Raw genomic sequence first — 60,948 nt, 5'->3', positions numbered from 1 at the left:
GGGTGGGCAGGGGAAACATGAGTGGGTGCCGGCAGTTTCTGAAGCACTCGCACAGTGCAAGCCGGGGCCGCTCTGGGCCTGTCTCCCCATCCACGCCATGAAGGGGTCCCACTCATTTTCCTGGGGTCCCCTGAGCCCTGGTGATGCAGGCGTCTTGGCTTCTTTCATTGTCACACACCTCAGAGGGGGACCTGGGCGGATGTGTGAGGAAAACCAAATGTGTTCGTTTACTATCAAATGACCTTGAATTGAACTAGTTCCCTCCGTAGCAGTTCACTAGCCCCGCAGCCCACAGCCCGCGCCACTGTGGACGTCATCAGTGATGTTATCTGTGACATCACGGGGGTGGCGACCAGCATGGTCGCAGCCCGCAGATGGGGCTGTCCCCAGGATCCCTTGGGTGCTTCCAGAGGGTTCTCTAGCTAAAGATGGGTGACACAACTGTGGGGCGATGTCGACAATCTCATCGAAAGTGATATTTCCACTGTGCTGAATGGCGTTTTGTTTTGTTTTGTTGTTGTTGTGCTTCTTTCTGTCTGGTGGTGGTCCTGAGATCAGGGCAGGGGCAGAAGGCAAGGCCGTAGCTCGGGCCTCTCTGCTCCGAGTGGCCAGTTTCACCGCGACCCTCAGACCCTTCCAGTCACCAGGGGCTTTGGCGATAAAATCACCGACATTTTCTGGAGAAAGGCCCAGGGGGCCGATCTAGGGGGCCAGGGCGGACAGGGCCCGACATCCTCGCGGGTGCTCGGTGGAGGCAATTGGCGTCGGATGAACCTGGATTCTGATGACCGGAGAAAGTTGCACCTAGGCCTCCTCCCAGCCAAGAGCTGCAAGCAGTTTTTGGAAAGGCAATCCTGAGTGGCTGCGGACAGCTGTCCCTTGGGTCTGGAGGGGCTCGCTTGGGGGCTGGTCAAGAGACCTCCCCAAACCCCACACTGCTAGTCTAACCTCGGAGAAGTGGCCTGCGGCGCTTTGCGTGGTTGGGCGTCACCGGTCTCTGATTTTCCGCCTCATCTCTCCCCACACCCCTCTCACCTCTGTGCTGCAGCCACGCCAGGTTCTCAGTTCCTCCAACCCCGACACGCTCAGCCGCCCCCACATCCCTACACTTTGCACATCTGAAACTCCAGGAGGACTGCTCTCTTCCTCTCTGGATGCACAGGGCTGGATCCGCCTGGCACATAGTAGGTGCTTGATAAATGTGTGTTGAATGAATGTTTCCTCTCTTATGTAAACACTCCCTTCCTCCTCCCTCCAACTCCCACTCCGCACTTCTGCCCAAAGTTTAAATTTCATTTCTTCGGAGACGACACCCCCTCAAGCGTGTCCTTAAGGTGTGTGCCCTTCTCCCTGCCCCTCACCCTGGCTGTGACAATACGGAATGGACGGTGTCCACATTTGTTGAAGGGTTTCTCTTGCCCGCAGACCCAATCTCAAGCTTGCCGGGACTGGGTCTGTCTTGTTTGTTGCTGGAACACTCAACGTATTTCTGAATGAATGACAAACATCACCCTTTCCTACCTTGGTCCAGGGACACACAGCAGCGGTCCCAAGCCAGACCAGACCACATAGCACTGTCTCTGGGACAGGGCTGGGCCGGAGTTCTCTCAGGTTCTCCCAGGAGAGTCTTAAGATGTCACCGAACACCCCAAACCGCAGCTCCCCCCGCCCCCCCGCCCCACGCACTGTGGACCGCTTCTCATGCCTCCCTGCCAGATCCCTAAGTACCTATCCCTCTAAAAGATAATTTTCTGTCAATTAAGCTCTCTTGTTTGGGAAGAGACCTGCCTGGGTGCCGGAGACCCTTGGGAGGTCCTTCCTCAGAAACACAAATGTGTGCGCAGCTATGGTGGCACAATTCTGTCTCCTCCTCTCCGCCCGAGACGACCCCTCCACGAGCCCTCCCGCTGGGGAGGCAGTGGCCTGGCCCCAACAGAGGGGAACAGAGGGCGCCCGTGCGCCTGGGTCAGTATTTCTCAAACTCGGGCGCTGTGAACCTACCAAGCCCTCACTACTCCATGCCGCCCTGAAGCGGCAGCACCAACGTAGCTCTTCTGCAGGACCGTGTGAAACGCTGCGAAACTGAACGGTCACAAAATAGTCCGAAACAGAAGGCCTGGATACGCGTGCGCACAGGATGTGAGGGAGCACAGAGTCCGGCAGAGTTCGGTTCAGCGATCACGCCCCCAATGCGATCTGAGCGCACCGAGCTGCCTCCATTGGGGCACAGGCGCGGAGTTGGGTCCGCCCGCTTCGAGCTGTGACGGTGCAGACACGCGTGAGTCCCGAACTCTTGCCGGAGCTCCCGCTGCACACTCAGGCGCCCTTCTCACCCGGACAGGCTTTTGTGTCCCGGGACGAGGACCTCCTGACTCGCCAGAGAGCTTCCCTCCCCAAACCTCCCTCAGCTCCCGACACCGCCCCCGGCCCCCGCCCCCCGCCAAGGGTCGGAGGAGAAGAGCCCCCCTCTCGAAGCCTTGTCCCGCTCGGGAGGCCCGACCGGCCGGCGCGGGCAATCTTTGCCCCAGCAAGTCCTTGAAATCTATATTTAGTGCACGCCACCCCTCCCCCACGTCGGAGGCAGGCGGGCGGGGAGGGGGACCCCGCCCCCGCCAGGCGTGTGTGTCGTGTGTATTTGCGTCCCGCGCGTGTTGTGCGCCCTCCGCCTCTGTGCCTCCCACCCCCGAGGCCCGGCTGCTGCCCCAGCACCCGTCGCCCCTCCGGGCGTCACGGGCCAACATGGGCCAGGAAGAGGAGCTGCTGAGAATCGCCAAAAAGCTGGAGAAGATGGTAGCCAGGAAGAACACGGTGAGGCTGCAGAGTTTGGGCCACGGCGTCCGACCCGGGAGGCGCAGCGCCGACCAGCCTGAGGGTCCCGAGGGAGCGAGCTGGCGGGGCGCCGGGAAGGCGCGCGCGGGACCCAGGACCCGAGGGAAGCTTGGCGGGCGCAGGGCTCTGCGCCCTTTGGGGGACTGCTGGGCACCTCAGAGTGGGCGTGCGCGTGGCTCGGGGCACCCGGGGTGGGGATCGCAGGAACCCAAAGACAAGGCTTGTGCACGTCCCTGTGGACACGTAGGGTTCAGGGGTCCTGGGGTTGCTTGTGCCGGGAAAGCGAGCGAAGAGATCGGGACCTGGAAGCGGACTTTCCGAGTCCGGGGACAGGCGACGTGGGCAAAGCCAGGGGAGTGGCGGCGAGGGCGGGGTGGAAGGAACAAAATCCTGGTGGCCCCAGAAGTGTCAAAGAAACTTGAGCTGACAAGGGGCGCTGAGCCGAGTCTGCCCGGCACCGGCGAGTGGATCCCGGGGAGAGAAGCAAAGGGCCCCGGATTCCGCGACCGCACAGTTTCAGGCGCAAGGAGCGGTTCTGTTTGCCAGTTTCCTTTTCCCTGGCCGCGGGGTGGGGCCTGCGCTGGCGGGGGGGGCAGAACAGGTGCGGGGCAGCCGTAGCCCTCGGGGGCCCGCGGGGTGGGGGAAACGGGGGCGGGCTGGAGGCCCGGGCTTTCCTCACCAACCCGGAGTTTGAGGGGAGTCAGGGCCGGCGATCCTACCTAAGGATACGCGGAGCCCGGAGCGCAAGCCTACTTGAAGTTAATGTTTGATCCTTCCCGTGATCTTTGCCTTCAGGCTGGCGCCGTGGGATTGCCTGGCCAGAGCAAACTTGGCCTTCGTTCAGGAAGGCTCTGGGCACACCCGCGCAGGGGAAAGAGGGGAGGGTAGCCCAGCAGGCATGGACCTAAATCTTGCCCTGTCCTGGGGTGGTCCTCCTCTCACCATCCATAGCCTTGTGCTGGAGCAGGACTTGCATTTCCAGGGCCTTCTGTGACCCTAGGAACTTGGGAAACGAATGGACTTACAGTGGAGAAAAGGGAAGAAGGGCCGCAGGAGCCATGGAATGTCCAAAGTCCTGGAGGAGACGGGAACAGTAATGAGTTGATGTTGATGTAAAGGCCAGAGCCTCAGTTTCTTTATCTGTAAGAAGGAGCTGAGACTACCTACCTCCTGGGAAGGAGTGTCACTGGATTTTTGTCTCTGCTATTGGTGGTGAGGGTGGGGGAGATGTGAAATCCTTAGTAGGGCCTGGGACAGTGCTAGCTGAGAGTCCAAGATGAGTCCGGCTTCTGCACAGCCAGATGAAACAGCAGCCCGCTGGCAGCTTCTCACCCTTACCTCCCCGCCTCCAGCCACCCCCACTCCAGGATCTTCCAAAATCAGTGACGCTGAGCCTCGAGTCATGGGGGCACTTCCATGGGGGCAGCAGAGCCCAACCCGGGTCTTCTGAGCTGAATTCCACCGAAAGCAGACAGGTTACCCCAGCCCTGCTCCTTACTGACTCAGGTTTAGGCCAGGAGACTCTGGGCCTCTGCGTGACAGAGGAGCAGGGTGGGGGTTGGGGCGAGGAAACTTAGCAGACCTGAGAGAAGGCACCTGGTGGGGAGTAGAGCTCTGGCTGAGAAGGAAGGGACTGGCCAGGGCTTCCCCTCGCTCCTCTAGGGCCACAGATCCTCCCTCTACTTCCCCTCTCTGTGCCCAGACTTCCTTTTCTATAAAAAGGGAAGAGGAAATGGTATTCCTTGGAGCGCATTCCTGTGGAAGGACTCAGAGCTCTCTCCAGGAATGGCCCAAATCTAGCCACAGGGGCTCTGGAGCTCGGAGCCAGCCTGCAGCCACGTCTGTGCCTGGGTTTTCTGCAGCCTCCGAGTGGGCACGGAGCTCTGGGCGTGTGATCAAGGAAGGTGGGGCTTGCTCTGGGAGGCCAATGGGCCCCGCCAGGAGTGGTTAGGGCGAGGAGGACACACTTCCTGTTCGAAGACGGATCCTCCACCCTCCACGTCGCAGCTCAGGCCCAGGGTCTACTGCCAGTTACTGAAGGGCCAGCAGCTTAGGGCTTTTGTCAGATGCTGTTGGCGCGCACGCTCTGAAACAGCTTCAAGCCCGCAAGCACCACGTCACTGCTACACATACACACAGTGGCACACAGCAAATGTAGCTACGAGCACAGCCACGCACAATAACCAAACAGGCAACTGTGAACATAACTGCATATGAGGCAGGGCTTCGGATCCTGACATGACAGATACGCTGACTGTTATATTTACAGAAAGACACGTGAAGACAACTGTACACGTGTACATGCAGACAATAAGCAATACCCAGATGTGCAAAACTGCACACCTAACAGCCACACTCACGCATTCAGACGTTGCAGCAGAGGCATCACCCCACAAAGGCAAGTAAACACACTGTGCTTTGAGCTGCTTACCCATAGCTCCACACCTGGGCCTGGGCACCGCTGGCTGCACGCCCCATACACGCACAGAGAGACACACCTGGCCGTGCAGCACTTGCACAAGCGGGGAGGGCTCGTGGCTGTTCCTCAGTATGTTCTGGTCCCAGCTGCTCAGTGTGACAGACCTTGGCGACCCGTGCCTAGGGATGGGATGGAGCCGGTTTAACTCTGTGGTTAAACTTTCAGGAATTTTGCAAATCTGTTGTTAATATAGCCATTATTTTAAAAATTCAATTATATGTTTACAGTTAAGTAAATTGTATAAAAAACGAAGGTAATAGCTCTGGTGGGTGGCCTGGTTGGAGCATCATCCTGGGCACCGAAGGGCCATGGGTTTGATCCCAGGCCATGCACGTGTCTAGGTTGTGGGTTCAATCCCCTATTGGGGCGAGTACGGGAAGCAGCTGATCGATGTTGCTCTTGGACACCAATGTTTCTCTTTCTCTCTTCCTCCCTTCCTCTCTCTAAAATCAGCAAACATATCCTCAGATGAGGATTAAAAAATAATAATAAAATACAATTAAAAACATTAAGCTCTTTAGAAAAAAACCCACAGGTAAAAAATGCTCTAAAATTGTCATTTCCTAATTCTTTGACTGCATTTCACCATCATGCATGGTCTGGAGGCAATTCTCTTCCGTTACGTCCGTACGGGGGGAACACCATGGGATGGCATGTCGCTCCTCGGTACCCCCTTCAGTCAGCGACAGCATGTTTGTGATTTAAATTTCGCCCTGGGGGGAGTAGTCACACCAGAAATCGGCAGATAGTACACATCGGGGTTTTCCTTTCCCTGAGAACCCGTTGCTGGCATTGAGCAGCTTGCTGCCACACCCACCCTGCTGCCAGGCCACGAGTGCATAAATCTGGACAGGTCTGGGCCCAGACCTGCGCACTTGCACAGCGGTTCACGCCCGAAATGCCTGAGTTTGAATCCCAGCTCTGTCCCTTGTAGCTTTGGGCAGATTATTTAACCTCCCAGCTTTTCGGATTCCTCTTCTGTGACAGTGGGATCATCTATAAAAATGGGGATAGTCAGACCACTACCTCATAAGGTCATCGTAAGAGTTAAACGAGACAAGGCGCATAAAATACTTAAAAAAGAGCATCCAGCACGTTGTAAGCTTTTACTTCACGTTACACACAGAGCTGTATGCCCACACGTTTACACACACACACACAAACCCACTGGTCACACCTCTGAAAGCACCCCGTGAACCCAGGCTCCAAGGGAGGCTGAGGACTGGCAGCCCCTGGGACGCGGCCCGGGAAGCCTGGCAGGGGCTTACAGGGCGCGGGGGCACGGTCAGCTGGTGCTCCCCAGGGGGCCGCACGCAGGGCGGGAGGCTGGGGCTGGCTTCTAGGAAGCGGGTGGGAGGAGGGAGAAAACTGAAATGGGTCAGAGACAGCCAGCAGGTTTTCAGATCTGAGTCTCCTTTCTTCCCCTCCCGGCCTGCCCTCCCGCCCTCTGCTGTCCGTTTGATTCGTTCGCTCAGGGAGCCCTGTGCTGAGCCCTGAGTTCTCAGATATGAAAACAGTCCCCTTCGCCCGAGAGGAATGAAAGTGGATGTCCACACACAGGCTTGTGTGTGAGTGTTCCTTGCAGCCTTATTTGTAGTGGCCCCAACCTGGAAACCCGGTGGGAAAGTCCACCGGCAGGTGAAAATCCACAAGCAAACTGCGGTGTGTACGAACAATGGAAAGCAACTCAGCTGTGAAAAGGAACTGTTTCTGATATACACAGAAACTTGGATGGGTCTCAGAATAATTATGCAGAGTGAGAGAAGCCAGACCAAAGGGCGTTTATCACAGTACTCTTGGCATGCAGTCCTTAAAAATGCAAGCCTATCTATCATGACAAAAAGTAGTGGCGGGGGCATGGGATGGGGGGTGCAAGGAGGGATGGATTACAAAGTGGAACTAGGGAACTTTGGAGGGTGATGGCTGTGTTCTTATCTTGACTGTTTTATGAGTGTATACCGATGTCAAAGCTCATCAAATCATAGCCTGCAATATGTCCAGTTTATTGCCTGTCAATTATACCTCAGTAAAGCTGTAAAAAAAATAAAAGCCACACTCCTCACCCTGCTTAAGCTCACAGTTGGGAAGTGAGGAGAGGAGGAGGATGCGGACATGAAAGCAATAATAATAAGCTGCGAAGGAAGTATCCGCAGAGGAAGAGATGGGGAAAGGGAGAGCACACCCAGAGGAAAGAAGAGCAGAACCAACAGCTGGGGGGTGGGGCGAGTGGTTAGGGCCCCCGCCTGGGAGACAGGGATGAAGGGGAGAGCTGGTCTGGGCAGAATCTTCTCCTGCTCTCTCCTCCTCACTGTCCCTTGCCCGTCCTTCAACCACGCGTCTGCCTGTCTCCTGGAAGTCTCCTCCCTCCTTCCAGCCCTCCTCTTTCCGACTAAGACCACTCGATGACCAGAGAGGGACCTGGGGCAGAACCCACGGCCCTCAGTTCTCACCTTGTGGCCTCCCACAGGAAGGGGCCCTCGACCTCCTGAAGAAGCTGAACAGCTGTCAGATGTCCATCCAGCTACTCCAGGTGGGGTGGGGGTGGAAGGCTCTGGGACAGTGCTGGCTGGGGGCGGGGGTGTAGACCTTCCAAGGGGGGGAAACCTGACAGGGGGAAGGCCTCCAAGGGTGGGGTCTGGGGGGAATTTCCGAGCAGAGGGCTGGAGGACCTTGAGGTGCTCTGAGGGTGGGGACTGGGTCATTTAGATGGGGGCAGGGGACCTTCCAAGCACAGGGGCCTTCTGGGTCTGGGTGGAAGACTAATGTACTTCCCTTGAATATCACAATTCCCAAGGTCCTGGGCTTGTGGGATCCAAGAGGCCAATGATCCAGGGAAAAGTCCCCCATTTTTCAATCTGCCCTGTGTTGCCCCTGTAGCCCCCAAACATTGCCAAACGCTCTTGGCCCCCCCAAATTAGCACACACCCAAGCTTTAGTAGCCAGATGTGTGTCTTAAGCTGAAACCTGAGCTCAAAGATATGCCTCCAGCGCACCAGGGGGCCGGGGATGGGGAGGAGTCCTCACCCCTCACCGTCAGCCAGGCCCACCACCACCACCACCACCATCACTGCCACCTCAGCTTTCCACCAGAGCCGCCGTTGCCCATAGTGCGGGGCTGCGCCTGGGGCACCGGCCCTCACTCAGGATGGCTGGCCAGGGCCTCAGTTGTAGGATCAGGGTTATTGTCTCAGCCACAGGTCGGGCCTGGGGCTGTGGGGAAGCTGAGGCTAGGGGAAGGGGGTGGACGAGCCAGGCCAGATCTTGCCAGTCAGGGCAGCCAGTCCCGCACGTCCCTTCTCAGACCAGCCCCTTGCCCTCTCGCTCTGCAGACAACCCGGATCGGAGTCGCCGTGAACGGGGTTCGGAAGCACTGCTCCAACAAGGAGGCCGTGTCCTTGGCCAAAGTCCTCATCAAAAAATGGAAGCGGCTGCTAGGTGAGGCGGGGCAGGGTTGACTCGGACTGTGTTTTTTCCCCAGCACCTGGGACAGGGCTATGCCTGGCTCCTAGCAGGCACTCAGTGTGTGTTTGTTGAATGACTTAGTAAATGACAGGTGGCCTCTAGTGGGGAGTGTCAGTGTTTGTCTGCTCAAGGGCGAGATTTGTAGGTCTGTAAGTTTTCCCATACATGTGCCTGTGTGTGCATTTCTGTTTGCTCGTGTGTTTGTACATCTGTATATACATATTTGTGTGAACATGTACGTAGGTGTGTGTGCATGTGCCTCCCTGCCCCCATGTGTGAATGTGGATTTGCTCACGTATGTGCATGTTGTATATGCATCTATGTACAAGTGTGTGTATGTGTTGGGGGAGTGTGCGGCTGTCCCTGCCCCTCCCCCAGGCCACGCTGGGTTCAACGGAGCCGGAGCTGAGGGAGCCGTACCACCACCCTTCCGTTTTCAGAATCCCCTGGGTCCCCCAAAGGAGGAAAAGGAGAGGAAGGAGAAAAAGCCAAGAAGAAAGAAAAAGAACTTGCCTGTTCCAGCTGGAAGCCAGAGGCAGGCCTTTCTCCACCAAGGAAGAAACAAGGGGAAGAGCCCAAAGACAGGTAATTTTTTCTGGGATGGAAAAGAAATATCCCTGCCTTTTCACCCAGCGTGTCCACTCTCAGTTACATGAAGACATTAACCTGTTAAACAGAAAGATGTATGTTCTGTGTGTGACATTTTTTGGCTGGCGTTTCTGAAACATTTTTCCTCTAAACCCTCTTTTTTTTAAAGATTTTATTTATTTATTTTTAGAAAAAGGGGAAGGGAGAAAGAGAGGGAGAAAAACATCAGTGTGTGAGAGAAACATCAATCAGTTGCCTCTCGCACACCCCCAACCGGGGACCCGGCCTGTAACCCAGGCACATGCTCCAGTCCGGGATCGAACAGATGACCCTTCAGTTTGCAGGCTGGCACTCAGTCCGCTGAGCCACACCTGCCAGGGCAAAGATATTTTTTTAACAAAAATATATGTGATAATAATTAAGAACTTCGTATTCTATATTATACCACAAAATTTATATTCATATTTCTGAGTATTTTTTCCACAACGATCCTGTATTGCTTTTGAAATCAGAACAAATAATAGCACTTTAAAAAAAACAAACAAGAGTGATGACAATTTGTTGTAGAAATAATGAAAAACGGGGGAAAATCATTCTCACTCCCACCACCCACAGGCAATCACTCTTCATGTTTTGGTATATGATTTTTTCCTTTCTATTCTCTCTTTGACTTGTTTTCCACAGTTCTTCATTTTAGAGCCTACTTTTTAAAATATCGCTACTTGTCACATGGTTCTGTAATCATTTCTGTGTTCTCTTCCTTTCCTTGCTCATTTTCCGGTTGTATCCCACGTGGAGAAATCCCACTTGGCATTTAACTTTTCATGCGGTGTGTTTTGTTTTTCCAAAGCGGTCGGCAGGGTGGCTGGCGGGGACCCTCTGACCCACAGGGCCCAGCACAGAGTGTCGTTTACTGACAGCTGCGGGGCCGGCTGCACCCGTGCGGCCCCCTGTGGGCGGTCATGCTCGGGCTGGTCCCGCCACATCTGGGCCTCCTGTGTGGTCCTGAGTGCCGTGGCACATGAGGGACCGGGAGAGGGAGGGGTGTTGTGGGATGAAGCTGGAAGACAAGAGGCTGGACTGTTGGGGGAGAAGGCCAAGCAGGGTGGGAGCTGAGCTGCAGAACAGGCATGTGGACGTCACGGTAGAGGTGGCAGCCCGAGCCCATGCGCTTCCTGTTGCTCCATCTCCGAATCCCACTAAGTGATCAGTACAGGGGTTCTCTTAAAGGCCTATAAAAGGATAACAGACATGGTCGAGGGGATGGCTGGAGAGCAGAAAGCCAGATTCTGGGCTTCACTCGATCACGTACTCACACCCTCAGTCTCTGAGACTGTGTACCGTGGCCTGAAAAGTGGGCAGTGTTATCTTGATTCTTTCTTCTTTTTTTTAAAGATTTTATTTATTTATTTCTAGAGAGGGAAGGGAGGGAGATAGAGAGAGAGAAACATCCATGTGCAGTTGCGGGGGGCTGTGGCCTGCAACCCAGGCATGTGCTCTGACTGGGAATCAAACTTGCGATGCTTTGGTTCACAGCCCACGCTCAATCCACTGAGCTACACCAGCCAGGCTGATTCTTTCTTCTTCAGAATAAAATGTTTTATTTGGAGTATATTTTAATTGTATTCATTGTTTTAACTATTTTGTATTATATTTATTTTATTATACAGGTAATTACTTGCTCATTATAGAAAGCTTTAAAGATATAAATAGGAAAGTTAAAAATCATTCATTATATAGAGACAAACGCATATATGTGTATATAATCATGCACATATAATAATGTGTAAAACACACATGTAGTGTGTATAATCACATACATATTCTTCTAGACTTTTAGCTGTGCATCACCACCCATAAAATACTTATTGTATTAATAAAATGGAATTATACTCTATATAGTATTTTGTAACCTTTCCACATTTATTTATTTCCACAGTAATCATGTGCAGTGTAAAATGTTTAGAAAAGCAAAGAAAAGAATACTATTGCTGTTAACATTTTGATGTATACCTTTCTCATCTTTTATTTATTTCCACAGTAATCATGTGCAGTGTAAAATGTTTAGAAAAGCAAACATAAGAAAAGAATACTATTGCTGTTAACATTTTGATGTATACCTTTCTCATCTTTTAAGAACATCTATATGTACATTTATATTTTCCTTTTTTTTTTAAGATTTTATTTATTTTATTTATTATTTATTTTTAGAGAGGGAAGGGAGGGAGAAAGAGAGAGAGAAACATCAATGTGCAGTTGCTGGGGGCCGTGGCCTGCAACCCAGGCATGTGCCCTGACTGGGAATCGAACTTGCGATGCTTTGGTTCACAGCCCACGCTCAATCCACTGAGCTACGCCAGCCAGGGCCATTTATATTTTCTTAATAAAACCGGGATCACACTCTACATACGGTTCGGTAACCAGCATTTGACACCTAACTACGTTGTGAACGTTTCACCAGGAGGTGGGGTTGTTAACGCCGCTTCCCCTTCACAGCCTTGGTGCTGCCCACCGTACGCAGCTGTCACTGTGGCTGCGCGGGCCCTGGGTTGCTTGTCTCCCTGCCTTGCTGGGTGCATCCAATTGGCAAGGGTCCTATTTCAGCTAAATTGGTGAACTTCCTTCCGTTTTAGTTTTCTTAATGATAATTGATCATCATTGCTTATTATAGAAACACTGTAACCACATTAGTGCAATTGAAATAAGGATTAAAAACCTTTGCCCGCAGTGTGCCACCGCCAGCAAACGAAGCAGTTTCTTTTCCTCTTTTCTCCCAGCACTGAGCTGCTCACATGCATCGTTTTCCCATCCCTGTCGGTGGAGTGTGCAGACTACCGTGTTCTCGTTCACTCATCTTCCCATTGTATTGTAGGCATGTCTTCATCTTCCCGAAGAGCTTTCACAATGATCATTTACAATAAGCGCAGAATATTTCTCGTTTGTCCTAAAAAGAAAAGCAGTGAGGAAGGAAGGGCCTGAACATGGCGAGGCTCCGGGGTGAAGGCTCGTGTCTTTTCTCCCTTCTCTGCCTGCAAGATTCCGGCTTCACACTCCGGTCCGCACCGTCCATCCTCAGGGGGCACTCAGGGAGGAGCCCCGCAGAGGAGCTGCAGGGCGGGTGTGGGAATGCAGGGGCACGTGAAGGCGGGTGACACTTCCCCTTGCCCTCACTGCTGCCTGCCCCATCTTCACGCTGGAGCAAAGGTCCAGAGCAGATGGGTCTGGTCCACGGGCTGATTAAGGCTTGCCCCTAAACCCACTTTGCCCACTGACTCCCAGACCATCTGGAGGACGAGGTGGGAGCTGGAAATCCATGCAGAAATGTTGCAGGATCTGGAAAACAAGAAGTCCGATGCCTGGGACTGTGGAGCATCAGGCCTGCCCTGTGCTGGGAACTGCTGTGGGGACATGCATGCTCCAATGTCTTCCTCCCAGACAGCCCAAGACAGAGGTTCTTTTCATTGACAGGTGAGGGAGCCCGATGCTCAGAGAAAATGACCTGCCCTGGGGGCAGAACGGGGAATACAATCCTGTCATCGGCTCTCTCCGAACAATGATGAATGTTGTGTGGGTTTGTATGCATGTAGAAAAAGGTCTGGAAGGAAAGACATTAAACTTAGTAGCTGTTACCTATGGGGAGGTTTGTTTCCCCCCTTTTTAGTGTTTACATTCCTGTACTGTTTGACTTAATAGCATTCAGCAACAAATATTTACAGAGCGCCTGCCCTTTGCCAGGCACCAGTCTGTTTGCTGGGGAAAAGTCGGTGGATGTATCAGACTGCGCTCCCCAGAAGCAGACCCTGAGACTTGCACCCCAGCGCAGGGGTTTCTTTGGAAAGTGATTTCAGGAAGTGCAGGTCGAGGAGTGAGGAAGGGAGGCAGGGCAGGGAAGGAAGCCAGCCCAGGGTGTGTCAGTGAGCAGGGGACTGCTGTGGGCGACCAGGGTTTCAATCCTGCTCTGAATGCTGTGTGACAGTGGAGGACACACCTGGGGCCGACCCACTTGAGGCCGAGGAAGGTGGGGTATAGACCCGCCCAGCACTCCCGGCCCACTGGCCTGCTGGTGCTGGCTGGAGCGGAGAAGTCCTCAGGCAGACCGTGCCCCGGGGAGCTTGTAGGGGGAGGTCCCTGTGCCCCGTGCACTGGGGGAGCGAGCGCCCGAGAGGGTACAGGCTGAGCAGGCACAGTGTCCACCACCGTGAACAGAACCCCCTGAACTCTGCTCTTGTGGGGTTTACGTGGCGGGGGTGTGGACAATGCATATAATAAGGAAGAAAATCATAGTCTGTCTCACAGCTGACAGCTGTGGCAGCTGTGCTGGAACTAGGATAGCTGGGTGAGTTAGGGAGCGGGGGGGGGGTGTGCAACTTTACAAACATTAATTTTATGAAACCAATGAAAGAGAAAAACACATCCTATATCAGAAAGGATGTAGCTACCTGCGTTTTGGAAAAAGGGAAAAAACTTCACTTCTCAGCCCGTCTTCCTGATGTAACCCTGGTTAGCATTTGGATGGTCTTTTTTTTTTTTTTAAAGTAAAGTTTTTTTTAAAGATTTTATTTATTTTTAGGGAGGGAAGGGGGGGAGAGAGAGAGAGAGAGAGGGAGAGAAACATTAATGTGCAGTTGCTGGGGGTTATGGCCTGCAACCCAGGAATGTACCCTAGCTGGGAATCGAACCTGGGACACTTTGGTTCCCAGCCCGCTCTCAATCCACTGAGCTACGCCAGCCAGGGCTGGACGGTCTTTCAAGCTTTTGTCTCCCTAGGCGTTTTCTTGCAAGACTTTTAGGTACAAAATGCATCTAATTTGGCATCCTGCTTCTCCACTTGTCATTTTAATGCAGCTCTTCTCTCTCCAAGGCCTGAGTGCTTCTCCTCTCCTCCTCCTAAGGGGCCAGCAGGAGAGGCTGAGATGGTGTCCAGTTTGTCGCAAGAACAGGCAATCCCAGCAATTCCAGTGTCCGTGGACTCCAGCTGGCCAAGGCCTGCCTGACAGCAAGGACGAGAGGGGGCTGCTGAGACTTAGCTTTTCATAATTAGTGAAAGTCATGCAATTAAAGACAGCACATGCAACACATCTGGCACATGCTCGGTTTCCTTCCCTTGCACTGATTGCTTCATTTGATGGAGGGCAGGTGAAGGTGACCCGCCAGCACCACCTGGAGCCTCCTCTCTCAGGCAGCGCTGGTCCGGGTGGGCTCTATCCTCCGCAGCCCGGCAGGCCTGGCTCCAGCACGCTTTCTCCCCGGCCCCCGACCTCTCTCAATCAGCACGGATGCCAGCGCCTAGGAGAGTCTCATCTTCGATTTCTCTTCTTTCAGGAGAGACTCTGTGGATTCCAAGTCTTCAGCCACTTCCTCTCCAAAAAGACCATCAATGGAAAGGTAAGAGCCTCGGACTTCTCCACCCCAGAGTTTCTGTTCAACATGTGTCCCTCTTTCTGCTTTAATGTGCGACGCCTGAGGCTGGGGAAGGAGGCAACTTCATATGTTACGCTGCCTCCAAAACCTAGAATCCACACAGTAAGGCCATGGCGGAGGGGAGGGAGGTTGGGGCCTGGATGAGAAGGGTGACGGGATTAGGAAGGACAGATTGGCAGTGACAGAACAGCCACAGAGCTGTAAAGCACAGCGTGGGGAATATAGTCAGTAATATTGTAACGCCTGTGTACGGTGCCAGGTGGTACTGGAAATATTGGGGGAGGGTCACTCTGTGAAGTACATCATTGTCTAACCACTAAGCTGCCCACCTGAAACTAATACAAAATAATATTGAATGTGAACTGTCATTGAAATAAATAAATAAATATTTTTAAAGACTAAGGGGGCCCCGAATCAGAGGCGTGGCTCCCTCACCGGGGTGGCTGGCCCGTCACTGTTTCCCCATCCCTGTCTGGGGGACATTCTCAAGGTCAACCTGAACCCCGTGAGGACAGAGGCCTTGAGAGCCTGTACCTGGGGTGGGGCCTCTGGTTCGGGGCCGAACGAGTGAAGATATCTACCTCAGAGTCGATATCCTAATCAAACGACTCATTCATTCATCAAATATTTATTGAGGGCCTACTATGTGCTGGGAACCGTTTTAGGTGCCAAGGATACAGGGGTGAACAAAAGAAACCAAAACCGCTGGGGCCAGGGGGCCTGCATTCTAATAGGGGCGGCAGCAATACCTGTGACGAGTAAGCTGTACACCAGGTTAGAAGGCGGCAAGTGCTAAGGAAAACAACAGAGCAGGGTGAGGGGAGTTGGGGGGAAACGGTCACTGGGGAGGTCAGAAGAGCCCTCGGCGGGAATGTGACCTTTGAAAAAAAAGATTTTATTTATTTATTTATTTTTAGAGAGAGGGGAAGGGAGGGAGAAGAAGAGGGAGGGAAACATCAATGTGTGGTTATCTCTGGTGCACACCCCCTACTGGGGACCTGGCCCGCAACCCAGGCACATGCCCTGACTGGGAATCAAACCAGCGACCCTTTGGTTTACAGGCCGGCACCCAATCCACTGGCCGGCCAATTCAGCCACACCAGCCAGGGCTGAGGATGTGAGCTTTGAGCAAAAGCTTAAAATGCCATGCAGATAGTGCGGTCATTCCACACCTGAGGACCAGCGAGGTGGCCAGTGGGGCTCAAGCGAATGAGTGAGGGGCAGAGCTGGAGGGCGGAGGGAAGCAGGAGCACTGCAGGGTGTTAAGCCTGTAAATTATATGATCGAACGTATCAGGATCCCTCTGGCTGCTCTGCCGAGAATGGATCGTCGAGGCAGAAGCAGAGAGACCAGGAGGCTATTGCGACAATTCAGGCAGGATGTGACGGTGGCTCAGGGTGGCAGCGGGTGGGGAGAAGGGGCAGACTCCACTCCAGATACAGTTCGAAAGCAGAGCTGACTAGATTTCCTGACAGATTGCACGTGGGCAACAAGAGGAAAGGAACAGTCAGGATGACTCCCAGAGTTTTCACGTGGGCATCTATCTGCAAGGATGGCGCTGCCGTGCACTGGTGGGGGGGGGGGCCACGTAACCCAGGCTGGCTGCGGCAGGGGACCCAGAGTTCAGGTTTGGATATGTTGGATTTCAGAGGTGTGCTGGTCATTCAGGTGCAGAAGTTGAGTGAGCAGTTAGGTTATACCAGGCTGGAATTCAGGAAGCAAGTCTGGGCCGGAAACATACATTTCAGAGTCATTGGCATGTAGCTGGCATCTCAAGCTGGACGAGATCGCTACAGAGAGAGTGTGGGTAAAGGAGTGAGTGTGAACTGTAGTCCGGGGGAGGTCAGAGGTCAGAGCAGGGGAAGCAGGGCCAAGAGGGAGCAGAGCAGGGCAAGCAAGGACCTGGCTTGGAGGTGGGTGGAGGCAAATGACGAGGGTCCGGGGCCATACTGGATGCTGGGACAAACAGGTGGGATGGTAAGGTTGGCTTCTAGGTGAATACGAGTGGGAGATGCACAGCTGTTCTAGGCTTAATTACCAGTAAAACCACCACTGGAAAGAAAAAAGAGGCACAAAAATTAAGTTGTTTAAGGCTTTATGGGAATTAAACTGGCCCAAGATGTTGATGGGGCTGCTGTGTTGCCTGATTCCCACTGGCTGCTGAGTGCCAGCTCCAGCTGATGGTGGAGGCTCTCCGAGCGCTGCTTGGAGAGGGATGGAGGCTGCACCCACCTCTGGAGAAGAGAGTCCTGTGGTCTGTTAGTGACATCTGCCATGAGCGAGGCCTCGGATGCCTCGCTGCCATCCTGGCCCTAAACCAGTGGTTCTCAATGGAGGGTCGTTCAGAAATTTGTGGAAGCGTTTTCTGTTGTCACTGTGGCTTGGGGGGTACCTTAGTCAGCTCGGGCTGCTATAACAAAATATCATAGACTATGTGGCTTAAACAACAGGCATTTATTTCTCAAAGTTCTAGATGCAGGGAAGTCCAAGATCAAGGTGCCAGCTGATTCAGTTCCTGGGGAAGCCGCTCTTCCTGGATGCAGGTGGCCACCTTCTTGCTTCTTGCTCTGTGTGCACCTGCCTGGAGGAGTGAACTCTGGTCTCCCTTCCTGTTCTTACAGGGACTGTAATCCCATCATGGGGCCCGTCCTCACCGAGACCTAATTATCTCTCAAAGGCTTCACCTCCAAATAGTGCCCCATTGGTGGTGAGGGCTTCAACTTATGAATTTGGGGGAACACAAATATTCTGTCTGTAGTGGGAGTGGGGGAGGAGCACTCCAGCCTCTAGGAGGCAGGGCTCACAGGGGCTGAACATCCGGAGGCATGAAGGGCAGCCCTGTATAATGAAGGATTGTCCTATCCCAAAACAAAACACTTCGCACTAATCCAGTGCTGGGTTTGACGCTATAATATGAACATTCAACATTTGTGGAAGGATTTATACCTTCACACTCCTCTCCTGACTTTGCCTGGGCCCTCAGAGTCTCCTGGCTCCCTCCGATACAGCATTCTTTTTCTGAAGGGCAAACAGAACACGTCCGACAGACAGCTGTACCATTTGCTGCTGGTTCAGTATCGGGGATGGGCAACCCAAAGCAGGTCTTGTAAATCACTTTACCCACTACCCAGACTGTTTCCTGTACTCTCTGCCTCTCTAACTCATCTTTCTCTTCCACCCATCCATCCATCCATCCACTCATCTATCTGGAGTACACATTCTTTGCAAACAACATCCCCAGGGGTCAAGGGCATGTGCACACCGTGGGTGACTTTTGGGGACCATGGAAAGATGGAGAGTAGAGTGCCTGCCTGTAGGGGGCACCCACTACCTAGCCCCAGCCAGTTGTTGCTTTATGGAAATACAGGCCCCCTGTGTGCCATGCCTCCCCGCTCTTTAGGGGACACTGGACTTCTAGATTTTTAGATGAGACTCCCAACTTTAAACATTGGCAGCATACTCACCTTTTTCTAAGACACAGTAGAGTGAACAAAACATATTTGTAGCCCTCCTGTTTGCAACCTCTAAACCAAGCAAAGGTTCAAACTCTTCATTTCTGTCTTCATAGAGCTAATCAGTGTAGAGGCAGACACCGAAATACTTGGTTTTTGGAGAGGTAACACACAGTGGGAACATCGGAAGAGTGTTTCACTATGATTTGAGAAGTCAAAGAGACTTCATGGAAGAGAGAGTATTTGTGCTGAAGATTGACAGGTGAATGAATAGGAGTTTGCCTGGCAGACAGCCAAGAGAGGGCATCCCAGGCAAAGGCGTGGCAGTATGAGTAGCATGGCACTCTGGGAACTGTAGCTGGAGTGCCAGGGCACAGACCGCGGAGGGCATCACTGTGTCCGGGAAGAAGGCCGCCCTTTTTCAGGGCGGTAGGACCCAGCCAGCTGTGGCAGGCAATTGGTTGACTTGTTTTCACCTGGGCGGTACAGGTGCTTGGTGGTGCAGTAACTGAAGTGCCCTCGAGGTGGCGCGCACGAGTAGTGAGCCAGGCCTTCGGTACCTCTGCTCTGACCTGGGGCCAGAGGATTTTCTAAGCGCTTAGCGGTATCAGAACGCACGCAGGCTGGTGCTGACGCGGACACAGCCGGGAAGCAGCGGAAGCTGTGATCAATCCAACCCCCCTGCCTCCACCCCCACCAGTGATGCCCTCTCTGCAATTTGACTCAGTTCCCAGTTCAAAGCAAAATGAGCGTGGCTGCCTGGAATGCCATTTAAAAACAACTTCCAGCCTACCAGTCAGCTCCTAGCCAAGAGGAGGCCCGGGGCCTGGGAGTGCCCTGCCAGGAAGGTGGGGGGAAATGCGACAGGCAGCTCAGCCTCGCCCAGGTAAGGGAACTCTGGAAAACCCTGCCCTTCGGAGCCACAGGGAGATGTATTGAAAAGAATTCAGAAGGCAGGCACACCTAGATATGCAGCCTGACTCTTCCATTGGCTAGTTGGATGACCTTGGACAAGTCAGTTCAGCTCTCTGAGTCTCAGTCCACTGATCTTTAAAATGGGGATAATTATGACCCCCTTTCAAGGTTACGGTGAGGATCAAATGAGGTAATGAGATGTTTAGCACTGTTCCCAACCCATGTAGGTGCTCAATAAGTACATAATGCTTAGTAATAATACTCAAACCTAATGTGGCAACCTATATAAATTGCCTAATGGCTCATTTCTAGAATTCTCTTAGGTGCTTTAATTCTCTTAACAACTGTATAAGATGGGTACTATCATTATCCCCACCTGCCATGTGAGAAAACTGAGGCACCTGGAGGGGAAGGTATTCACCCTAGGACACATAGCTGCAAAGTGGTGGTGTCAGGCCTTGAACCTGGGAACTTGGCTTTGGAGACTGTGTCCTTAATAAATATACCACCACACCGTAGGCATTTCTTAAATGACAAGTTACTATTGTTTGCTGCTATGCCTTAGTCCAAGCAGCACCCTCAAGCTCCCCCTGGTGGTTCCCCACCGCTGAGTCCTAGACACCAAGGATGTGGTGTGGGCCGCGCAGGACAGTGAGGGGTTAGCCCCAGGAAGCATCGGCAGCTCCATCACAGTTGCAGGAGATGAGCTGGCTTAGGCTGTGGGAGGTGACAGACACTGGCTCAGAGAGAGATCCTTCTCTTAAGTCACTGGCCTTCCAAAGAGACCCTGTGGCTGACCTCGCTCATCTCTGGCTAGACCCCTGGGATGTCCCTTGCCCCTCTCTGTGGTCAGCCCCCTCAGCCCATTCTGTATTCAGTCATCAGCAAAGGTTCATCAGGTACCTACCGAGAGCACTGTTACAGCTGCTGGAGACAGTGGTGAACCAGCCAATGGGTTCCCTATACTATGGAACCTGTAATCTGCAGCAGAGGCAGACAATGTTTACAAACACATACACAAGTTAATTATAGACTTGGGTAAGTGCTGTGAATGCAAGAAATTAGGTCACATGCTAGAGGGCTACAGAGCAGGGACAGTCTGTTTGGCTGGCATGGCCAGGGAAGGCCTCCCTGCAGAGGTGATATTTGGGTCTGACTGGTGGGAAACAACCAGTCACGGAAGATGCGGAGGAGGAAGAGCCTTCTGGGAGGAGGTGCCAGCTGTGCAAAGGCACTGTGGTGGGGGACAGGTGCGCTCGAGGAACAGAAAGCAGGAGGGTGGTAGAGGCTTCAGTGAACAGCTGGGGGGTGGGCGGTGGCAAGAGATCAGGTCAGAGGCAGGCAGGGGCCAGGTGTGGAGGGGTTGGGAAGCCTCAGTGAGGGCTTTGCCTTTATGCTGAAAATAAGTGGAAGCTGTTAGAACATCAGAAGCAGGGGAATACTGAGACTATGTGTGAGCTTTTGAAAGCCTTCTCGCCCCTGCCAAGCTGTTGTATGGCAAATAGATGGTGAGGGAGGCAAGAGGATGCAGGGAGACCGGCTTCAGAGCTCTTGTGGCTGTGCAGGGGAGGGCTCAGTGGCCGGGACCAGGGCTGGGTGCAGGGAGAGTCGCTGGCTGCAGGCAGCCCCTGGACTCTCCCGTTTACACCCTTCCCAGCCTTCCCTCACCCACACCTTCCTCTCCTACTGAAATCTGACTCCAGAGGAGAGCTGGTTGGATGGCAGCTCCCCCATCCCTGTGCCCGGCTGCCAGGCCACCCAGTTGTCAGGCAGGCTTGGGCAGAGTGCAGGATAATTTAGTCTTAGAACAGTACAGTAAGGTTCAAACAGTACTTTATATATATATAAAAGCTAGAAATCCCTTTAGACAAAATTTTTGGGAATTTGAAATGTAAACCTTTTAAGAGCAGAGCCTTCTCTTCCCAGCCCACCCCATTCCTGGGGCAGGAATGAGACACCTTGGAGGGACCTCAAGTCTCCAGAGGACACATCAGTCCCTGTGGTCCGAGGGCATCTGTAGTGACAGAGGGGATCCAAGGTCAGGCCAAACAGCAAGGGCTGGGAGATGAAAAGGTTGCTGGCAGAATTCACAGTGAAGTGTTCCCTGGAATGTTGGGTGGGATTTTCTCATAACCCCAGACTTTTAACACAGGGAAGCCCGAGCTGCTCAGTCAGCCTCACTGTCAGACACCGCTCCTTGGGTCTGACTTTTCAGAGGCCCAGCATCATCTTCCTGAAGGGAAGAAGTGCATCCATAGCTCCAGGGCTGCCCGGTGCGGCTGCCCCAGCTGTGCACCATGCAACTCCAAGAGGTACCCAGGTGACCATGTGAATGGCGCCCCCTGGAGGTAGGAAACACAGCCGCCCTTTGGGACCTTCCACAAGGGTTCAGTGTGGTCAGACTCAGGATGGAGGGAGGAGGGGTCCCTAATCTCTTCAACTCTGATGACTCAGTGTCTCCTAGGAGGCATGAGGGCTGGCTCGCAGATCCTGACGGGTTACTGAAGAGCCAAGAGATGAAGGCAGAGACACGTTGCCCGCCTGCCCCCTCCCAAGAGTCACGCAGACACTGCTCTGAAAGGGAGGGAGCTGTACGGCTACCACTCCATCCTCTTAGCTGTAAAGTGGGGCTGGTAACTGGTGACTCTCGGGCCTGCAGAGAGAAATAAACAGCGACGGGCAGTGAATGCTGGCTTTCCTTGTTACCATCCTCAACAAGTCCAAGAGTTTGGCCAAATCCTTTCTTTCCAGTTCCCTCGCCCTCACGCTCCAGCTGCCCTGAGCCCCCTGATGTTGCCTATGCATCTCCAGAGCTCTTCTGTCACCCCAAACTGGAACTCTGTACCCATTAAACCTTCACCCCCCAAACCCCGTCCCTCTGCCCCCGGCAACCACCACTCTGCTCTCTGTCTCTATGAACTTGACTTCTAGGTACTTCATGTGAATGGAATTATGCAATATCGGCCCTTTTGGATCTTGCTTATTTCGCTTAGCGTAATGCCCTCAAAGTTCACCCATGTGGTAGCATGTTTCAGAATTTCACTCCTTTTTATGGCTGCATAGTAATCTACTTACTGTAGGTGCATGCCACGTTTTGTTCATCCATTCACCCGCCAGCAGACAGCTGGGTTTCCTCCATCTTTCGCCGGCAGCCCCTCGACAACAGGAAGGCAGGAAGCCTGTCTGAGCCAGCAGCACAGTTACCACTCATAAAAAAAAAAAGTGTTAAGTGTTTCTCATTACAAAAGTAGATATATTTTTTTGTAGAAGACTTAGGAACTATGTATAAGCAAAAGGAGAAAATGAAAATATTCTATAATGCCACCTCAGAGAGATCCTTGCTGTTAGTATGGTGTTACGGAGTGAATATTATTGACCCCTCCCTCCCCAAATCCATATGGTGAAGCCCCAATGTGACTGGATTTGGAACTAAGTCCTTTACGGAGGTAATTAAGGTTAAAAGAGGTCACATGGTGAAACTTGACCCAATAGGAGCAGTGTCCTCAGAGGAGGAGACACCTGAGCACTCCGCCACTCTCTCCCCGCATGTAAGGACAGGGCGAGAGGGCGGCCACCTGTGAGCCAGGAAGGGAACCCCCGAGTGAAACCAAATGGACCAGCACCTGGTCTGTCTCTGGAACTGTGAGAAACATATTTCTGTTGTTGTTTTTTAGATTTATTTATTTATTTTTAAAGAGAGGGGAATAGAGGGAGAAAGAGAAGGAGAGAAACACCAATGTGTGGTTGCCTCTTGCATGCCCCTGCTGGGGACCTGGCCTGCAACCCAGGCATGTGCCCTGACTGGGAATCAAACCAGCAACCCTTTGTTTCACAGGCTGGCACTCAATCCACTGAGCCACACCAGCCAGGGCTCATTTCAGTTGCATAAGCCCCCCAGTCCGGTATTTTATCATGGCAACCCAGGCAGACTAAGACACACAGTTGTCTTTATAATCATCTGTGCATATATGCACGTATATGTATATGTATATGTATATGTATATGTATATGTATATGTATGTATATTTATTTGTGGCTTTGTAAGCCAAGGCCAAAATGGTGTCATTCTTAGGCAGTGCATGGTAGGCGTTAAGACTGTAAAGCCCGGAATCAGACAGGCCTGAGTGCAAACCTCAGCGGTGTTACTCTCCAGGTTTGCCTCCTCATCTGCAAATGGGGACGGTAACAGTACTTTCCTCCTAGGACCACTGGGGCGGTTACGTCGGAAAGCGCTCCCCCAGCGCCTGGCGCGGTGCCTGGCACATGGCAGAAGCCCGCCCTCTTCAATGGTGATACACTCACTATTCTCTGGACTGTCAGCTCCTTGTGGGGGGAGCCTTTCTGACTTGTCTGCTGTATCCCTTGTTCTTAGCACAGCCCCTGAGAATAGGTGCCTAGTAAATATTCAGTGAATGAGTGAAGAAAGGGTTCAAGGAGAGCAGAGCGGGAGACAGAGAGCAGCTCGCATAGGGCCTAGTGGCTGTAGTCCTTGGCGTGGTTACGCTGTTCTGTGCCCAGGAGAGCACAGTGGGGGCTTAAGAGCATGGGTCCCAGAGTCCATCTGCCTGGGTTTTCATTCAGGCCCTACTGGTGTCCAGATGTGTGACCTGTATTTAGAATGCATCTCTCTCTAAAATGCACTTTAAATGCAACTCTAACATGGGGACAAGAATAGTATCAACTTCGTGGGGTGGTTGTGAGGACTAAATGAGATGATCCATCTCAAGCACCTAAAATAGCACCTACCTCCTAGGGCCACTATGAGGATGGAAGGGGATCGTTGCTCAGTAAGTGCTTTATTCGCTTAATGTCAGAATGTCGATTATGGATTGTCATCCTCAGATCAAACAGCAACAAGTCGAAAGCAGAGACCTCCCCCAGGACCCCCAGCAGCCCCTCGAGCCCCAGCTTCGCCCCCTCCGTCTGCCTCCTGGCGCCCTGCTATCTCACCGGGGACTCTGTCCGGGACAAGTGCGTGGAGATGCTTTCGGCGGCCTTGAAGGCAGATGGTGAGAGGGCCTGGGCTGGGGACGGGGGAGGGCAGGCTCCCCAAGGGCAGATGAGATGTGGTCTGCTCCAGGTCATGGGAGCGGTACAGGCTGCCATAGTCCCTGCCACAAGCAGGCTTCACTGCCAAGGTCATGTCTGGCTGATGCCCGTGTTTCGGAATCTCTTTTAGATGATTACAAGGACTACGGAGTCAACTGTGACAAGATGGCATCAGAAATCGAAGATCATATCCTTGAGTTTTGCCCAGGCTGTGGGTGCCTGGACTGTCCGTCAGCAGGCCTCCCAAGTGCAGGGGACCCAGGACACTGGGCAGAGAGGGAAGGGGCTCTAGGGACAGCCCCCTGCTCTGCCGCAGAACTGGAGTTCTTTTTTTTTTTAATTTTATTTATTTATTTTTAGAGAGGGAAGGGAAGGAGAAAGAGAGAGAGAAACATCAATGTGCGGTTGCTGGGGGCCATGGCCTGCAACCCAGGCATGTGCCCTGACTGGGAATCGAACCTGCGATGCTTTGGTTCGCAGCCTGCGCTCAATCCACTGAACTACACCAGCCCGGGCTGAACTAGAGTTCTTAATTCCGGCAAATGTTTATTGTCTGGCACCTGCTGGCCTCACGCTAGGCTGTTCATGAACAGTGTACCTCATTCAGTGTTGAGAACAATCCACAAGGTGAGTTTCCTCATTATTTTTACTGACGAGTTTACTGAGGTGCAGAGAGACGGAGGCACTTGCCAAAGCTCATGTGGCAAACAGCAGTGGCAGAGCCGGGACTGGAACCCAGGCAGGGGGATCCCGGGTCCTGAAGCTCAGCTGCTGCGCCAGCAGGCTGTGTCGTGTGCCTAGTTTGTGACGTCTAGTGGTCAAGTAGACAGAGAGGACAGCATTTCTCCTGCTCAGCCTTCCCCCGCTTCCAACCTGTGAAGATGGGGCAGCCCCCACTATTTACTCCCCGATATGCACCAAGCACTGTGACGGGCAACGGACACACTTCCTACCTCTGTTCGTTCTCGCGACAATCTCTGGGAGGCCGGGACTGTTGTTCCCATGTCACGGATGAGGAAACGGAGGCTCGGGGACTGCTGGTCTCAGAGCTGCACTGAAAACCTTGGTCTTTGGGTTCCACATCCTGGGCTTCTCATATTCCCCATCCTCTCACTCTCTGAAAGGGGCCATTTGTGGACAGGGGAGGCGACCACCTGTGTGACATGGGCCCATTGCATCAAAAGATTCCTGGCTTGGAGTGAAAAATTCCTCGGCACTGCACCCCACTGTGTGAATGCTGGAATTTCTTTTACTGAAGACAAAGCTTTGCATGTCAAAGAGGTGTGGAGGGAAGGGACAGAATCCCCAGGAGAGGGGGCATCTGAGTGTCACACTGGGGTGTGAGTGACCTTTTTAAGGCCTCTTAGGCTGTACCTATGGAGCTCAGCTGGGGGTGGGCTGGGGCAGGGGCCTGCTTCATCTCCTGCCTGCAGCCCACATCAATACCCTGCAACACATCTGGGCTTTTCTCTCCGCCATCATTCAGTTACCAACCAGCATGTCTTGAGCTATCCAGTACCTCACTCACCAAGTACATTCTCATGATTCTGACTAATGCAGAACACTGAGTGCAAGCTTCCTCTTTGTTTGGCACTTGTCCCTCCAAGCAGATCCCTTCCACCTTATAGCCCGGGTGGAAACAAAGGGCACCAGTCCGTGGTTCCACTCCCGGCCTTTCCTCTCTGTTTTCTCCCTCCACTGAACGTCCTTCTCCCAAAGGAGAGGAAAGCAGGGCTGTGTCTACTCTTTAGCTCGTTGTTCTTAGCTGGTGGGAGGTCAGGTTTGAGGGCTTGAATATTCGTCTCCCAAAAAAAGCTCTGTTCTCTTTGGAGCGACTCTGGACTCACATGGCTCCTTGGAGGGTCAGTGACTTGCCGGCCTGCGCTCCTCCTCCCCTGTCCCTTCCCCCCATCATCTCAGGAAACGGGGAGGGGTATTGCCAGCCCTCCCTCTGGGCCCCACGTAAACAGACACACACCTCCAGGAATCCCAAGCACAGATTTTTAAACAAACGTTTTGGCTTTCAAATGCATTATGGCATATTCTTTCTTTTTACACTTTTATTGTACAAACAACAAAAACAGAAATTGTACCACCTTCCTCCCACCACTTCCAGCAAGTCAGCTGTTCCCATGTTTCCACATTCCCTGCAGTCACCTTCCCGTACGTGGTATTTCCCAGCAAAGGCTTCATCTTCCTGGTTCCCCTTGGCTTGGGACACCAAGAAAACGTGCTGTGTTCCCTGAGCTCTTCCAGAGAAGGGGGTGGGAGGCCCGCCTGGGATGCAGCATCTGGACAGAGAGGTCACTGTGGTCCTTGGCCCCGGGGCGCTTCCTGCTGGGTGAGCGGAGAGAGCATTACCCTTAGGAGGGATCTGGCTTCCAGCCCTGTCTCTGCTGGGAATTTGCCACATGACCGTGATCTTGAGCAAATGCCTGCACCCTTCCTAAGCCTCAGCTTCCTCATCTCTTCAAGAGAGACATAACTCTGACCAGCAATTCCCAAAGTAGGTTCCAGCAGATGGTGATGGGTATTACCAGAGAACAGGAGCACCAAATGCAACAAAGCTCCTCCAGTTCTTTATTGTCTGCAACACTTCTTAGAGCCTCAAACACGTGGCTCCTAATCTCGTGTTTCTCTGCCAGCTGGACCCACAAACTTCTGGTAACTAAAGGTGATCTTCATCATCATCATCATCTTAGCCCCTGAATGCTGAGCTTCTGATGTGTCCCAGACACCATGCTAGGTCGTCGTGCAGCTTAACTCACTGCATCCTCATAACCGCCCTGGATTTTAGAAACAAGGAAACAGAGGCACATAGAGGTCGTGTGACTCACCTGAGGTCATACAGGAGGCCCAGACAAACTCGGGGTGCCCATTCCCAGAGTCCCAGACACCGCAGTGCTTGCCATGATCTGAACTCGCCAAGGAGGCTGTTTCCTGTCCCTGACGCGTGACTGACCCCATATGCCCCACTGAGGTCCCCTCAAGTGTCACAGGAGTGCCTGACCTCCGTACAAGTCCAGGGAGAGGAAGAGTTGGCCCTGAGCGTCCTCCCTTCAGGGAGAGGCTCCCCATTCTCCCGTACCCCTCCGAGACTGGCTGGCTGGCCCTTGACCGTGTCACATATCTACCAGGAGCTCAAGAGCACAGACATGAAGTACCGGAACCGCGTGCGCAGCCGAATCAGCAACCTCAAGGACCCCAGGAACCCTGGCCTGAGGCGGAACGTGCTCAGTGGGGCCATCTCCACCAGCCTCATTGCCAAGATGACAGCAGAGGTGAGAGCTGGGCTGGGGCCTCTGCACAGAGGGGTGGGGCGCCAGGCCTCTCCAGCTTCGTCCAAGTCTCAGAGGTGGGAGGGGCTTGTGACTCCACGAAGCAGAGCCAGGAGGCTCTTCCAGTCAGACCCTCTCCCGCTCCCCATCTCTCAAGGCTCCTGGACCATCAGGACGGTGGACATGCCTAACGCGTATTAGGCACCGTGCTAGCACTTTAGACAGACACACTGGCCACTTCTGTCTTCACACCAGCTGAGACAGAAATGTTTACTCTTCCGTCTCACGGATGAGGAGGCCGAGGCTCAGAGGAGTTAAGTAATTTGCCTATGTACACAGCCAGAAAAGACCCCAGCCAGGAGGCAGGCTGTGGGGCCTCAGAGTGCCCGCTCTTCGCTGCCTTGTTATCTGCTGCCCTCCTCTGCCTCGCTCAGGCCTCTATGCCATGACCCAGCCCCGGGCCCAGGCCAGAACAGGGGTCCCCGTGGAGCACGGTCCGAGGGCGGGAGACGGGTGTACTTACAGATACTGAACGTGTACAGCAGAGGTGGTGAGTGCCATGATGGGGCCGCCATGGGAACGCACAGGAAGGAAGGACTGATCCGGCTTGAAAGGGCCAGTAAGGGAAGAAAAAGGCAACAAGCCTGTTTGAGAAACTTAGAAATGTGGGGGCTGTGCCAAGCTGCCTGAGTTTGAATTCTACCTCTGCCACTTAGCTGTGTGATCTTAGACAGGCCACTTAACCTCTCTGTGCCTCAGCTTTCTCATCTGTAAAATGCGAAGAATAATAATAATAGTAATAATAATGGCTATCTCATAAGCAATACATGAGTTTAGAAGGTTAATACATGAAAAACCCTCCCCAGAATCAGTATATAATAGGCCCATTCACCAACCATTTCATGTAACCCTCAGCACGATGCTATGAAAGAGGAAATATTATCCCCATTTTATGGATGAGAAAACTGAGGCCAAACAACTCATCAGTGACAGATGAGGATGGGAACCCAGAGCTGTTTCTTTCAGAGGCTACATCTCGGAGAGACCTTGTGCACGCCCTCAGGTATGAGCAGCTCTTCGCTGCCGGAGATTACTGAGGGGTTTCCCACAGGCACCTGGAGAGGGCACCCCTACGCTGCAGGAAGGCGCCAGAGGAGGGGAGGGGAAGTGCATGACATCCTGGAGTCTGGCTGTGCCTCAGTGCGCGTGACGATCCTCTGAAACTACTGTTGGCCAGAGTGGGCTTCCATGCGGTGTGCATGACGTGTGTGTTTAGTCTGTGTGTGTCTGGTATGTGTTAGTCTGTGTGGGGTGTATGTAAGTGTGTGTGTGGGGGGGTATTATGCAGTATGTATGTACCTTTTTCCGAAGAGAGGGTTCACTGACTTCCTCAAGTACCCAAAATAAGAAAGATAATACCCTTGGCTTTAGGATAAAGTGGGGAACTTGGCACAAGTAGACCAGGGTTCTATTGCTGCCTAATTTGAAATATCTGATCTTTTTAGGCAAATAGCAATATATGCCCAGAATTACACATTGCAACTTGGCCCTACAGTGCCTGCTCCATCCCTGAAAGGTGCAGCTGTGACTTTTATGGCAGCCCAGCCTTGTGTTTATTGCTCTCCGTGCCCTGCTCTGTGGCTCTGGGTCCCTCTGCTCCTCTTCGTGTGTGTGCTGTGGGAGTGCTGTTGTGAGACTGTCTCACAGGCAATTCCAGAGCCACGTTGGAAAAGTGAGCCCAGGAGAACCGGGAGCAAGGTCTGGCACAGGTCTGAGCCAAGCCCTGCAAGTTCCCAAAAGCTGGAGGTCAGAGCAGAGCTAAGTGTCTGGATTAGGACAAAGACAGCCCCCAGAAGTCCCAGCAAAGCAACTGGCCGAGCCAGACACATGGCTGAAGTCAGGCCCCACCCAAGGACTGTTCACTAGAACAGGACAAGAGAATCGGGCCATCAACCCAGGCCCAAAGCGAGGCCGACCAGGCCAAGGGCAGCGAGCCAGGAATCTGGCAGGCTGCGGACAAGGGACTGCCAGGGCCAGCTGCCAAGGACTCCCTCCCCCCTCACCACCAGCAACCCAGACAACGTGGATGCCAAGATCTTCCTCCTGGGGTCATCTTTTGCTCCAGACAGGAAGTTTCTACAAGAAATATAGGACCATTTTTGCTCCAATTAGAAAAATAACAGCGTGGGGTTGGGCTGCTCACTGTCTGTTCTGTGGCTTAGAGGACAAGGCGCTCCCGTTAAGGGAAAGCCTGGGACGGCTATGCCCATGCAGACGGACGTCCCTCCCTGCGCCCCTGTGTCTCCCTAACTCCTTTCAGTGTCTCTTTCCTTGTCCACGAGATTCCCTCCTCCTTTCTCTCTTCTCCTGTCTACCCAGACATATCAAAGACTGGCGTAGATTCTGAGACACCCATTGGAACCACTGAGCGGTGTACGGTCAGCCCCGCAGAGAGAGGGGCTGTGGCTGCTCACCGCTCACCCAGCACCGAGAGCAGTGCGGGGCACGTCATGAGTGCGCAACAAATAGCTATTGAGTTGACCTTTGGGGTCCTTCTCCTACCTTCATTTTCCTCATTTTTCTTCCATACTTTCTACATCACTGTACTCACTCCATGTGTCTTTGGCGCTGCCGCCTTCTAAATGAGTCAGGGCAGAGGTAGGTAAATGGATCAGTGGGTGAGCAGACAGATTTTTTTTCTGTTTTTATTTATTTTTCTTTTTTTAAAAAAAGATTTTGTTTATTTACTTTTAGAGAGAGGGGAAGGGAGGGAGAAAGAGAAGGAGAGAAACAAGAGAAACACCATTGTGTGAGAGAAAACATCAATCGATTGCCTCTCACACGCCCCCTACTGGGGATCTGGCCCACAACCCAGGCATGTGCCCTGACTGGGAATCAAACCGGCAACCTTTTGGTTCTCAGGCTGGTGCTCAATCCACTGAGCCACACCAGCCAGGGCTTGTTTTTATTTCTTAGGGGGCACAGAAGACCATCTTTCCACATCGGATTCCCAGCCCCGCCTCCTGTACTCCTCATTCTGAGGCCACTCCAAATGCCCTTCCGCAAACATGTCGTTCCTGTCCTCTGATCTTTTGCATGGACTATTCTCTGTGTCTAGAATATGCCACCCCCTGCCCCACGCCCACCAATCCTGCTTATCTATCAAGACTGGGTAAGGTGTCAGCCTCATTAATGAGCCTGCCCTGTTCCCGAGCAGTTAGCTCCCACCCCGGGGTGGGGTGTGGGGGTGGGGGGCGCTTTCCCTGCACTTTGTATGCCTTTGTTTTAGGAGTTCCTAGGCTATCTTGCTATCTTGTGCAAATGCTGGCTACTCCACCAGATTAGCATTACCTGGGGATGGAACCAAATCTAGTCCGAACCCTGAGGGCTTAGAGGCAGTGGTGTGCTGAAACCAGCTCCTGCAGCTCAGGAGCTACGACTGTGTGTGTGCGCAGCTGTTCCCAACTCTGCATTCAGTCACATCGCATCAGTAGCTGGAGACTGGCCGCGATGGAAATATTTACACCACGGAAACTCGTAAATACTACCAATCAGCCACCCCTACAGTCAAAACTGGTTTACCAGCACACCAATGCAGCTAAAGACATTCGATAAATTGGCCTCCTAATAGATTTTGGTTGAACAAATGCATTATGCTCTGGGAAATCTCCCCAGATTAAAGTCAGCTTCTTTGCTTCTATCGCTTTGGCTTGATTTGTTTTTCTGTATATCCCGTCGTGGGTTAGGGTCTATTTGTTGGATTTAACACAGTAGGATTTATTTATTTTTTAAAAATCCTCCCCCGAGGATATTTTTTATTCTTGAATTTAGAGAGAGAGGAAGGGAGAGAGAAACATCGATGGTTGCCTTCCATACACCCCTGACCAGAGATTGAACCTGCAACCTAGGTATGTGCCCTGACCCGGAATCGAACCCCAGCCTTTCGGTGTATGGGATGATGCTCCAACCAACTGAGCCACCCAGCCAGGGCAACACAGTAGGATTTAAACATTTGTATGAACCAGAATAACTTGGGGACACTAATAAAAATGCATATTCCTGGGACTGCCCGTCAAGTTTTGGATTCCTAGGAATCTGCATTTTGTCAAGAAGGCCAAGTGGTTATAATGCGGTGCTCAGCATTAGATTCAGTGGTCACTAAAATCATTTAACCTTCGTGCCAACTCTGGTCTCAGTTTAAAGAGTTAGGGTAACCCTGCCTGGTGTGGCTCAGTGGACTGAGCGCCAGCCTCTGAACCAAAGGGTCCCTGGTTCGATTCCCAGGGCACATGCCTGGGTTGCAGGCCAGGTCCTCAGTAGAGATGCACAAGAGGCAACCACACATTGACATTTTCCACCCTCTCTCCCTCCATTCCCCTCTGTCTAAAAATAAATAAATAAAACCTTTAAAGAGTCAAGGTTGAAAGCAACAATGAAAATGTTTAGCCACTACCAAATCCTCACTCATTTTAGCATTAGCCTCTGCCGTCCTGCTTCTCCCAAACCAACCTTAACAAGAACTCTCTTAGGTTTGAGTGTCCTCCTCTCCGCTCTCCTCCGGCAGAGGCAGAAGAGGAGTCGGACGGCAAGGGAGATGGATAAAGAGGGGAAGGACCGGGACAATGAGGACCCTGGGTGTCTGCAGTGTGTTTGACGCAAGACAGGAGAGTCTGTTCTGTAGGAACTTGAAGTTAGGTTCTGTGATACGCTCACAGGTGAGCAGTTAGTAGTGTGAACCCAGGTGCTTCAGGTGCTGCGTGGGTGGGGACAGCAACAGCAAGTCATAGTGAGACCATGGTTCCCACAAGGCTGAATGGGCTGGAAAGTGATCACAGCTTGGACAGGCTGCGGGTCATGTCCAGACTGGAAGGATAAGGACAATATCAGATCAGATGGTTACCGGTCAAGTCAGCTCCAAGAGGAGGGTTCAGGCAGGTGCCCAAGGCCCTGGCAGGCTGGGTGAGCACCAGCTTTGAGGAAACGTATGAAAGGGCGTTGACCCGGGGGCAGAAGCTGTTTGCCTTCTGCTCTCCTGTGCTCGCCCCTCTGCGCTCGGCCCAGCCACAGCCCCCAAGGTTTGCCCTTCCGCCCAAAGGCAGAATGGAGACTCTTTGCGTACAGACTTTTCCCAGCTGGGGCAGGGCCAAGAGTCCAGGCCTCCCTCCAGCTCCTTGTGCTCCATCCAGCACGTTCCCCCTCCTCTGTTCGGGCTCTCTAGAAACCAGATGTGGGGCAGGACCCCCGGGACCCCCTGGCCCTGAAGGGCAGACTTGTTTCTCTCCAGGAAATGGCCAGTGATGAGCTGCGGGAGTTGAGGAATGCCATGACCCAGGAGGCTATCCGTGAGCACCAGATGGCCAAAACAGGCGGCACCACCACTGACCTCTTCCAGTGCAAGAAATGCAAGAAGAAGAATTGTACCTACAACCAGGTAAGGTGATGAGGGGAGGGGCCCACGGTGGAGGAAGCTACAGGGGCACAGAGATGATGAGCCAGAGAGAGCTCAGGGAACAGCCAGAGGGGGAAGGGTTAAAACTCCAGGCTGCAGAGAAAAGGGCAAGTCTTGCACACCAATGTGTCCCCGTGGCTTCTAGAAAATGTTCTTCTGCATGTACAGTCACCCAGATTTGTATCGAGGAGGCTTGGCCAGCGTGTTCTGGCTGGGCCTGAAGCAAGACTAGGGGGACCCAGACTCACCGGGCACAGAACTGTAGAGTCACAGGCAGTTGGAAGGGAATGTGGCACTGTAAAACTCCACCCCCTCCCTTTACACACAGGGAAACCGAGGCCCTGACAGGGGACAAGCTTTGCAGTTTCGTCCAAGGTGGCAGAGATAGTAATAAATCTAGATCTAACTTTTGTGCCTGCATTACACCCAACTCGGTGTATAAAGCCTAAGGGATTTGGCCCTGAGTCCTAAGCATGAAGACCCCTGCCCCTGTGTGGGGAGCCACGTGGGCTATGGAGGCCACTTCTCTGGTTTAAACACCAGAAAACCACCCCCTGTTTCCGGGTGGCACACGTTATGACCTTGGGGCACCAATGGCCTTGGATTATAGTTGGTACCTAGTCATTCCGGACCTCTATTCCATCTCCCACCTGCTCAGCAAGCAATATGTATCAAGAGCACCTTGCCAGTGGGGACCTGTGGCTACAGCAGACATACAGGCGGCCTCGCCCCTCAGGAATCATCCCCCAGAGAATGCCGATTCAGGAATTCAGAGATGGTTGTGCAAGCTCCTGCTCTCCCCCAAGACACTTCCCCGTGGAGGGGCGGGCTTCCTGCGCCTGCCCTCCCACCACAAGCACACTGCCCATCAGCAAAGTTTTCTCTGCACTGAGGGACCCCGATGTTCTCCTTTCTCGGGTGTCATTGCTCTCCAGGGACAAGGCTATGCTCCCTCAGTAGCCGGGGACTACCTCCCACCCCATAGACTCCCAACTGACATCAATCACAGTTGAGCGATCTATGTGATCTCTAGGGGTGCTTCCAGCTCACCCAATGGGGCATGTGCAGAGGAGAGTTGGGGAATGCTTCCTGTAGGAGATGAGTCTTGAGACAAGAGAAGTGAGATCAGTTCAGAAGGCTCAACAAGAGTGGAAGTGCAGAGGCCAGCCAGTGAGCTACTGAAAGTGAGCTGATGGACCTGCAGGAGGACAGGAGGATACACGTTAATACATGTCACAGAGTCCTCAGTGATAAAGGGGAATGCCAAACTGGGGTGGAAATAACAGTGCCAAGCTCTGGGATTCGGACCTACTGCTGCAGACAGTGGGAGCTATGGCAGGTCCTGGGGCAGGGGACTGACTTCATGAGTGGTCGTCTGTCTGTCTCAGGTGCAGACACGAAGCGCTGATGAGCCCATGACTACCTTCGTCTTATGCAATGAGTGCGGCAATCGCTGGAAGGTCCGTATCTTTCTCCCTCTCCCTACCCCCAAACTCATCATCCACAGATGCTGTCCCACAATAGGAGTAGTGTACCCACAGCCAAGGAGGGGCCTCATGCACGGGGGTGGGGGGGGTGGGCTTAGCAGCCTGTGCAGAGCAGGTCTGCAGAGCTAGAGATCGAGGTGGGTTGGTGGTGGTGAGGCAGGGAGTGGACGTGCACATGTTCATCTTGGAAGGCACCCAGCTGGGATGGGAGCAGCAGCCCACACTTTATCAGAGGATGGGCAGAACTGTCTTCTCAGCGCACATGGAATCGGTCGTTCCCCACCCCACCCACCCAGATCCACAGAGGAAAAACAATAGCGCTCTGCTTGTGGACCGCACCTCTTTCCAAAGTGCTTTAACAGATGTCGTTTCCTCTGAACCTGGCCACCGCCAAGGATGAGGAAGGCTGGGCCCTGTCAGAGGGGCCTCCAGCCCCCCACTCCCGGGTCATCCTCCCTTCCCAAGGCAGCCCTGGAGAAGCTCACATTATGCTGGGCTGCCCCAGACATGGGAGCTGAGCAAAAACTCCTCCAGAGTGCTCCTTCCTGCCATGTGGTCACGTGATTAATGTCAGTTTCCAGTACCGCCCGACTTGCTTGTGCTGTGTGTGGTGTCTGGGCCACCCGGCAGGCTGCAGACACTCCAACAGTGCGAGGGTCCTTAGCAAGGAGCCCCAGCCTGAGCATGGGACTGGGAGGCGGAAGCCCTGGCTTCAGGTCTCCACTCAGCCCTATTTGCCGTGTGACCTTGAGCACCTTACTGACCTCCCTGAGCAAAAGGGTGATGACCATGCCTTTCTCCAATGATTGACATGAAGATGATTACATGTGCACGCACAGCTATGAGAAGTGTTCCTTTATACTACCACTCTCACTTTTGGATGAGGAAACTGAGCTACCGAAATGCTTAACAAGCATAAGGTCACGCGGTTGGGGGGCACTGAAAGACGAGGCTGCAAAGTCCTGGTCAGCTGAGCTTCTACAGCTTCACAGAGAGCCTCGACAGCCCTGGGGCCTCATTGGACCTGCCATCTTTTTAATGTAGAAGCCAGGCGACTGTGTGTTTTCCCTTCACTCATCCTTTGAGCACTGAGGGCCAGGGCCAGCAGAGCGGCCTCGTGGTCCAGAGCACGGGCTTCGGCATCAGGTTCAGATCCTGGTTTTATCACTCACAGTGACTTGGCTAAGTGGCCTGAACACTCTCGGCCTGGATTTCCTCCTCTCTAAAGTGGACATGTTTATATCTAGCTCACAGACGTGCTGTGGGGACTAGGGAAGGTGCTATCCATGAGGCATGAATAGGATCTTTGATAGCTCATATGGTATCTTTGTCAAAATAGGACAAGCTGCCCCTGCTTCCAGGCAGACACAGCTTGCACCAGGGTGCGGAGCTCGGCAAACAGAGCAGGGGCCGAGTTTCAGTCCCTTTGCCAGGCTGTCTTGTGCCATGCACCACCTATACAACCATAAAAAAGCCCCAGGCATGTATGTTCCTGGCACATGGAAACCACTACTCCTATTGTTCTGTTTGTCACCCACTAGCATTATGGGAGCTTCGGCAAATCACTTAACCTCTCTGCATTGCTTCTTTACCTGTGAAAATGGGGGCGGCGCAGTGCCCAACTCCCAGAGTGACTGTCGGGACAAGATGAGTTAATACATGCCCACACTGCCTAGTGCAGAACGAGTGCTCACTAAGTGATGGCTCTTGCCATTGTCCCTGTCAGACAAAGGACAGTCTGCCTACTGTAAAACCAGCCCCTCCCCCTTATCCCCATTCGTTGGAGAGGCTGGGCCCACTCGAGGTGGCAGCTACATGGCTTCTGACACCATTTTCAGATAGTGTCCATTGCCATAGGGAGGGCCCAAAGTCTAATCAAGTGATTAGTGATAATCACAGTGATAGTTTGACCATGCATGGAGAGCCCACCACATGTCTGGCATCAAATTTCCATTCATTCATTCATTACTTGATACCCTTCTCCCATTGGCCAGCATTATGACCCCATTCTACTGATGAGTGATTTGTTCCAAGTCCCACAGCCAGTAATGGCGGAACTTGGATTTGGACGCTGGTCTGTGTGGTTCCAGCCCTTACCTTCTTTTCCATGTCCTTTCCCTCTGCCCCCAGCCTCCTTGGGTGACACAGGGAAAACTCTAAAATTGTGTTGCCTTTTTGGTTTTGTAGTTCTGCTGATAGACCTGCCAGCCAGGATTTCAGTGAACAAGTTGAGGAAGAACAAAGAGAAAGCACTAAGCCATCACAACTGGAGAAAAAAATAAAAAATGAAACTGGAAAAAAAAATGCTGAACTCTGAATGGGGTACTAGGGATCAGAGGGAGAATCCTTTTGCAAATTAACCATCGGTCACTGATAACGATCAGCTCACAGAGGGAGCCTAATTGGGCTGCCATGCTAAGAGGTGTCAACTCTTTGACAGTAGCTGGCAGGCCTTTGCTTTGGGCCCCTTCCCTCACATCCGAACCTCCCAGCCTTTTTTGAATTGAAAACTAAAAGACTGACGCAAGTCTTACTGCACCCCACCCCAGAGTCATGCACGCAGAACCCTTGGCACGCGATTTGGCTCAGGCAGACATGACTTCCATGCCATGTAGGAAGATTTTTTTCCCTACTCCACATCTTTTCCCAAGCTCTGTTATTCCCTGTTCATAGCTGGCATTGGGGCCTTTGAGGCAGGGAGCGGATCATCTTGAACTGAGTCTTTCTGCCTGAAGGGTACAGTGGTGCCCCTCAGTTCCGTGGCCACTGGAAGGTCCTGAACCCAAGAGTCTGCCTTGGCCTTGGCAATGCGTCATCCCTGTGCTATCTGGGGCCCAAGCTCCAGAAAAAGTCTGTGGGGTGAGGGTCCTTGTCATGCTTCTGCCATGGTGACATCAGCTTACTTTTTCAGCTGATAGGAAGGTGCCTTAGGCAAAGCTGGAGTCTTCTGGGAAAGGCTTGGGAGCAGGTGTGGGGGGCCTGTCCGGGGTCTCCTCCTATGACTGTCCCTGGCCTTCCGGCAGCCCCAGCCTAAGCCTCCTGGGTGCTGTGCTCCCTAAAACAGCTTGCGTGCAGGAGCCCATGAGCTCTTGGGAGCCTGGGCAGGTCACTCACCCTCTCTGAGCTGTTCCCCTACTTGTAAAAACAGGAGTGGTCTAGCACCTACCTCGTAGGGTGATTGTGCAGAGGCCGCTGGGTCTCCATCTGCCTTGGTACAGCCTTAGGGCAGCTGCCTGGAGGAACTTCAGCCCGAGTTCTTTACATGCCCTGAGCATCACCCACTCTGAATTGGTGACCACCTGCCTCCTTCCACCCACCAAGTACCTCCTCCTGGATGAATCCTGTGAATAAACCGTGTACAGAAATCTGCCACCATCTTCGGTTTTTCAACAGTCAGATTTGGGGCGAGTCTGTTGGAAGGCTTGAAAATCCTCTCACAGAAGATGCAACACACACAAGCTTTAAATGGCAGGAGCAGGACCGAAACCCAGGTCTTCTGCTTCCTGTCATTGTGCTCGATGCAATGAGAGATCCAGGACCACACACAATGGTCGGTGGGTGCCTTCCAGGAACTCCCGGCCTGGCGGGAAAAGAAGTCACAGGCACAGACTTCCATACCGGACGGGATGTGATGCATGTCCGAGGTATGGATATTACCTGTAGAAGTGTGGAGGGCGCTGCTTGGATACCCAGGAGCTCCTTATACTTTAATATGGCTGGGAATGCCCTGGGGGTTGTGCTAAAATGCACAGTCTGATTCAGTGGGTCTGGGGTGGGGCCTGAGATTTCTCAGTTTCAACAAGATTCCGGGTGATGCCCACACTGCTGGTCCACACTTGAGTACTAAGGGTTTAGATATCCAGATCTTTCTCTGCATTACCTAGTCTGACATCTAAATGTCTGGAAAACAAAAGCAGAACAAAACAGCAACTACTATCAATTTAATACTGTCAATACCTGTCACTCTTGGGCTTTTTAAAGGGGGCACCCTGGGGCGATATTCAGTAGTCACTGTGTAAATATTCGCTGAGCTCCCCGTGTCATAGGGATTTACAGCCTAGGAAAAAATACAGAACTGACTGTCCACCCTTAATAACCTCACTCTTTACAGAGGAGATGAGTCAGAATAAACAGCAAAAGAACTGGTTGGCTCCAGTCCGCCCATCTATACAGTACCCATCGACATTCATAGAAAGACCCAGACAAGTATGAATAGGCCTCAGACTGTGCGCACCAGCAGGTGTCAATGCCCTCCCACCCGCTCTTCCTGTGTCCCGCCCCCACCCCCAGACCCACTGCAATTCCTGCGCCCCACTGTGCAGACCAGAATAGGCATCCAACATTGCAAATCTCGCCTGTCACAGCCCCCTACTCTACCACCCCCATGTAAAACCTTCCTTCCTTTCTCTCCCTACTGCTCTTGGCAGGGTCTGCAAGGCCCGAGGGGCTGGCCTTGGACCCGCCCCCACACACTGTGCTCCGGCCACACTGGCCATGCCATGCTCCTCTCGCCCCACAGTCTGCACACACTGTCAGTTGGAATACACGATTTAACTCCATCTCCACCCTCCCATCCAAGATGAGAAACCGCCTCCAGCGTGTTAGACCATCCTGAAGCAGCCTGACCTCCAAGACAACGAGGGTGTGAGCTGCCAGGGAGTTAGCACTAACTGCTGCCACCCAGGAAGGTCTCCAAAGGGAGGGCAGCTGGCTGCCTTACAGGAGCAAAAAGACAAGGTCAGGGTGGGTGAACACAGACATTGGGATGGCGGAGGGAAGGTCTCACCAGGAATGTTACGGCCAAAAGAACTTGGAAACAAAAGCACATTCAAGATCCTATGACAAATTGAGAAGAGGGTTCAAGAGGTTACAGGAACCTGAAGCACTATATGGAATCAGAAGTCTTTCTTAGCAGTCCAGACTACCAGGTCTCTAACTTCAGCCCCGAGTTTTCTTGAGCTCCAGACTGAAGCCACCAAGTGCCCATCTGGACATCTCCCCCAAGAACGGTGCCCCCGCCCCTCAATACCATCAATCTGAAACTGAACTCACAACTTCTTTCTTAAATCCGCTCTTCTGCCTTTTCTCTCTCTCTCAACTACTAGTTCGTTACTTGTACCATCTTTGACCCTCTCCCCTTGCCCTCTTCCCTTTCCCGGTCAGCAGCTGTACAGTCTCCCACTTGTCCAGCCCCTCCCCACTGCCATCCCTATCAACACTGTCTTTCCGGCTTGCTTTCTTGGACTTACACAGAGACCTTCCGCTCATCTCCCAGTTCAAAGCACTCCCTCCCTTACCTGCCTCTCCCCTCCATGGCCTTCCCCAACCACCTTCAGTGGGTTTCTACCAGCTGCTGAAGAAAATGCAAACCCCTTGGTTTGCCTCTGTAAGTCCCCCTCCACCTGCCTTCTGCCTTTGGTGGCGTGTCTTCCATCCCCGCTGCCCACCCGCTGCAGCCTAACGGAGCTATGGCCCTGCTCCTGAAAACCTCATGGACCTTCCCAGACGTGACTGCCTCTTCTGATTGTCTCGCCCCTGCCCCGTCCGAATCCTACCTGTTCTTCAAGGCTCATCTCAGGTGTACTGCACATCTACTGTGAAGTCTCCTGGCCACAAGAGATGGTCCCTCAGAACTCCCAGAGCGTGTGAAACTCCAGTGATTACACTGCATTCTGCCATGACGGTAACAATGATGACGGACTCTTTGTGTGACAGTGCCTGTCAACAATAATTTCTTAGTTCTTAAGCATTTGCTAGCTGGGTATCTTGGACACCTTGTGTAACTTCTCCATGCCTCCTCTTTTCATCTGTAAAATGGTACAAGAGCACCCAGCTCCAAGGATTGCTGTGAGGATTCATTAGAATCATGCCTGACACCTAGGACCTGGTTAGTAAATGTGAGCTGTTACGCAACTGTGAGTACAGGGGAGCACTTTATATTGCTCAGCCAACCCTGAGACACCCTGAACTAGATCACATTATTATATGCGTTTAAAAAAAAGATTTTATTTATTTATTTTTTGAGAGGGGGAGGGAGGAAGAGAGGGGAAGAAACATCAAGTGTGCTTGCCTCTCATATGCCCCCAACAGGGGACCTGGCCCGCAACCCAGGCATGTGCCTTAGACTGGGAATCAAACCAGCGACCCTTTGGTTCACAGGCTGGCATTCAATCCACTGAACCACACCAGCCGTGACTATTACACTCCTTTTTATTGTAAAATATACGTAATGTAAAATTTACCACCTTAACCATTTTTAAGGTTACGTACAATTCAGTAATGTTAAGTACATTCACATGTTTGTCCAGCCATTCTCCAGAACACTTTTATCTTGCAAAACAAACCTCTACACCTATGAAACAATTCCCCATTTCCCCCTTCCCCCAGCCCCTGGCAAGCTCTATTCTATTTTCTGTCTCTAGAAATTGTATTATTATACTCTTTTTACAGACTGGGAAAACCAAGGTTCAGAGAGTCATTTGGTTCCAGGAGACAGAATCTGAACTTGAACCCAGGCCCCTATTCCTGCTCTGAGCCACTCGGAAATGTGGCTTCAGCTCACAGCATGATTCATTTGCTTCCCCCCCAACAGTGATGGCCACTGCGGATCCAGAACTTCCTCTGTGCCCATGCGTTTGCAGCCATTCTCACATTTAGTCTTCACAGAAGCCCTGCAGTCATTGTGAGGGGGCGGCGTCCTATCTCCCAGCACAGTCTATGGTACTAAACAGAGACACAATAAACACGTTTGGTGACTATGGGCCTATCTGATGCTTTTAAGCAGGCTAAACAAATGAGATAAGTTTGTTGTACCATTTTAATGCAATTGTTTACTTTTTTTTTTTACGTTGATAGGAGAAAACCAGCTGAAACGCATGAGGTCACAAAGAGTTTCCTAATCTCTCCACTCCCCCGTCTTCCTGCAGGGTCAATCTGCTCTTCTCACCCCAGGCCAGCCCCCAGCTGCCCCCTCATTTGCACCTCAGCACCAGCTTGGCTGATCCACAGCCAAAGGCAGAGACAGGCAGGCAGGCAGACAAAGGAACATAAGAGACTGTCCTCCTCTGCTTCCTCCCCCTGTCACTCCACTCCCACACTCTTCCCTTTAGCCGTCCCCAATCCTGACCATCCTGGAAACGCTCTGTCCTTTCATGCCTCCATGACTTTGCACATGCTGTTCTCGTAGACCGGAATGCCGTCCGTCCCTCCCCTTGTTCTCCACCTACAAGACTCCTACAGTTTTGGCAAGCCAGCTCAGATGTCATCTCCTCCGCGAAGCGTCCTCCCATCCCCCGGCTGAGTTCGCCCCTCTCCTTGGTGCACACCAGCTAGCTCATCATCTCACACTCTAGCAGCTGGACTGCAATGACTGCAAGTCGGTGTGTCCCCCGTGTCCCCAGCTCCTTGTGCTGTGTTGGGGCTTCCTCACTGCCCCTAGCAGGGTCAAGAGAGAAGCCCGGGTCACTTCAGTTTTTTTTTTTTTTTTATATTCCAGGTATAATTTGAAAATGAAGAGATGACAGAACGACATCACAAATTTTGAGGCACAGTTTTAAATGTTTAACAAATTAATACTTCTAGTACAAAAAAGTCACAACATAATTGTGCAGCTCACAAGATAATGACAGGATTTATTAAAACAACAATTTACAGGGCTCCATAGTCAGGGTGGCCTATTAATAAGAAACAAGCTTAAGGACGTACAAGGAGGGTCTTCAATCAAATTGGTCAGTGGATCTGACATAACCTGCAACTCCATCTGGAGACCCTGCACAAATGGTTCTTCTGGCCCCTTTCCCCAGGGATAGGCTGTGCTGCTCTCTCTGCACACAGTAGGTGCTCGCTGTTTGCTGAATCATGGGGCAAACACAGTTTTCCAAGTTGGTTATTGAAAACCCGCACACAATAAGTATTCCCGAGAAACAATGAAGTCCTGAACAATGAGCAGGAAGCCACCTCCTCCTCCAGTGACCTCAACCCTCAGGGTCCAGCTGAAAGCTGCAACAGGAAGCCCCTCACCCGCTTTCTTTCCTCCCCTTCTTTCATCCCCGCTACCCCCAGCCCCCCACTCCAGGGCACGAAAAGCAGTCACGCTTTCCATCTTTCTCAGCCTCTCTTCTACACCCTCTGGAGGATCCCAGGTGAAGAAAGAGAACAACACTTACAGGAGACTAGCAGCCAGGCTGGGTTTAGAGGGTCGCCCTGCCCCCAGCCAGGCCTAGGAATAAAAGAAACAGCAGAGGACAAAGAAGGATTTAAAGCACTGGAGCAAGAGGGGAGAAAAGGCCTGAGAAAGTTTACAAAGCAATCTGTCAGAGAAGGGATGAAAAGCAAGCCCTGCTGAGCTAAGGGGCTTGGCCACTCAGCTTACTTCACTTGAGCCCCAGTTAGATACCTGCAGTTATTAAGCCACAGTAGGAACCGATCTCTCTCCTCTTATCCCAGAGAGTTTCCTAAGGGTGAGACCTTAACTTGCTGGGTTCCTGGCAGCTCTAAATACCTCTGCTCTACTGGGCTCAATTCACCACACTGGTCCATCTACCAGTTCCTTCTGGATTTCCAGCAGAAACATTATGTAAGGGTAAGGTCACCAGCAGAAACTCAGAGCTATCAAGCTATTCTGACTTCCCAGATTTTCTGAGCCAGTGGAAATGTCCACGGGCCTCTCTGGAAGTCACCATAAGAGTGATTAATAACAACTATCATAAGAGTCCTCACTTCAAAGTCATCTCGTGTGGTGCTCACCGCCACCTTAGGTGTGATCACCCCATTTTACAGAAAGGGAAATGGGCCTGGAGAGATTAAAAGACTTTCCAGAGGATACACAGCCTGGATCACAACCCAGGTGTGTCTGATCTTGACTGCTTTTGGGGGACCCTCTGTGGCTCTTTTCTTTTGTGGTGGTGGTGGTGGTGATACCCATACCGATTCTGGATGGGGTATAATGGTACAATTCTGTGGTATCTAAAGAATTCCTACCCTCACAGTTAGGGGTGAGGAGGAGGAGAGTCTGCCTCATGGCTGAGTAGAGCCCTAGTTCTTTGTAGACACTTGAGTAATTTAACCATAAATAACTGGGCACTGGGAACAGGACACTCACCAATAAAAGCATAGCCTGGAGTTATGTTCGAGAAAAGAAATTCAAGTCACTCAGTGGGTGGATGTATCTGCAAAACAAAAGCAAAGCCCCTTTCCCAGAGCAGGCAGAGAAGTCTCCTGTACAGTTAGAGACAACAGGCTTCTGGGCACGTAGCCAAGGTTCTGGGGATATTTATAACTTGAAGAGGGTGGGAGTCCCTAATAAGCTGCTATATTCTTTTTCCATCACTTCCCTCTCCAAGGCTACAGCGAGCTCAGAGCTCTTCCCCACGCAGAATGCCTGCTATGCCTAGTGCTTGGCTTCCATTGTCTAATTTTCTCATCCTGGCTGGGGAAAGGGAAGGCTGCAAGTCCTTCCGTTCGGAAGAAATCCAGCTGAATGCAGCTTAGCTGCTGGTGGTGTTCCTTGGCTAGCCACTGTGGTCTCAGAGGGATCTGCCTATGAGTCTGTAGTTTCTTAGCTGCCTAAGAATCTGTGGGATCCGCCTACAATCTCTGGGTTTTGCCTGCAAGTCTACGGAATCGAGATCTACTTGCGGGTCTGAAATATCCGGGATCTGCCAGTAGCTATCTCTAGAATCTTTCCGAACGCCTGAAGTCTCAAAGAACTCTGCTTGCGGATTTGGAATCTGTTTAGGGTCTCTCGGATCTTGGAGCAGGGATCTAGTGGGTCTTTTACACGCCAGGAGGTAAGTCTGTTCGTTCTCAGCTCGGGTTTTCGGCTTCCCACTTTCAGCCGATCAGGGTGGGCTAATATCCCGAGGGGCCGGCTCAAGCCTTCAGAGGCTCAATTACTGCCGGAGGCCGCCAAGAACCCTTGGGGCAGACAGCCCTCAGGATGGTAAGGTCGGCCCTTCCCAGTCTGAAGTCTGCCTGGCTCGCTCCTCCTCACGCGCCCTATCCCCCGACCCTTGCTCAGGGTTTTGGCTTTTCCTTTGCTGGGCGTAACTCAGCCCATCCCTTAAGGGTCGCTCTCTTTGGAAGGACGCGGTCAGACTCCCCTATAGGGTTAACAGCGGTGGAGTTTGGACACCGCCTGGCCCAGCCAAGGACCCCACTCATTAATCCTCGCTGGCGCGGGGCCCCTTGGGAGTTGCAGTCTCCGTAGCAGCGTGCGAATGCCGCGGGCGCTGCTGGGAGATGTAGTGCGTGAGCCGAGCTCAAAGTTCTAGCTTGGCTGCAGAGTCTCCCCTGGGGAGTGGGCGGCTGCCTCTTTCCTCTCTAGCCCCGGCTGCCAAATGAGCGCTAATCCCAGAGAAAGCTAACTCAGGCCAGCGCCTAAATTAGGCCTGACGTCGCAATTAAGGTTCTACTCAAGATAAGCTTCTAGGGACGTGAGGAGAAGCAGGGCAACTTCCCTGCTTTAATCGGGCTTTTGTCTCCAACAGAAGAAAGCAGAAGATACTCTGTCTAGGCTAGGAGGACGCACTTTTTCTTTTACCCTTTTGTTCTTTTCCCTCCTTTGGCTTTTGGCCCCTAACTGGCCTTTGTACGCCGGGATGGAACTCAAACTCCCGACAGGCCATAGGGGCAGGCGCAGGCGTGATAGAGGCTCCCAGTCATGCTACAAGAGGCTGGCCTAGTGTTCGGCCTCTGATTGGCAGAGCATTTTTCGAGCTTCGCTCGCTGATTGGCTGAGGCAGCTGCCGGAAAGGGCCCAGCCTCGAGATGCAAGAGCGGAGGCGTTCCATGGGCTGGGCTGAGAGCCTCCTCCCTGAGACTGCAGCGGCTTGACCCCCGGCCCGGCAGGGACATTGCCAGGGAGCTGTCCTAGTAAATTCCGGCACTGCCTCCACCCCATGGTGGTGGAGACACAGAGGGCGGGTAGCGCTCTAGGGTCAGGGAGGAGAGTGACCCTGCCCGGGCCCAGGGCCCTCCCCAGCCGCCTGGCGGCCAGAACTCCAGCCCTGGGGAGTGGGCAGGGCCTGTTTTCTGTGCCTCACGCCCTGCTTTTCGCCTTCTTTAGTGCTGTCTGCTAGCTGCTTTTCCTGCTCTCTCTCCTGGGAGGCGAATCCTTGAGCCCGAGATGGCAGCCACCCTGCTTATGGCTGGGTCCCAGGTAAGCCAGGGGTGGCTTCGCGGACCCTGCCTCGGCTTACCCACCTGGTCCCGGCGTTTCTTTGCTCTGCAAGTACCTGTGGGAATTTTCCTGGGATTAGTAATTAGCTCGTTTCGGTATTATGCCTCCAGGGACCCGGTACCAGACCTGTTTAGCCACAAACGAGCATTTACTGAACACCTGCCTTATGCCTTTAAATACCGGAGAGAGAAAAGATGGATGAAACGGGCCCTTGCTCACAATCTATAGGGAGATGGATGCCTCTGGTTAACCGTGATACAACGTGATAAGAGCTCTGTTTTCTGTAGGAACAAAGTGCTGTGTGGGAACGAAGGAGTGGGAGTCATTAATTCTATCTCAGGGGTCCGAGGGAGGAGGGGCACTCAAGAACAGTTGGAACCGGAACAGGGCCTAAAAGAAGAGTAGAATTTCCAGATCATATATTTCCAAATATAAAGCCCAGCTCTTTCTTATATTTGTAACTTATTTCGCTTCGTGCGTTCTTTTTATTTCTTAAAACCCTTTGTCAATTAAATATTTGTCAGTTAAAGATTTTCCTCATCTGGGGGAAAAATAAGAATAGTAGGATATCTATAGTTTAAGAAAGATATTCCAGGAAAAGAGGAACAGTGTGAGCAAAGGTATTGAGCGAAAGGTATAGGTGCTAGATGTGTTCTGAGCAAAGTACAGCTAGAGGGTAAGGTTCTGGTGTTGGTCAGGGATATCTGGTCATTTGACCAGAGCAATTAGCTTGCAAATTGCTCCCCTCTTTACTATATCTCTTTCTAGCTTTTTTATTTCCTCTTTGGACTCTACAAAGCAGACTTAATACGTTTTGCTTCCTCAACAGTTCTAGCCCAGTCTGTAATTTCAAGGAGAAAAACTGGTCATAACCTCTGAGACACCAAGTAATGAGGAAGCATTGTGTGATTTCAGGCACCCGTGACATTTGAAGACATGGCCATGTACCTCACCCGGGAAGAATGGAGACCCCTGGACCCTACACAAAGGGACCTTTACAGGGATGTTATGCAAGAGAATTATGGAAATGTTGTCTCATTAGGTAAGTAAGGGTTCTCTTCCATTCTTCACCCCACATTTTTGAGGCTGTGTCCAAAATGGCTTAGTTCTTTCAACACAACCTAGTTGTTTGATTTTTTAAGGCACTTAACTGGGTAGTGGCTTGAGTTGAGTCCTCAGAAATATTTGAGTGTGGGGACATCAGGGTCATGTTGTCTAAAAAGAAAGAATGTTTCTGCATATTTTAAAAACATTTAGATTTCTCATGCCCTGAGACATTTGCCTTTTCCCAGCCTGTTTGTACAGGTCACTGACCAAACATATCTGATAAAATGGTGTCCAGGATATAAATACCCCCATAGCCCTGGCTGATGTGGCTCAGTGGATTGAGCGCCAGTCTGTGAACCAAACTGAAAGGTGGCGGGTTCAATTCCCAGTCAGGGCACATGCCTGGGTTGCAGGCCAGGTCCCCAGTTGGGGACGTGTAAAGAGCAACACAATCTCTGTATCTCTCGCACATCCATGTTTTTCTTCCTCTTTTTCACCCTCCTTTCCCTGTCTCTAAAAATAGATAAATAAAATTTTTAAGCGCTCACCCTAAATAATGCTTTTACTAGAAGATGAGAGGGTTCTGCCCCAGGTTCATGAGAGGACAAAAGCCACCTTTCTGTATTTATTTTGGCTTCAGAGCCCTAGCTTTGCCTTAGGTCCTGTATCTGGAGTAGGTAGGTCCTTGTCTAGAGATGTTTCAGAGTTGAGCATAGATTTGAGTATGTCAGATGTTGTTCCAGGAAAATCCTGAACTAAATGAGATTACAAATTGGTATACTGGCGAGGGAAGCTAATTTTTTTAATGATCAGCAAACCTGTCATTTCTCTTAGCTGTCCTTTGGTCTGAGTATAACCAGAACAAATAGTATGTTCTTGAGCTGAACGGCCTTTAAATTCACTCTGTCTCCTGTTCAGACTCAACAGAAGTTAACAACATGTGAGCTTCACTGGGTCATCTGCCACTCATTAAAGACTAATCCTGTCTTTGAAATCTTTATTCCTAGAGCCTATTCCAGAACAAAAGGCAAATATGAAGGGTTTTCTTTTTAACTCAGGCTCTCTCTGATTTCCCAAGTTTCTTGGATCCTTCCTTTAGAAAAGCAACCGGAAATGAAGTTATATACCCAGATCTATTGCAGTCTGTTACCCAAATATTCCACTTAATCCAACAAAAATAAGAAGTGAGAATCTTAAAGAAATATGCATTTATATGTCTATGATTCAGTCCAAGGAGCACTTAAGGATGGAAGCATGGAAGCACCAAAAAAAAAAAAGTTTTCGCCCAAGTAAGTTTGGGAGTGGGTTAAATAACGTGTACAAGGCTTATTTGCGTCAAGACTCTTTAGAACCTTTAACATGTTATCAGACACTGTGAATTTCTAAGAAGATGTTGCACACATCATTTACCACACTAATTTATCCATGAACCCTTTTCTCCCAGCATGCCTAGTAACCTCTTTCTGAAGAGTGTACTAAGAAACACAGTTTGGAAAATGCAGTGTCTGGTAGAAAGTTTTTTTGTACACAGTGGTTGTATATTTTGACTTCCATTTGAAGACTGTACTTAGTCAATGCCAAGAATGTCCTACGCTAGGCATCTTTTTTGCCTTCTCCAACCTTCCCACCCCTATTTTCATTAAAAGATCACTGGAAAGTGTTATTTGGCAATCAATCACTTTTTTGGTCAATTAAAACTTGATACAGCCCCTTCTGATGTGGCTCAGTGGATTGAGTGCCAGCCTGCAAACCAAAGAGTTGCCGGTTTGATTCCTGGCTAGGACACATGCCTGGGTTGTGGGCCAGGTCCCCAGTAGGTAGTGCGGAGGAGGCAACCACACACTGATGTTTCTCTCCCTCTCTTTCTCCCTCCCTTCTCCTCTCTAAAAATGGATAAATAAGATCTTAAAAAAAAAAAACCCTTGATATAAATAGATAAAAAATCATTTTTCTCCATGCTAACCCAGAAGGTTCTTAGTAAATATTATATAATGATAATGATGAAGGCTTGCTCAGGTAAAAACAAACACATATACACACATGCATTCATACATAAAGTATCTAGGCTCTTGGCTATTAGAAATTCTAATTTAGAGTCTCATATTCTCTCTTTCTGGTTTTTTCCTTTTGAAAAATCAGGAATATGTACAATTTTTATGAAGAACCATTGACAGTATTGATACAGAGCATGAACCTTTATCAGACAAACCTGAATTTGAATATTGGCTCCATCATTTACTACATGACCTTTTGTGGTGGTGTTTTTTTTCCCAACCACAGTTTACATTCAGTAAGTACCATTCAGATGTACAGCAAAGTGGCTGGAAAACCATGCACTCCGCAGAGTGGTCCCCTCACTGCCCCAAGCACCCACCTGGCCCAGTACTCAGTTATCTCGACATTGCTGACTCTATTTCCCATGCTGCAATCTGCACCTCTCTGGCTGTTCTACAACTACCAATTTGTACTGCTTCACCCCTTCACCTTTTCCATCCAACTCCCAACCCTCCTCCCCTCTGATACGTGTCGGTCTGTTCTCTGTATCTGTAAGTATGACCTTTTGGATGTCACTTCTCTTAGTCTTGGATTTCTCGTCTATAAAGTAGAAACCATCGTCATGCCTGACTCTCATAGCAATTGAGGTAATTCATGTAAAGGACTTAGCACAGTGCCTGGCACGCAGTAGATAATTTTCGTGTGTTTTTCAGTATTATTATTATTTACTCTCTCTTACAGATTTTGAGATCAGGAGTGAGAACGAGGTGAATCCAAAGCAAGAGATCAGTGACGATGTAGAATTTGGGACCGCATCCGAAAGACCTGTTGGGAATGCTGAAGAAAATCCTGAAAGTGAAGAGGCCTTCGAAAGCAGGGACAGATCGGAAGGACAGTGGGGAGACCTGACAGCAGAAGAGTGGGTCAGCTATCCTCTCCAGCAAGTCACGGACTTGCTCGTCCACAAAGAGGTTCACACAGGTATCCGCTATCACATATGTTCTCACTGTGGAAAGGCCTTTAGTCAGATCTCAGACCTTAATCGGCATCAGAAAACCCACACTGGAGATAGACCCTACAAGTGTTACGAGTGTGGAAAGGGCTTCAGTCGGAGCTCACACCTCATTCAGCATCAAAGAACACACACTGGGGAGAGACCCTACGACTGTAACGAGTGTGGGAAAAGTTTTGGAAGGAGCTCTCATCTCATCCAGCATCAGACAATCCACACTGGAGAAAAGCCCCACAAATGTAACGAGTGTGGGAAAAGTTTCTGCCGGCTATCCCACCTAATCCAACACCAAAGGACCCACAGTGGGGAGAAACCCTATGAGTGTGAGGAGTGTGGGAAAAGCTTCAGCCGGAGCTCTCACCTCGCCCAGCACCAGAGGACACACACAGGCGAGAAGCCTTACGAGTGTAATGAATGCGGGCGAGGCTTCAGTGAGAGGTCTGATCTCATCAAGCACTATCGAGTCCACACGGGAGAGAGGCCCTACAAGTGTGACGAGTGCGGGAAGAACTTCAGTCAGAACTCGGACCTCGTGCGCCATCGCAGAGCCCACACGGGAGAAAAGCCGTACCACTGTAACGAATGTGGGGAGAACTTCAGCCGCATCTCACACTTGGTTCAGCACCAGAGAACCCACACCGGGGAAAAGCCATATGAATGTAACGCTTGTGGGAAAAGCTTCAGCCGGAGCTCTCATCTCATCACACACCAGAAAATTCACACCGGAGAGAAGCCCTATGAGTGCAATGAATGTTGGCGCAGCTTTGGTGAAAGGTCAGATCTCATTAAGCACCAGAGAACCCACACAGGAGAGAAGCCTTATGAGTGCGTGCAGTGTGGAAAAGGTTTCACCCAGAGCTCCAACCTCATCACACATCAAAGAGTTCATACGGGGGAGAAGCCTTATGAATGTACTGAATGTGAGAAGAGTTTCAGCCGGAGCTCAGCTCTTATTAAACATAAGAGAGTTCACACTGACTAAGTCTTGTAATTATGACTGATAAATGATTCACTTGAAGGTACAATTTTATTTGCTATTAGAGAGCTCTCTCAAGACTGAGCTGCTTATACCGTACTGAATTTCCTTGCTGTAGGCCACAGTTTGAAACGTCAGTGAAGACAAGCCATTTGAAATTCTGACCCATGGCTTTGGGAATGTTATTCCCTCCTAAACATAGTGATTTTTATTCACTCAGTATTAACGAAGTACTTCATTGAAATCAGCCCCACATGTAACTGGACCTCTGAAGTCTAGGGGATAAAGGCTGATAAATACTCAGGCCTGGAAGTAGAGTAAATTTTTAAAAGTTCTTCCTCCTAGCCCTGGCTCCAAAAACTGTGCCGAGGGCAATGCTGGGCTGTAATAGGGTGGTCACAGCTGTTTTGGAAAAGGACAAGAGACTTTGCATGAATGGCCACACTTACTCACTTACCATAGTTGGGCACACGCATCTTCCCTTCCAAAGGGCTTTCTCCTTGAGTTGCTCATGCACTTGTAGCCTTCCGACGTCCTGAGAGCTGGATTCTGCACTATGGAGGCAATGATCATAACTTTTCTTCTCATTGTTTCTAATTAGCTTCTTTAAAGCTTGCATTTTTGTGAAAGCTAACTGAAGATATGGATTGCAAGGAAAAATGAAACAGGTTTGGGGACCAAGGACTCATCAGTGATGGTGATTTTAGCAAGTGATGCCCACTGTTGTCATTGCCATTAATCAGAATTGATTCGTTTTCTTTGGGGATCATTGTAGGGAACATTGCAATGAAAATAGCTTCAAGGAGAGATAGGACCATAAGTGATGGTGGAGCGTAAGGAGCAAGTGGAATTGATGGCTTCAGGGAAGGAAGCACAGAGTCCCTTCCCAAGGAACACAGGTCATTTCTGTGTTCTTTCCCCTCTGCCCTTTAAGGTCCCTTCTCCCTATACTATTAACTCTGGATCTGATAAGGGCCACGTCCCAGTGTTTCTCTTAGCTTGCATAAGGGCATGTGTATGTACAGTAACATGTGTGTTCCTGTGGTTTTTCCCATAGCAGAAACAACTCACACAGAAGTAGCATGTAACCGGGTGATGTTGATTGTGTGGCAGAGCTACAGACATAACTCCAATGTGAGAAATGTCCTTTTCACTCTATGAAGAAAAAATGTGAACACTAGTGCTCTAGTGTACGCTCTTTTGTAAGGTCTGTCTTTGGACAGAACTAAGCACTTGTCCGTATGTATCAGCCCATCGTGGGATATAAGGACTGGACGGATAGGTTGACTGTCCTGTTCTGAGACTGAATATCTTCTCTTTGGGCTAGTCACAAGGAATTAGTAAACGTATAGGAATGTATTTTCATCCTCTCAGCCTACAGATATAAAGTGATTAAGAGTTGACTTAATGTAAGCCCAGTAGTGTCAGTTCTCCCATCTCAGCCCATCTAAGAATTAAGAAGTGTCCCCAATGTTTTTGCTTATCCAAGTATTTGAGGGTGTGAGTGGAAGGGAATTAATGCCCAGGAGATGGGATTCAAGTAAGGAAATTGTTTATTTTTGAGTGTGCCTCAAGTTACTTCTACTGTGCTTTATTGTGAGAGTTTTAACATTTGAAACCTACTTTTGCCATAGCTCTTTGGAAGCTGGCGTTAAAAGAGCCAGTGGTCTCTCTAAAGTAGTGTACTGTACTGAGTTACGACCCACAGCCGTGTGGGACTAACACGACCTCCAAAGTAACAAAAAATCCCACTCCACCGATGAGCTTTTTTTCTGTTGTCACTCCTATTTAAATACAAACTCGGGCAGGGAGCGTGTTTTTTGTTCTATACAAACTCTTGCCAACTGTGGGTATTCATATTTTAATTGTTGTTGAATGACTTTCATGTTCTTGATGACTAAACTAAAATATGTCTCGTACCATATCAGTGTTGCTGATGGTTTTAATGAATATCAAAGTTCTGTTTCAGTGAGCTCCTAGGGCCTCAGCCTTGGAGTGGCCATAGAAGACAGTATCTTCATGACATAACTCTATTTCACTTCCTTTTCCTTCCCTACTCTCCCGCCCCGCCCCTCCCCACCCCCAACCTGTGCCTGCTGCTGCTTTGGCATCTTAAGTATCCCGGCCATCTCTCCATACATGTACACTCCAGCTGGGAAGTTAAAAGGGCAAGGGCCAGACCAGCTCCGTCTCCTCTCTGTCTGCCAGTTGCTGCCCATTTGTTGAACTTTGCGTAGAAGTTATGCATCGGACTCTCTTTGCTAATGCTTTTGCATGCCTTCTGCTCCCAAGACCCTGGCTGCTTCTGCACATACCCTGAACACTTCGTGCCTGTTTTCTATGGTTGTGGAGAGTGGATGAGTAAGTATGTAGAGCAGTTTTCCTTGTGGTATTGGTCACAGTTATCCTAGTGTCGATCTATATCTGTATTATTCTAACAATATTCTATAATTAAAAGTATAATTTTTAAAATCAAAACGCTGAGAATTATTGTAGTAATCCAGCACCAATTCATAAAATGGGTTTTCGTCAGATGCATTGAATTGGTGTGCAGTTATCTTCACATTCATGCACTTGTACTGATGTTCTGGAAATTTGGGAGTACATTGTCTTCACGCATTGGTGAGCTCTTGGATATTAACATATTTTGGGAAGATGCAAAAACCTGAACAATTTCCTGTGAAGATTAGGCTGGTGGCAAGGCAACGTGGTTGTATTTGGTAGGAGTGACTCATTAGCTCTGCAGAAGGGGGGGAGGGACATCCAAAAGGAAAAATGAAAGGAAGCCTTGTTGCCTCAAGGAGATATTTAGTCTTAAGAATACTGAAACAATTTCAACTGAACCAGTATTGGGATTCCAGAACAGATAACTCTTAGAAACAGTCAAAAGCTCTCTGTTTATGACATAATTGCACCGTCTTGCAGTTGGCGCAAGTGATTATGGCAGTGATTATGTGTTACCAGGCTGTGTCCACAATTTTCAAATTACAAGTAATTTTCTCTAATACAACCTTTTTTTAAAAAAATGAAGGGCCAGTCTAGGTGTAGAGGTAAGGAGAAGTGCTTTAAGTTGGGCAAAAATACAAACATGGAAGAAAAACTTGAGTTAATCTATGGACAACACTTGGAAAAGAAATTTCATCGAAACATTTTTTTTAAATTTTTTTTTTCCATTTTACATGTTCAGCATTTTTCATTTCTGGGAAGGAAATTAAAAGAAAATGTCAGTTCACCTGCAGAAATTCACCTGGAGTCTTCCCTGTAAGGCCATTTGATGTGTTAATGATTCATCATTATTATAACAAAGAAGATTTCCTCTTTGCTCGCTAGGGGTTGGTTAGGGAGGGCTCTGCCTCCAGGACATTAGTTCCCCATTGAGTGCCCTGAAATGATCATTTGTTCAGTGATGCCCTAGTGTTTCAAAGTTAGTGTTCAAAAAGGAATTCCTGTGCCCTAGGAGAAAAGGACTCTAAAGCATTGGTTAGATACACATCCCTGTGGTAGTGTAGCTGATTGGGGGGGGAGGGAGGGGAGGCCTGCTTCTCCATAGCAAACTTAAAGGGCCATTAGTAAAAGACAACAAACAAAAAAAACCCAAGGGGTAAAATTGATAGAAAAACTACCCCGTAATGACCTAAAATTGTTTCGTGGTTAAAGCTACTGTAGTATGTTTTCCTAAGTGCTTCATGTTCAAAGTTTGTATTGTTTTCAGCTTCTCCAAAGATGGTTTTGTTTTTTTATTAATACTGCTCAGAGGGATTGAAGCTGATGACATCAAGTTCTCACTTTGAATTTCACACCAGCCCCTGTAGATGGCTGCCTCGTGTACATCTCCACCTGGACATTACCCAGGCATTCCTTAAAAATCAAATTGCATGCTGAACTTACCTCTTTCTACCACCCCCACCTGCCTCTGTATTTCCTAACTCACTCAGTGCCTAATTGTCCAAGCTAGAAACTTGTACATCATACTCGACAATTCCTGCTCCTTTAGCCACCCCCCAGTCAGTAATAGTAGTTGAATAAACTAGTCATCCAGAAGTGGCCATACCACCTCTTAAATATTTTTCCAGTGCACCTACCTTGCTCTGTTGCCACTACTTACCATGTGCCCTTGGTCAAGCTACTTAGCTCTTCTGGTTCCTTGCGTTTCCCATTGTTAATTGGGAGTAATTATATCTACCTCATAGAGTTGCAAAAATTAAGAGAGAACAAGGCTCAAAATATTAGCTGCAATTATTCAGAGCACTAGCAGCCACGTCTTCCTAATGGAAACAGCCTTCTCATGAGTCTCTCCTTTTCTGTTTTCAAACCCCTTCAGTCTATTCGCCCTGCTGCAGCTCGAATGAGCTTCCTGAAGGGCAAATCCCTTCTTGCCACTCTTGTGTATAGCCTCCTCCCACTTCCCATCACCAGCAGCAGACAGTACACTACTGCGGTGTGATTTATGGGGAGGCCAGCCATGATCTGGCCCCTCAGCTTCCGCTCTCTGCACTTCCCCTGCACTTGGCAGCACACTCCAAGTTGCATCTCTTCCTCTCTGCTCTTCTGGCCAACTCCTCCTCCGGCTTTCACACCAGGCTTGTCTAGGAAACCTTCCCTGATCCCACCAGACTGGGTCCAGCCGGTGTTCCCTTCAGTGTTCTCTGGATTCGTCCCAACCAAAGCACTTTATTTCTGTTTCGTTGCCAGTTTGCTTTTTCATCTCCTTAGACTTTGCCATCCTTGAAGAAGTCACTGTATCTTACCATCGTGTCTTCAACGCCTAGCAAATGTTTTACTTACAGTAGGCAGGCAGCAAATATTTCTTGGGTAAATGAGAGGGAAGTATGTATAAATTTCATTCCCTTCAGCAGTGCTGGTGGCTTCATTTCTAATTTGTCACAACACATTCTACTCACAAAAGAACTGTAGAAATTCCGTCATTGGGTATCTAGTGGGGCCTTTATGCAAAGGGGAGAGCGTTCCTAGAGGCAATGTAACCCATCTAAGACCCACCCTCGCCCTGGCTGGCGTAGCTCAGTGGATTGAGCTCAGGCTGTGAACCAAAGCATCGCAGGTTCGATTCCCAGTCAGGGCACACACGTGGGTTGCAAGCCACGGCCCCCAGCAACCGCACATTGCTGTTTCTCTCTCTCTCTCTCTTTCTCCTTCCCTTCCCTCCCTAAAAATAAAATCTTAAAAATAACAATAAAATTATTTTTAAAAAAAGACCTACCCTCGACCCCACCCGCCTTGGTAAAGCTGGGATAAAGACATCAGCTCCTGAGGGCTCATTGTCATCTTTGGAGGGTTATCTCGGAATAGATCTTTCTTTGCAGCTTTGGAGGCGTGTTGCAAGGCAGGCTCTCAGTACAGGAGTTCAGGTGGGATTCTAGGTTCTCTGCTCTAGGTGTGGTGTCTGATTAACCTCTGAATCCTCCAAGCCAAGCACATAAACAAATGGTTGTTACTATTTTGGAGAGGATCAGATTCCCTTGAGACTCTAATGAAAGTTTTGGATCACTTGTTTTTAGTGATTAAAAAAAAGATTTTATTTATTTTTAGAGAGATAGTCAAAGGAGGGAGAAAGAGAAACATCAATGTATGAGAGATGCATTGACTAGTTGCCTCTTGCATGCCCCCAGCCAGGGACCTGGCCCGCAACCCAGGCATGTGCCCTGACCAGGAATCGAACTGATGACCTTTTGGGTCACAGGCTGGTGATCAATCCACTGAGCCACACCAGCCAGGGCTTTATCGAGTTTTGAGAGTCCTTAATATATTTTGGACATAATTCCTTTATTAGATATATTATTTGCAAATATTTCCCCCAGTCTTTGGCTTGTCTTTTCATTCTTTCTCTTTTTTTATTTTTAAGAAAGATTTTATTTCTTTTTAGAGAGTGGGGAAGAGAAAGAAAAAGAGAGGGAGAGAAACATCGATCAGTTGTCTCTCATACATCCCCAACCCAGGATCTGGCCCCCCACCCAGGCACGTCCCCAGACTGAGAATCAAACCAGCGACCCTTCAGTTTGTGGAAGAGTGCTCAACCCACTGAGCCACACCAGTCAGGGCTTGTCTTTTCATTCTCTTAATAGTGTCTTTGAAAGGACCAAAGTTTTAAATTTTGATTAAGTCCAGTTTTCCAGTGGGATTTTTACCCAAGATTTCCTTTTCTAAATCTCTACATTGATAGCTCTTGAATCATAGAACTTACATCTTTGGTTTTTAGGCAAGGCAGGGAAGAAGCATGCTTTCTGGACTTCATGCTTGTGTAGTTACACCCACATTTTTGGAGTTTGGGTCTTAGCCCAGGTAGTATGGCCATTAGGCGGCAGTAATGAGGCCCCCTCCCTGAACCCTGCTCTTTAGAAGCCTCGGATCTGGGCCTCCTTCTGTTTCACTTTTCCCCGGGGGGACAAGGGAATCAGAGCTCACACTGCCTCCTCCCCTTCTAGATCACACACCCAAGTGTCCAGGGCCTTGCAGTTCTTTGCTCAAACATCCTATGAACAAACCTCTCCCCCAGCTTTGTTCTCTTGAGGGCAAACCAAGCTGCCTGTGCATACCCCTGGGCCTTAGGTTTGGGAGGATGGACAGAGCTTGGGCTTGCTGGTTGAGTAGCCCCCTGTGGACATGACAGCCCTCCAGCAATGGGACAGAGCCAGAACAGGAAAAGAAGGGGCAAGCCTCATTTGCATTCTTGCTCCAGTCCTGGCTCTAGGTGTAACTATCAAACATTCCCATGAGTGATTTAGGATGAGTCAGAACCTGTGAAATGCAGATTTCTGAGATGAGCGATTTATTGGATGGCCAAGTATGCTATGAATGGAACCAGAACTCACAAAAAGGAGGAGTGTAGGATGTGCGTAAAGATTACAAGCTGATTCAATCATGTAACAAAAATTTGTTGAGCACCAGTGAATGTGCTCAATGTAAGTATACAACTGAATGAGATGAAAGCTCTATCCTTGTTGAGCTAACATTCTGGTGGGGGAGATGGGCCACAAACAAAGATGTAGCATGATGTCAGATAATAACACGTACAAGAAAAGTAGAGTAAGGGAAGGGAGCCGTTATTCAGAAGGGCCATGAAAAGCCTCTCTAAGGAGGTGACCTGAGAGCAGAGCTCTGGAAGTCATCGGGATATCTGGGGAAAAGCATTCTCAGTGCCTAATTTACTGAACAGCAAGTATAAGAGTGCTGAGGCAGTGGTTGGCATACTTGGGGGGGGGGGACCATCAGTGGGTCAGTTGGGTGGAGCTCGCTGAGGAAGGGGGCAAAGGATGGGAGATAAAAAGCATCTTTAGAGACTTGTTGTTGAGTCTGAAGAATCCACTACATCCAAATATATATTCATATACCCAGCAGGCAGTTGGAAATGAGAGTCCAGAGCTCAGGACCCAAGATGGGGCTGCAGGTAAAGAAATGGGAACAGCTGAAGATGGTAATAGGGAAAACCACGCAGGTGAATGGGTGGCCTCGATAGAGCGTGAGAGCAATGTCAAGGACAGCATCCTGGGGACACCAATAGATAACAATGGGAAGAGGAGAGGACCTAGAAGGAAGTATTAGAGAACCAGGAAAGAATCAGGAGAGGAGAGTCACAGGGCCAAGGACAGGGCACATTTCAAGATGTCCAAATGTAGCAAAGGTGTGAGATGTTGTATTTGAAACTCTTTATAAATGGAAAAACCATGTAAGTATATGGTATTACATTATTGTTATTAATTAGAGAGAGCACCTCCCCTCCTTGTAATGGATATTTTAACATAAGGGTAATGAGAATTTAGTTACATGCACATAGTCTGTTTATAATCAATTCTTACTGTTTTATTGCATTTTAAAAAGATTTTATTTATTTATTTTTGAAGAGAAGGGAAGGGAAGGAGAAATAGAGGGAGAGGAACATCAACTGGTTGCCTTGCACATACGCCCCCGACTGGAGATGGAACCTGCAACCCAGGCATGGGCCCTGACCGGGAATCAACCCCACGGGCTTTCGCTTTGCAGAACGACACCCAAGCAACTGAGCCACACCGGTCAGGGCTGTTTTACTGCATTTTAAAAACAAAACATAAGTTATGACTGAGGGAGCAGAACTCACAACACCTATTGAATCTTATTTGTATAACAGTATATTTAACTTGTACATTTGAATATGGGTAATAATGCATACCTTAGAATCCCACTTGGTTTTGCTTTAAAGTTTACAGTAACACTTCCATAAGTGATTTGCAGCATATAGCTCTTCTGCCTGCCTAGAAGCAAGCCTTAAAATAATCAGAACTCAGTGGACCAGGTGCTATGTTCAACAGTCTCCCAGAATTTGATTTCTGGAATTCAGGCAGCTGCAGCTGCTACTGCCTGTGCCCATCTCTTTAAATAGCTGCAGAGTTCAGCCCTGGCTGGTGTGACTTGAGTGCCATCCTGCGAACCAAAGGGTCACAGGTTTGATTCCCAGTCTAGGGCACATGCCTGGGTTGTGGGCCAGGTCCCCAGTTGGTGGTGTGCAAAAGGCAACCTATCAATGTTTCTCCCTCACTCTCTCTTCCTCTTACCCTCTCTCTAAAAAATAAATGATAAATAAATAAATAAATAAATAAATAAATAAATAAATAAGGCTGCAGAATTCAGTGTCAGTGGGTAGACGCACCAAGATCCTATTGGTGAGTCACCAAGCCCCACTGTTGCCAAGGAAGGACTGTTGTGTTCAATTCTTCCACTGGGCCAAGCGTTCTCTTTCTTAAATTGAATTTAACAATCCTAGTTGGACTTGAAAGTTGATTCTTGCTTTCTTGATTTTGATTGGGGGCATGGAAAATTGGAAAAGGAGAGCTCACTTTGCTGTCTCTTTTTTTAACTTTCCCATATTCTCTTCACAGAACTCAAGGAGAACAGAAAACTCATGAAAAAAAAAAAGGGCAAAAAGAATTTCAAAAGAGAGTACCAATATCAGGTTTGGAAATATGAAGGCTTAGAAGAGGAATGTTTAACATTATTGGTTTTGACTCTTCTCTTCTGGCTGTGCGGCATAAAGATAAAGAGACTGGAATTTGGAATTCTACCAAAGCTTGAGTCTGACTTGGGACTTAGTTTCTTCACTTGCAAAAGGAAAATGTTACCTTTTTGGTACTGTGCCTCATATATTGTTGTGAGCATTAAATAAGATAACATGGTAAGTTCTTAACAAGTGTTAGGTTTTGGGTTGGCCAAAATGGTCATTGTTGTTTTCTGTATGATGGCTCTAGTAGTGCTTAGTTGTCTTTAACTTCATTCAAAACAATTTTGTTACATTGTATTGTGACAGCTGTCATTTCAGTGTGCATTTAAAAAAAAACCTTATCAAAAAAACCTTATCGAAATTGGTGAGTGTTTGTGTAGCCGTTTTAATACTGAAGATGGAAGATCTGCAACATTTTTGGTGTATTATGTTTTATTATTTCAAGGAAGGTAAAAACGCAACTGAAACACAAAAAAAGATTTGTGCAGTGTATGGAGAAGGTATTGTGACTGATTAAATGTATCAGAAGTGGTGACGTTTCTTGTGCTATTGACATTTTGGCCAAATAATTCTTTTGCTGCGGGGCTGTCTTACACATTAGAAGATGTTTAGCAGCACCCCTGGCCTCTGCCCACTAGAAGCCAATAGTGGGAGAGAGCCGACATACTCAAAATATCCAAATCAATAAAGTTATTGGTGAAAATTTAAAATTGTCTCTTATTTTACAGAAAAAAACTAAATGGACTTTTTGGCCAACCTAATAGTATTTTGAAGTCCATATAAGTAAATCTTTGGGACATTTTTTTTCTGATAAACTGACATAAAGGACTGTTGCTCTGTAATGCTGAGATCTTGTGAAGCCATAATTTTTTTGTTCTTAGATACTGTCACTTCTCAGAACAAGTTCAAATTTCATTGAGAAACCACTGTGCAAAACACGTAAGGGAATATTCTCATTATCTTATATCATAGTTCGCTTTGGACCCTTAATCATCAGTTTGACTGTGATGATTTTTAAAAAAGACTTGTTTATTTACTTATTTTTAGAGAGGGGAAGGGAAGGAGAAAGAGAGGGAGAGAAACATCAACTGGTTGCCTCTTGCGCACTCCCTACTGGAGACCTGGCCCACAACCCAGACATGTGCCCTAAGACTGGGAATTGAACCTGTGACCTATTGGTTTCCAGGCTGGTGCTCATCCCCTGGACCACACCAGCCAGGGCTGACTATGATGATTTTTTGACAAGTAAAAATATCTACCTTTACAAGTGAATAACCTGCCAGTGCTGAGACTTTAAACTGAAAAATAACTCAGTGAAGTAGCTTTGGAGTCACACAGACCTGA

General features: G+C 50.1%; 2 protein-coding genes across 8 annotated transcripts; both read left to right on the top strand.

Annotated features, from left to right (window-relative positions):
* The first annotated feature begins 2,229 nt into the window (after positions 1-2,229).
* On the top strand, positions 2,230-36,713 carry TCEA3 (transcription elongation factor A3). Of its 2 annotated transcripts, none has more exons than XM_045859923.1 (11): positions 2,230-2,808; positions 7,683-7,838; positions 8,638-8,743; positions 9,211-9,355; positions 14,681-14,743; positions 23,989-24,155; positions 24,326-24,382; positions 27,322-27,476; positions 32,758-32,904; positions 34,311-34,382; positions 36,597-36,713. In XM_045859923.1, the coding sequence occupies exons 1-11, from the start codon at positions 2,740-2,742 to the stop codon at positions 36,603-36,605; spliced, it is 1,146 nt and encodes a 381-aa protein (XP_045715879.1). In that variant the 5' UTR covers positions 2,230-2,739; the 3' UTR covers positions 36,606-36,713. The 2 variants fall into 2 exon arrangements, with proteins under 2 accessions (XP_045715879.1, XP_045715880.1); XM_045859924.1 differs by having other exon boundaries at positions 2,245-2,808; positions 7,776-7,838.
* Positions 36,714-43,730: 7,017 nt separating this feature from the next.
* ZNF436 (zinc finger protein 436) lies at positions 43,731-53,096 on the top strand. Of its 6 annotated transcripts, none has more exons than XM_045859573.1 (4): positions 43,731-44,197; positions 45,475-45,567; positions 46,504-46,630; positions 49,372-53,096. In XM_045859573.1, exons 2-4 carry the CDS (start codon positions 45,535-45,537, stop codon positions 50,622-50,624), a joined length of 1,413 nt encoding a protein of 470 aa, XP_045715529.1. In that variant the 5' UTR covers positions 43,731-44,197; positions 45,475-45,534; the 3' UTR covers positions 50,625-53,096. The 6 variants fall into 6 exon arrangements, with proteins under 6 accessions (XP_045715529.1, XP_045715532.1, XP_045715528.1 ...); XM_045859574.1 differs by lacking the exon at positions 43,731-44,197 and adding an exon at positions 45,250-45,281; XM_045859576.1 differs by lacking the exon at positions 45,475-45,567.
* The last annotated feature ends 7,852 nt before the right edge of the window (positions 53,097-60,948 follow it).

Source organism: Phyllostomus hastatus, unplaced genomic scaffold (genome assembly GCF_019186645.2).
Source record: "Phyllostomus hastatus isolate PE091 unplaced genomic scaffold, TTU_PhHast_1.1 phas_scaffold_182, whole genome shotgun sequence".
Classification (NCBI taxonomy): Eukaryota; Metazoa; Chordata; class Mammalia; order Chiroptera; family Phyllostomidae; genus Phyllostomus; species Phyllostomus hastatus.
The sequence above is the reverse complement of the archived record's forward strand: the minus strand, read 5'-3'. Positions and strand labels throughout refer to the sequence as shown.

What these genes read in the sequence shown, in the direction of transcription:
- TCEA3 (XM_045859923.1), top strand. Translation starts at nt 2,740, where the DNA reads ATGGGCCAGGAAGAGGAGCTGCTGAGAATCGCCAAAAAGCTGGAGAAG. An exon ending in GGCGGCCTTGAAGGCAGATG is followed by an intron (nt 24,156 to 24,325) that starts GTGAGAGGGCCT and finishes AATCTCTTTTAG; the next exon opens with ATGATTACAAGGACTACGGA. An exon ending in AGAATTGTACCTACAACCAG is followed by an intron (nt 32,905 to 34,310) that starts GTAAGGTGATGA and finishes TGTCTGTCTCAG; the next exon opens with GTGCAGACACGAAGCGCTGA.
- ZNF436 (XM_045859573.1), top strand. Translation starts at nt 45,535, where the DNA reads ATGGCAGCCACCCTGCTTATGGCTGGGTCCCAG. An exon ending in TGCTTATGGCTGGGTCCCAG is followed by an intron (nt 45,568 to 46,503) that starts GTAAGCCAGGGG and finishes GTGTGATTTCAG; the next exon opens with GCACCCGTGACATTTGAAGA. An exon ending in TGGAAATGTTGTCTCATTAG is followed by an intron (nt 46,631 to 49,371) that starts GTAAGTAAGGGT and finishes TCTCTCTTACAG; the next exon opens with ATTTTGAGATCAGGAGTGAG.